The 72,089-nt window shown below is 39.5% G+C and overlaps 5 protein-coding genes and 1 pseudogene across 6 annotated transcripts; 4 read left to right on the top strand and 2 right to left on the bottom strand.

Annotated features, from left to right (window-relative positions):
• Positions 1-15,712: 15,712 nt before the first annotated feature.
• Positions 15,713-20,332, top strand: LOC100554208 (olfactory receptor 5V1). The gene has a single exon (XM_003215029.4). It carries the CDS (start codon positions 18,905-18,907, stop codon positions 19,835-19,837), a length of 933 nt encoding a protein of 310 aa, XP_003215077.2. The 5' UTR covers positions 15,713-18,904; the 3' UTR covers positions 19,838-20,332.
• Positions 20,333-21,173: 841 nt separating this feature from the next.
• Positions 21,174-27,503, bottom strand: LOC100554015 (olfactory receptor 5V1-like). 2 transcript variants are annotated; one of them, XM_062967179.1, is made up of 2 exons: positions 26,258-27,503; positions 21,174-21,543 (listed from the first exon to the last, which is right to left on the bottom strand). In XM_062967179.1, exons 1-2 carry the CDS (start codon positions 27,158-27,160, stop codon positions 21,481-21,483), a joined length of 966 nt encoding a protein of 321 aa, XP_062823249.1. In that variant the 5' UTR covers positions 27,161-27,503; the 3' UTR covers positions 21,174-21,480. The 2 variants fall into 2 exon arrangements, with proteins under 2 accessions (XP_062823249.1, XP_003215076.1); XM_003215028.3 differs by lacking the exon at positions 21,174-21,543 and having other exon boundaries at positions 26,215-27,503.
• Positions 27,504-36,302: 8,799 nt separating this feature from the next.
• Positions 36,303-43,130, top strand: LOC100553820 (olfactory receptor 5V1). The gene has a single exon (XM_003215027.4). The coding sequence runs from the start codon at positions 37,719-37,721 to the stop codon at positions 38,625-38,627; it is 909 nt and encodes a 302-aa protein (XP_003215075.2). The 5' UTR covers positions 36,303-37,718; the 3' UTR covers positions 38,628-43,130.
• Positions 43,131-49,168: 6,038 nt separating this feature from the next.
• On the top strand, positions 49,169-50,769 carry LOC100553620 (olfactory receptor 5V1). The gene has a single exon (XM_003215026.4). The coding sequence runs from the start codon at positions 49,315-49,317 to the stop codon at positions 50,248-50,250; it is 936 nt and encodes a 311-aa protein (XP_003215074.2). The 5' UTR covers positions 49,169-49,314; the 3' UTR covers positions 50,251-50,769.
• A 7,672-nt stretch (positions 50,770-58,441) lies between these two features.
• Positions 58,442-62,659, bottom strand: LOC100553422 (olfactory receptor 5A2-like). The gene is given in 2 exon segments (XM_008112402.3): positions 58,442-60,997; positions 61,000-62,659. Coding segments are annotated over 2 exon segments (933 nt in total). The 5' UTR covers positions 61,379-62,659; the 3' UTR covers positions 58,442-60,443.
• Positions 62,660-66,716: 4,057 nt separating this feature from the next.
• On the top strand, positions 66,717-67,507 carry LOC103279098 (olfactory receptor 5AR1-like; annotated as a pseudogene).
• The last annotated feature ends 4,582 nt before the right edge of the window (positions 67,508-72,089 follow it).

Here is a 72,089-nt window from a genome sequence, read left to right as displayed (position 1 = left end):
GCAGTGCACTGGACTGCTCAACGGATGCCATTGTTTTGAGATTACCCCTTGGGCAAAGATCAATTAGCTCTCCATTCCCCATGCCCAAAGAATGAAAAATAAAGAGAGAGGGCTGTATGTTTGTATGTGGAATAGTGAGTGGCAATAGGAAGCAGCTTTAGAGAACCCCTGAGAAAGTGCAGCTGCTTGCCCAGTGATTTCTCTGCTACCATAATGCCTCAATTGAGTCCTAACCTCTGTATTTAGAAGGGATGTAAGCCACTTTGAGTCTCTTCAGGGGTGAGAAAAGCAGTATATAATTACAGTAAATAAATAAACAAACAAGGGATGGGAAAATACTTGCAGCTAGTCATTTCCAGGTGGCAAAACAGGTTTTATGACAGGCAGGGAAATTTTTTGTGAGTCTTCCCCCCAGTTTTCAAACATATGTTCAAAAAACACATTTTCTGTGCAAAAAACAAACAATTTCCCCCCGCACAATAATCCTCCACAAGTCTTTAAGGTGTTCAAATATAGTAAAAGTACTACGGAGAAATGCATTCATTTTTGTTAACTCACTTCAAGCCGATCTTGACTCATAACAACCCTGTGAATGAGGTGCCACCATGACACACTATCCTCAATAGCCCTGCTGTGCTCAGGTCTTCCAGACTCAAGGCCCATTCACACAGCCATATAACCAAAAATATCAAGGCAGAAAATCCCACAATATCTGCTTTGAAGTGGGTTATCCGAGTCCACACTGCTATATTCTAGTTCAAAACAGAAAATGTGGGATTTTATTCTGGTGTGGAAGGGACCTCAAGGTCAGGACATCCTTGATTTTGTCTCTTCATTTGTGATGCAGCCTTCCTGTTGCTCTCAACCTTTCCATGCATTATTGTCTTTTCTAGTGAGTCATGCCTTCTTATGATGTGGCAGAAATATGATAGGCTTGATTTGTTCTAGGATGCATTTGTCTTTTTAGCCATCCTTAGTATCCGCAGAACTCTTCTCCAGCACACAAGAACAAAATAGTTGAGGGTTTATATCCTTGGCATGCTGTTTATGATCATTTGTTTTTAGCTCTCATGGGAGCACATGGGGCTCGGATGTGGATTTAGACTGAAACTTTCTCCCCAGCAATTGTAAAAAAAGTTTAAACCTCTACCTGTGCAGGTTGGGCCATGGTTTTCCACACAAATCTGAGAGTTAAGCCTCAATATTTCGCACTGTTTTAATTTTGTTTATTGTATATTATGATACTATTTAAATGTTTTAACTGTTTTAATGTTATTTTATTGTATATTGGTGTATTGGCATTAATTGCCATTTTTGTAAACTGCCCTGAGTCCCCTCGGGTGAGAAGGGCAGGGTAGAAATTATAGAAATAAATAAATAAATAAATAAATATAGTTTTGCCGTACTGTGTAGTTTATCCAGTTGTCATACTTACTAGAATGGGCCCTTTAGGCAAATGTTAAAGGAATGTGAATGTTTGCATGTCCGCAGTGTTGGTAAACATGCAGGATTTGTGCAACACTTCCCCTCAGGAAAAAGGTTGAGAAAGATTGTTTGAATCATGAGTAAACAAAACATGGCATTACAGATGTACAGTAGAATCTTACTTATCCAACACTCGCTTATCCAACGTTCTGGATTATCCAACACATTTTTGTAGTCAATGTTTTCAATGCATCATGATATTTTGGTGCTAAATTCGTAAATACAGTAATTACTACATAGCATTATTTCATATTGAACTACTTTTTCTGTCAAATTTGTTGCATAACATGATGTTTGTGTGCTTAATTTGTAAAATTATAACCTAATTTGATGTTTAATAGGCTTTTTCTCTCCTTATTATCCAACATATTCGCTTATCCAACGTTCTGCTGGCCCGTTTACGTTGGATAAGCGAGACTCTACTGTAGTTGGATTGCAGCTGCCATGCTCCTCCATCATTGGCTATGCTGACTAGAGCTACTGGGAGTTGCAGTCCAACAATGTCTAGAGGTGTAAGACAATTTTCCTTCAATGGTTCCGGCCTAGGAGGAATTCAGGCAGAAATCCCAGTCTTGTGAGAGTACAAAAAGCAAAGTATTTATTGTTATCATAGCAAACAGCTGTACACACAACAAAGGTCTGTACCATGCAAATGGCCGCTGCAAAGCACGTCACGGTTAACAAAGAATATACACCTTGGTTTATCTAAAATTGACCAATTGCTGATGGTCTTCTTCACTTCCACACCTATTTTGGCACAAGTGGTATCTGTGACCTAACTTGTTTACTCCATGCTAGCTTCTCTCCTTAGAACTTTCTGGACAAAAGCACCAGCCCACAAGAAGAGAGGGTCACAGGCCCTGTGTTTACACGTACTATTTTGGTTCATACAAAAAACTTACATTGTCTATATAAAAGGCTAATATGATATATGCAGAGGCAAAGCCACATACGCAAAAGTTTACTATTTTCTGGCTTATGGTCCCTTCAGAGGGATGCACTTTATATGTGTCCCAGAACATTCTGCGCATTATAGTTATCTTTCAATACAGAGATCACATTCCAGAAAATACGTGAACCATCTCACCTCCTTCATAGGAGCCTCGGTGGCCTAGGGGATAAAAGCCTTGTGACTTGAAGGTTGAGTTGCTGACCTGAAGGCTGCCAGGTTCGAATCCCACCCGGGGAGAGCGCGGATGAGCTCCCTCTATCAGCTCCAGCTCCATGCGGGGACATGAGAGAAGCCTCCCACAAAGATGGTAAAACATTAAAACATCTGGGTGTCCCCTGGGCAACATCCTTGCAGACGGCCAATTCTCTCACTCCAGAAGCAACTCCGGTTGCTCCTGACACGGAAAAAAAAAAAAAAAAACCTCCTTCATAGGGCCACTGGGAGTAGCTCAGGGAAGGGAATGGTGTGACCACCCAGATGTTGTCAGAATACAGACCATATTTAAAAAATCAAAGGCCTGTCTAAATAAAATATTTTCACCTGCTAAAAGAAAGAGAGCAGAGAGATGGCCAACTGGACTTCCCATGGAAAGGAATTCCACAACTCGGTAGCAGCCACAGAGAAGGCTCTCCCCTGAAAATTCCTAGGCATGCTGACAGGGACATTTTGGTTAAAAAAAAGAAATTTTACCAAGTTCTGATTAATTTCAGACTGGACAACACTGTGAACATCTAAGAAAAAAATGTCCTACCCTAAATCCAGAAGTGTCCAATGGAGACCCTTAGATAATGTTTGTAGAAGAGATTGAATTTTAGTGGCAGCCATTTGCTTACTGTAAGTTGCAATGAGAACAAAAGCATACAGAAATCAGAATGCTAATTTAAATTCTCTAACTTTTAGAAGTCGTATATTTTCCTTCGGTCTGAACCCTAAACAGCAAAAAAGACATAAATATTAAAGAGGAAATAATAATTCAGCGATGCTGCACACTTTAGCCTCAAGATGCAATTTAAGGCAGTATCACAGGAAGAAATCCTCACTGCATGCTTATTTAGAGCCATAAATTTTTAGAACCATATTTCTGCAACAGAGCATATGATTTGCATACCAAACATCCCAGGATGAATCACTATGATGTTCAGTTAAAAGAATCACATAGCATAGTAGGGCCTGCATCAACTCAGTGCCCAGGCCAACTAGGTATCAAGGTCTGTCACAGTGAAACAACATAAGAGGCACAACAAATCAATGGTTTATTAACCACATGAAAGTGTTAAGGGAATGCAACTATAAAACCTAAGGCAAAGGCAAAGTTACCGTAGTTCAAGTCCCTCTTCAGCTGATCAAAGCAATTCCCCATCACAGCTGCTGTTGTCTGGGATATCCACAACGATCTAAACATTTTCCAAGGAATTGTCAATGTTACCTGGGACACTGAGGCCTACAAATGTGATTTCTTCTTCATATTTAAATATTCTTTCTCCCTTGTTCATGAAAGTACTGACAGTTATCTCAGGAAAGTGTTATAGAGCACCACATCCTGACAGAGGTAGATTTCCCCAGGTATTATGTGATGGAAACTTTTTTTATCTCAACAGTGTAAGCTGACCACCATTACCGTTGTCTCCTCCTCTCTCCTTTGCTTAAGACTGGTTGTTGTGGTTTTTGTTGTGTGCAGTCATTCCCAACTTATGGCAATCTCAAGGTGACTAATCATGGGGTGGTTTTTGGGGAGTAGAATTGGTTCAGAGGGAGTTACCTTAGTCTTTCTCTGAGGCTAAGAGAGTGTGACTTGTCCAAGGTAATTCAGTAGGTTTCCATGACTGAATAGGGATTTGGCCCTTGATCTCTAGCATCACAGTACAATGCTCAAACAATATAGTATGCTATTTTTCTGGTGCCTGCTTGATTAAGTAGCAAATGTCCAGTTACTAGCTTATATGGATCCCTTTAAGTATATAAACCAAGTGTATAATGTGAATGTGAAAGCTATCACTCCTCACTAACTCCTCTAGACAGTCCAGGCTTTTGTAGCAGGTGGTGTTTCCCTTGTGTGAAATCCTGGAATTCCATGCTTAGTCAGACCAACAGGATGGTCTATTATAAGACAGGTTCCTAAATATATCATATATAGTCATGTTAAATCAACTTCATGTATAAGTTGATTGCAGGTTTTGAGGTTAAAATTATGTATTTCATCATGACCTGTGGATTAGTTGAGGATGATTCCATGGAAAGGGGAAAGCACCCATATTGCCCCAGGTGCCAGCCTCCACTAGCCACTGCCACTATTTCCCCATCAAGAGAGTCAAAAAGATTAGGAGTGCTGTGATAGAGTACAGGGGGTCAATGCTTCTCTTAGATTATCTCAGGATAAACTAAACTCTTGCTTTTTGCCACTTGAGTCAAAGGTGGTTCCTTTCTTTTTTTTGGATAAGATTTAGATACAGTACTCACATTGACCCATGGATAAGTCCATCTAGGTTGTTTGCACTAAGATTTGTGGACTTATAATTGAACATAAAGTGTACTTAAGGAGCCCCCGGTTGCGCAGCAGATTAAACCGCTGAGCTGTTGAACTTGCTGGCCAAAAGGTTGAGTGAGTTCCTGCTGTTAGCCCCAGCTTCTGCCAACCTAGCAGTTTGAAAACATGCAAATGTGGGTAGATCAATAGGTACCACTCCGGTGGGAAGGTAATGGTGCTCCATGCAATCATGCCAGCCACGTGACCTTGGAGGAGTATATGGACAACACTGACTCTTCGGCTTAGAAATGGAGATGAGCACCAACCGCTAGAGTCGGACACAGCTAGACTTAATGTCAGGGGAAAACCTTTACCTTATAGTGTACTTATAATATGGATTTCTGCCATCACATTATGAGTAACTGCATAGTGACAAATCCATCAGAAACATGGGCTGCGGGGGGATTTAGTGGTGGTACATTTGGTTAATAGTCATATGAATGGGGCCATGAACAGGGCTGAGAAAAATATTAATTACATATTTCTGATAGTGGACACTGGATTACAAGTATTCTGGGAATAGACAAGATTATGCACACACACACGCAGTATTCAACCATTTATGGCATGAATTTCTTTTTCAAAAATCCCAAAAACAAATCTGATTTTGACTATTTTATATACAACAACAATTCTTTATTGATTAGTCACTTTTGACCATATCAAAACATGTAAAACATACAATACGTACACACTTATGCATACATACAATAAAACCATGTAAGGATACAAAACATCCTGACCTGCGGCCTAATAACCCACTCCTAGACAAATACAGAGTAAAAAGGTTAAAATTAGTAATTTCCTAAGGTAAGGTTTGAACGAGGACAGGGGTAAGTAAAACAAGTGTCTTGTCCATAGTAAATTTTAAGTTTGGATTTTGTTAATGGCAATAATGTATCAGCTCACAGCTTCCATCTTCTCATGAATGGCCTGTGCTTTTTGCGTAAAAAGGGCCAGTTTTAAAATAGAGTTTTTATCTATTTTATATAAAGGACAACATTTTACTTTGTCATTTTATATAATGGAATTTGAGCATCCAAAGATTTTGGTGTCCCTAGGGGGCTCTATAACCAAAGCCTAGTGGATACCAAGGGTCCACTGTGATTCAAAATGGTGAAACAAGTGGGTTCTCAAAAGGTGAGTTGCTGTAAAGGCAGATTAGTGGCAGTCTCCTCAATTACCTCTCTCATGATGGATCAATCGGAGGAAGAAGCTCCAGAGAGGAAAGCCTTTGAACCTGGCTCACTCTGATGGGGTTCCTAAAGTGAGAGGCTGTGGGTGCAGCTACACTTTAGAACTAATCCAGTTTGTCACTACTTTAACTATCATGGCTCAATGCTATGGAATCATAGAAATTGCAGTTTTACAAGGTCTTTAGCCTTCTCTGCCAAAGAGTGCTAGTGTCTCACCAAAGTACAACTCCCATATCCCATAGCACTGTTGTTATCATTTATTCGTTCAGTTACTTCTGAGTCTTCATGATCTCATGGACCTGCCCACGCCAGAACTCCTTGTCAGCCGTCGCCACCCCCAGTCAAGGTCAAGCTAGTCACTTCAAGGATAGCACTACACCAGGGTAACTAAAGTGATGTCACACTACATTAAATCTATAGTGCAGATGTGTCCTACTTGGGTGATGGCCATGAGGGAGCACTGGGCGCAAGGAGGTAGCAAGTGGTGGAGGTGGCAACAGGGCATTTTATTCCACCGTCAATGGTGTGAACAAAATATGCATGTTCTTAAGCATCTCTAGGTGCAGTGTTTCAGGTATGTGTGCATTGCATTTTAATTTTCTTCCCTTTTGACATACTTTCAATGGAATTATATGCAGGGTGAATAATGGAGCCACATGCTGCCAATCTCCCTTGTATACTAATATGCATCCCTGACTGGCAATAGATCCTTGGTGAATGGGAGGTGAGGAACACACAGCTGCTGCTATGTAGTTGCTGGCTTCAGGGCCCCCTGGAAAAATAGTCTATTTAGTCATTGTTTGCTTGTTTATTGAATGCATTCCTTAACTTCCTTTGACAACTATAGTTCAAAAGATTAATTTTTTTATTTATTTACCCAAACAGCTTGTGTTAAGACCAACAGCATGAAAAACACTGTCCTAGTCTCATTACTCAGGTTTATAACCTAAAAACCATGACACAAAAGCAAAAAAAAAAGTAAAAAAAAAGTGATGACAATGAAAAAAGAGGAAAGCAAACCTGTTTACCAGTTCACACTGTTAGACATTGCTTATAGTAAAGATAGTAGTCAAAGGGAACTGAAGATTTGCCGAGTTGATAGGGCTTCCTCTCTTTTCATGTGTTGTAGTCTAGTAGATCAGTTGTTGCGTACCCGATTTCTGAGTGAAAAGGAGATACTGATACAACTGATCTCTCTGGAGTGCCGATGGAGCTGCCCTTGTTTCCTGTTTTTCTCTGCTGCAATCAAATACAGAGCAGAATTGCCAAGATAGCCTGCTGTTTTGCCTTTAGGATGTAAGAACCTGCAGGTGAAGCTTTTGATGGCATGTGAATCAACAGAGTCTTCTCTTGATATTTGCAACACAGCAAGGTGCTGTTAAAGATACAGGGAAAAAGCTGGTTAGAAAATTGGCAACTTAGACTGCTGAGTAAAAGTCAGACGTGATGTTTACGTGTTTATTGAACAACAAGAAGATAAAATCACATTACTTCCAGCAACTTTATTTTCATAGCTGTAAATTGCAAACAGTAACTCCTGAATTTGACATTGAGTAACTAAAATCCTTGCCCTACTTATAGCCAGGAATGAAGACAGGAGGCACAGTGGGTGGGTTAAATGCTGCATCACAAATTGGTTGGTTAATATATCATCTGCAACCTTCCTGGCTTGTTACATCGAACAAACACTCCTGCCGTGTGATGTGGGTCAGATCAGTGATATCATTGTTGGTTATATGCCTTCTCAATGCCTCATTTGGAACCAAATGCTGACACACACTACTGCTATATGTTTTACTAATGGTAAATGAGGCAGCACATGATGTATAGCAGAGAAAAAATCTAGCTGTGGTCCACCAGCTCTCACAGCCAATGGTAAAAATGGGTTGTTAAGCAGCTAATGGGTCCCCTGAATTGGGATGGGAGTGTGACTGATTGAAGATGGGCTCTCAAGGGTTAAATAGCATGGAAGCAAACAAGTGTCTAGATCGAGGGAAGTAGTGACTAGATCGAGGGAAGACATGGTGACTTTGTATTCTGCTTTGGTTAGACCTCACCTGGAATATTTATTTATTGCACTTATATATTGCTTTTCTTACCCCTAGGGGGACTCAAAGCAGTTCCCAACATAATCAGTGGCAAAATTCAATGCCTTACTGTCCTGTTTTGTCTTGCAAGAAGAGCCCTAAGACACTGTGGAAAGTAAATGAAAACAGCTTTACTTCAGCAAAACATAAAGTACAGCACACTCAATGGAATAATGCAAAAGAAAGCAAGGAAGTCTTAGGACAAATGCAGTTCTTAGTCTCTGATACAGTCCCAAAACAAATAGCAGTCTTACTTCAGACAAAGAAACAGCAATAAATCCAGATGCAGACTTGGAGCAGTCACATGGGGAGCGAAGGCATTAGAGTCAGTTTGTTACCAGCAAGAGCTGGCTGCACCTGCTTCTGCTTTATAGCTCTAAGTCCCCTCACAGCAGCTAGAGCAGTTCCTAATTATTCAGCTGCATTTCTGGCAGCTATTCTAGCTGAAGGACGTCTCTGCTTTGTTTCCTTTCGCCTCTCCTGAAAAGTGGGTACTTGCAAAGTCTCCTCCTCAGATTCCAACTCACCCTCAGATTCATGAACACTTTCCTGCTCTCCTTCCTCTTCTGAAGAAGAGGAATCCCTGACACTTACATATATAAAACATCACATATCAACAACAACTCTGTGTCCAATTCTGGGCACCACAGTTCAAAAGAGATATTGACAAGCCGAAAGGTGTCCAGAGGAGGACAATGGTGGCATGCTGCCGATCTAGCCCTGATCACCCATGATGCCAGTCGGTTCCCATCATACGATGTTATGCCGGCTCCGTGGGTGAAGTGGGGTGGAATCACCGCTGCAGTATCATGGAGGGCTCCATGTGCACACCACACTTCCCTCCATGGGATCAACAGCTGGAGGAGCCTGCCAATTTGGGGCACTGGGTGACAGCTTCCTCATACCCTGTGGCAAAGTGATGTGCCGGGTTTTTTGGCAGCCGTGTGACACAGTAGTAAAATGATCTAAGGTCTGGAGACCAGGCCTATGAGGAGCGTCTTAAAGAACCGGGTATATTTAGCCTGCCGAAGAGATAGTTGAGAGGAGACATGATAATCATATATAAATATGTGAAAAGGTGTCATAAGGAAGAGGGAGCAGATTTGTTTTCCACTGCCCTTGAAACAAGGACTCAGAGCAATGGGTTCAAATTACAGGAAAGGAGATTACACCTAAACTTCCTGACTGTACGAACTGTTCAACAGTGGGACTTTCTGCCTTGGAGAAAGGTTTCCTTGGAAACTTTTAAACAGAGGCTGACAGGACATCTGTCAGGGGTACTTTGTGCTTTTCCTGCATGACTGGGGGTTGGACTAGATGGCTCATGTGGTCTCTTCCAACTATATGATTCTATGAGAGGAACTCAAAATATGAAAATATGATCCATGTGACAAGACAAGTAGATTAGCATCTATCCTCATCACAAGAGAAATCTACCCTCCCCAAAGCCCAGAATATTTGAACTGGATTATTTGAGTCCACACTGTCATATATTCCAGTTCAAAGCAGATAATGTGGGATTTTATTCAGCTGTGTGGAGGGGGCCTAAGTGATCTTTAGGTCTGTTGCTCTTTCTTGGACAGACCACATCAAACGAAGTGAGGAGGAGATAGATAGATAGACAGATAGATCATTTGGTACTGTCATCTTATGCCTTCAGCTCCAAGCTATGGTTTTCTTGACAATATCTTCCTAGAGATGGGTTGTCATTGTCTTCCTCTGAGGCTGAGAGAGACTGACATGCCCAAGTTTACCCAGTGGATTTCCATGAGTGAGATGGGATTCAAACTGTGGTCTCCTGGGGTTTTGGCCTAATGTTCAAATAATTACACCGGCCTAGCTATTGTAACAGATATAATCTACTTTAGCTTGTTGAAAGAAAAGTGGGATATAAATGAAACATATAAACAAACGAACATTACATATATTCATAAATATGGACAATAAATAATACTAACTCTAGCCTGAAAACGCCCCTCTTTATAAATCAGTGGTGGGGAAAAATCATCTGGAATTCCAGGGAAATGTTCTTTATTACCATGCTTAATTTTGCAAGACAGCTGAGGGTTCTCTGAGTTGTTTTCTGAGTTCTTCCTGTTTTTAAACTGAAACAACAGTGGTGTGGTACTGCTCACAGCAGTGCAAAGCTCTTTCTGCATCTATCTCTTGGTATCACTTCCTTGAACGCATCAGTGTCAGCTGCAGGCTTTTGCTGTCTCGGAAAAAAGCCCACTTGAGGCAGAAAAGCTTTATTAAAAAGTACAGGTACAGACTACCACACCAAATTATTGTTGGATCTGACAGCTTCTGAGGCGTTACAAAATAAGATTTATAAGTTGTATATTTGAACATTTCACACACATTATTCTTATTTGTCCAAAAGCCCTGTCCGTTACACTCTTTGCAGTCTTTTTTCTCATTGGTCAATCAGTTAGAACATTGTCTCATTTCTGCATTTTCACTTTTCAGATGAGGAAGACCTTGAGCTGTTCTCAGAATAAATCTACAACTCATCCTGTCTTGTTATCTGTAAATGTCTAGTTAATGAGATTGGCTGTACTAGCCTCTACTGGCAATTAGCTTCAGCTAGCAGCTCCTAGAATATACTCAAATTCCCATTAGCAATTTATACCTTAGTTCAAGGCTCATAGCAGAACAACCATTAATAAACAATATAACATGCTACAAACTAGATGTTAAGCATGAAGTAACAATATACTATAATAGCATGGATATATGAAGCATGGCAGATGAGGCAACTTAGTACCATTCAACTTTTTGGGAAGCATAGTCAGTTTTTTTATCATGTCAGAAGTGACTTGAGAACATACAGCAAGTTGCTTCTGGGATGAGAGAATTGGCTGTCTACAGAGATATTGCCCAGGGGATGCCTGGATGTGTTACCATCCTGCTGGAAGGCTTCTCTCATGTCCTTGCAAGCTAGAGCAGACAGACAGCTGTCTCGCGGATTTGAACTGGCAACCTTCAGGTCAGCAACCCAATCTTCAGGTCAGCAATCCAGTCGGCACAAATGTTTAACATATTGTGCCACCTAGCATAGCGGGAACTGGTGAGAGGTTTACTCCTCAGCTTCAGGTCTCATCATCCCCTGAAATAACTTCCTAGAATGGAAGAGAACCTTTAGAGAGGCCTTATGCCTCCGTGTGCAGTTCAAGCCTTTAAAAAGGAGAACTTTCACAAGATTAGGAAAAAATAATGGAAAATATTTGCCTACCTCAGAAAGCAAGGGGGATAGAATCTTAGAATCCTAGAGTTGGAAGAGACCTCATGGGCCATCCAGTCCAACCCCTGCCAAGAAGCAGGAAAACCGCATTCAAAGCATCCCCAACAGATGGCCATCCAGCCACTGCTTAAAAGCCTCCAAAGAAGGGGTCTCCACCACACTGAGGCAGAGAGTTCCACTGCTGAACAGCTCTCACAGTGAGGAAGTTCTTCCTAATGTTCCGGTGGAATTTTCTTTCCTGTAGTTTGAAGCCGTTGTTCTGCGTCCTAGTCTCCAGGGCAGCAGAAAACAAGCTTGCTCCTTCCTCCCTATGGCTTCCCCTCACATATTTATACATGGCTATCATGTCTCCTCTCAGCCTTCTCTTCTGCAGGCTAAACATGCCCAGCTCTTGAAGCCACTCCTCATAGGGCTTGTTCTCCAAACCCCTAATCATTTTAGTTGCCCTCCTCTGGACACTTTCCAGCTTGTCAACATCTCCCTTCAACCGCAGTGCCCAGAATTGGATACAGTATTCCAGGTGAGGTCTGACCAAGGCAGAATAGAGGGATAGCACGACTTCTCTGGATCTAGACACTATACTCCTATTGATGCAGGCCAAAATCCCATTGACCTTTTTTTGCCGCCGCATGACATTGTTGGCTCATGTTTAACTTCTTGTCCATGAGGACTCCAAGATTTTTTTCACATGTAGTGCTGTGGAGCCAGGTATCCCCCGTTCTGTATTTGTGCATTTCATTTTTTCTGCCTAAGTAGAGTATCTTGCATTTGTCCCTGGTGAGCTTCATTGTGTTAGTTTTGGCTCATCTTTCTAATCTGTTAAGATCATTTTGAATTATGCTCCTGTCTTCTGGAGTATTAGCTATCCTTCCCAATTTGGTGTCATCTGCAAACTTGATGATCATGCCTTCTAACCTTTCATCTAAGTCATTAATAAAGATATTGAACAGAACCGGGCCCAGGACGGAATCCCGTGGCACTCCATTCATCACTTCTTTCCAGGATGTTTTGGAGTCTCTTTTTAACAACTGAAGTAGACAAAATAGGAACATTTAGATGTTGGATTGCAACTTTGAGAAGTCCTAGCTAGCGTAGCCAATGGAGATTAAGTCTGGGCATTGCTGTCCAAAGAATTCTGGAATGCAATTGGATTTCTATCTCTTCTGTAAGTAATTAGGGGCTCAAGAAGTCTGGTTTCTCTCCCTGCAGTTGTTACGTTCAACATTACACAGTCGTGGAAGCTGCTGGTCCTTGGAGTATGTGTGTGTGTTTATAAATGTACAAACAAATATACTTCTGCATAATCAATTATATTACCTGCCTTGCATAAGGAAATGAAGCCCATACTTTATTTTGATGAATGACAGAGTTTAGTTTAGAAGCCAGTAGGCATGTAACCACTTATATCTAGCTGAGAAGGATGATGATGACGATGGTGATGTAACAAGGCTAGATTTACTTGTAAAGTTCCTCACTTTACAATATGAAATTTCATAACTTGAAACTTTACAGATTTTATATGCTTGCATGGTCAGATATCAGAGTTTCAGTTTTTATAGGAGAGGGCATTTCAGGAGGTTATTATTCACATATTCCGATGAGAATCTGTACCTGTCATATTTTTCTGATTTACACAGCTCCTACAGGTAAAAGCACCCTGCACTCATTTGTATCTTGTTATCTGGAGGCACGATTGAGCCATTTGTTATCGTTACATGGCCAGCTTGTAAGATCAGCAGTATACGAGACATATATCAAATCACATACCTTCTGAAACCAAGCAGATCAGGTTGATGCCCTACATATTTCGATTCCCTATTAAAGCAATTTGTTGAACAGCTGCTATTACATATGCTACTTATGTCTCTTTCTGAAAAGGAAATGTGGATTCTCTATTTAGAATAATCCTAGAATAATGAGTTATCCAGAAAGTAAATAAACATCCCTCAAAAAGTCACAAGTGCGGCAAGCAGGTGGGTGATCTTAAATATGGCTTAATTTTTTTGAGCAAAAGATACATTATTATTTTTCCAACTTCAGTCCTTTAATTTCTTCCTGAGATCAGTGGTAATGTGGTACATCTGTGCTATAATAATACAGTAGCCTCTCAGTTAACTGGAAGTCACGCAACTAGAAAAACAATCAAAGCAATCATACGTTAAATCAAAAAACTGTTCTTATATTACAGTAAAACTGTGTTACATTAAGTTTCTCTTTGTCTTTATTTGCTTTTACTTACTTACTTACTTGGGCAATCCCTTGTCATTCGAGTATGATGGCCCTCCAAGTGCAGTGTCCTGGTGGTGGATACGCAGATGCCTGTAGAGCCCAATTCTTGACCCACATGTTCTTCCATAGTGAGGACATCAATTTCCAGGTAGAAGGCGGTCCTGGTCAAGGTTTGCTTGATGTGCCTTTCTCTTGGCACGTTTCTCCCTTTCACCCTCCATTCATTCCTCTTCAAATTCCACAGCACTGTTTGTCACAGCTGATCTCCAGGTAGAGTGCTCAAGGGCCAGGGCTTCCCAGTTTTCGGTGTCTATGCCACAATTTTTAAGGTTAGCTTTCAGCCCATCTTTAAGCTGCAGGGTATAAATAAGGCAAATATAAACAAACAAACAAACAAACAAATAAATTTTAATCTCTTTTCCTGTCCACCAACATTCCTTTTTCCATTCTTGAGTTGGGAGTACAGACAATCTCTGCTTCATTCAGAAAAATGCTGCACTCGCAGAGCTCAGGCGGTGTTGTATTTCAGTGTCAATGTTGACTTTTGTGGAGAGGTGGCTGCCAAGGTAGCAGAAATGTTCAACATTTTCTATTGTTATACCATTAAAATGTATTCCTGGCATTGCAGAAGGATTGGCTGGTGACTGCTGGAAGAGCACTTTGGTTTTCTCGATGTTCAGTGAGAGACTGAGCTTCTCGTATGCTTCTGCAAAGGTGTTTAGAGTAGCATGTAGGTCTTCTTCTGAATGCGCACAGACTACGTTATTGTCGGCATATTGGAGTTCTATTTTAAAATATTGCTTTTAATATTAATATCAAGTCAATACAGAGTTTATGATATGGTATAGTATGGAGTATAATATTAGTTAAGCCTATTTTTAATAGTAGCTCTTAAGCAATCAGAAACTACAATCAGACAGTATCTTCCAATCCCCTGAGTGTAAACTGTATATAACTGGATTTTTGTTTGCTTAAGTTAAGACTAAGTTGAACTATATACTATCACAATTTTTAGTTTACTAATTTTATCCTAGTTGTTGGAATTCAACCTCACACTGCCCAAGTCTGCAATCCTCAATGAGGAATAGGTAGTTAGCTTTAGAATGTCAATTGAAGTTGATCTATTTGTTATCTCTCTATTTCTCTACCCATCCTGATTGGTGAAGTAGAATGGATACTCTTCAGGTTGCAAGCCTTTGTTTAAGACTTCTGTTTTTTCCATGTTGTCATGCAGACCTCTCCCTACTCTGAGTGTTTGAAGAAATGTAGTGTTTGGAGGTTTTCCCTCTTTTGAACCTTCAAAGAAATTGAGTTAGACAGAAGCTTAGACCCAATTCTTTTCTATCAAGAAATGTGGTTCTTACATTTTTTTAAACAAAACTTTTTGAAACTTTACAAATTGACCTGTGCATCTTTGCCTCATAAGCTCAAGAATTCTTTCACAGCCACAACTATTTAGAAAACTGGTAATTGACTAAGTAACTAGTTGTGGGTGGAGCACTGCGACATGGGTAATAGTGTGAGGCCAGGTATCATTCTTAGACTACCTGCCAAGCCAAGCACTGGCCGAAACACCTGACCCCCGGGGGCACTCCACATTAATGGTTTACTGTCCCAGCCGGTCATTCCTGGAAGGCTGTCCCTGGGAACCTCCCCCCCCAAGCCATAAAGCCCCATAGGAGAGAGGCAAACCCCCCAAAGTAAGCACTAAAGGAGATATTTAGGTGAACCCCCTAAGCCATAGAATCTATAGAGGTAGACCCCAAAATCCTCCTTTACCCCAAAAGGAGGGGTGTCAAGGTATATGCTGACCCAAGCTCCCCCCACTTCCTGCCAGTGACGCCTAGTTATGACAGCCCCACCCGCTTAAATTCTTTACTCCCAGCAGCTTCATGATGGGGTAGGTAGGAAAAAAAAACCCTCTCTGAGGAGGAAAAAAATTCTTACCCGGCTGTAGTGCTACCAGTATAATTAATATTAAACTGAGGGTGGGAGGGTGGGTAGTGCTGCAGGAAGGCCAAAATGAGAGGGGAAGGGGCTACCTGCAAGAAGGTCCATATATTGTGGTTTATAAAGACACCATTATGGATGGGTTAACTGGAAAAGTACGTCTAAGAAGCTGATTGGCTGAGCCTACAAACAGCTAGGGATCTGATTGGTCAATTTCTCTGCCATGCTACTGAGGAACCGTTTGAGCAGGTTTTTTTTTCCTCAGAGTGAGTGTGTGTATGCTGACTGGAAACAGCCAGGAGAGAAGATGGCTGCCAGATCTCAGTGGCCCTGTTATTTTAATTGTTGTTGGGGCTGCTCGCACCTCTCCGGTCACCTCCAAAATAGCAGCTGTCACGATGGGGCAGATGAGAAGGGCTTCCTGTCTTCTTTACCGCTCTTCACCAGTATGATGCATAGCCACACCTATCACTATGTCTTATTTTTGGGATATGGCTTATATTGTACAAATGCTTAGAAATCCTGCTATGGCTTATTTTATAGGTACAGTAGAGTCTCACTTATCCAACATAAACGGGCCGGCAGAATGTTGGATAAGCGAATATGTTGGATAATAAGGAGGCATTGAGGAAAAACCTATTAAATATCAAATTAGGTTATGATTTTACAAATGAAACACCAAAACATCATGTTATACAACAAATTTGACAGAAAAAGTACTTCAATACGCAGTAATGCTATGTAGTAATTACTGTATTTATGAATTTAACACCAAAATATCACGATATATTGAAAACATTGACTACAAAAATGCGTTGGATAATCCAGAACATTGGATAAGCGAGTGTTGGATAAGTGAGACTCTACTGTATGTCTTATTTTTGGGGAAACAGGGTATCTCTATTCAAACCCCCCTCCACATAAGGCTACTGTTAGACATCTGAATTTGTGTTGTGATCAAGATGTCTTTCTCTGTCTTGGTAAGATATTCCTTATGTGATTCTTATTGACATCTTACGTGATCAATTTGTGTATTCTCTCTTTAAAAAAAAAAAAGCTACCACCTGCCTGCTGAATAGTTGCTATATTTGAACATTTTTTATGTGATCTGGAGCAATTTTCGAAAAGCAGATTTGTAGAAGACCCATAAGAGAGTATTTTTCAGTAATCACACTGCAAGTATCAATTGTTCAAAATAATTTTGACTCAAATCTCTGGACAAAGCTCAACCTATGATTTCTGAGAAGTTCTTCTAGTGTTGTAGCATACTTGATCTGCCAGACAACTTAGCAAACCTCATTGCAGTTACTTAATTTTGAGAGTCCTCAGAGATCCAACTCCCAAGAAGGTTTGTTCAGTAAGTGATTATAAATGCCCACTGAAGAGGCAAAAGGTGTGTGTATGTGTGCATCATATTTTGAATTGCAGTTATTTATTTATGTATTTGCTTTCCCAGAAATTATTAGCAGTATAAAATACATTAACAAGATAATGAGCTTTAAGCATTCTTTCAAAGAAGCCTCAGCATACAAATCTTTACTGCTTGAAGATCGCATCATCAGATACACATTACCTTTTTATGTGCACCTAATAAGCTAAATATCAGAAATCCACAGCCATATCACACCTCGGGGCGTGCGGACATTGGGTAAGTATTGTTGTGTAGCCTTGATCCTGCTTTGTAAAAATGGAAAATCTGTACAATTTTAAGGACAATTGAAATATTTTCTATTATACTCTTTTGTGAACATACAGAAATTGTAACTATATGCCTACGTACATATTTGCATGTAAAATGGTATATTTCTTTTAATAGTAAGTTTTGAGATATTATCTAATAGTTATTCAGAGTTGGTTTCTGATAATCATATCAAGAACTACAGAAATACTATAGTTAATTTAGGTTTTTGTTGAGGAGAAAATACATTCTTTGGCTAGTTATTATCTACAAAGGAAATGCAAGGGATCAGTGTTATAATGAACAAGAGGGAGCCTGCAACTTGTCACATCAAGAATATCAGGCAGCTTCTAATGTAACAGATAGAAAGGAGTAGTAGATCACAGTGTTGTTGGGATTTCTTTGGACAGATCACTGGGACCAAATTTGTATGTTGTTGCATTGAGGTTTTCCTTGTTCTTTCACTTTAAAATTCCACCTCTCTGCCTTTTCTTACATTCTGCTTTCCCTGAAGTCCAGAAGAATTAGGGTAATCTCTAAAATTAATTCTTTTTGTGTCAAATTTCAGCTTCTCTAGTTTCATTTTCCACAGGGAAGAAATCGGAATAAGGTGGATTTTAGAAACATGATTACATTAATTTATTGCTTCATGATGCAAGATGTGAAATATAGGTGCCTGCCTGATATTTGTGCACGGATGTAGCATATTTATAGTGAGGAAGAATGGCTTTATTTGCACAGTAGCTCTTGTTAATTTCTTTCTTATTCTGAGAGATCTTAAAAATTTAAAAATGGCAAATATTCTAATTCAGAAAATAATATTTGTGCTTCTTTTTAACTTGCAAATTTAAAATTGTTCTGTCATTTCTTCATGCAAGTTGTTATCTTTCATTACTGTTTATGGTGAGTCTAAAGAGTATTGCCAGCCCACTGACTTTCAACCATTGTGATGGGACCCATCAGGTTTAAGTTAACACCACAGAAGAAGGAAAGCTGGGAGAGTAGGAGAAAGATCGATGTTGAGATCCTGCATCTTTGTGTTTGAAGTTTTAACACTTTTTGCTGTGTAGTTGGGTTAGGATACATGTGGACACTGGTCTCTCAATTTGGATAGTTATACTGTGGCCATGGAGTGGCTGAGGGAGGACATGGGGTGATGGGAAAGTATTTGATTTCATGATCTCTCAGATAAACTATCTGTCAGTGACTATGCTGGAGATCTGGTTGGGCATGGGCAACAGCTCCTCTTTCTTTATTATGGTAGTTGGACACTGTCTGGGGAGGTCTCATCTGACAGTTTACTTCTTCTATCCTGCAACTGAAAAAGTGCAAACGGATGTGTACAGTGATGGCCCTGCACATGACACTTTGGACAGTTATCTCTTTTGAATGAAAATCAGGATTTGTGCTTGTGTCGATCTTGAACAGCATGTATTCATTTTGTTTGTTTTTAAAGAAAATGATCATCATAGAATAAGGAAAGGAAAAGATGCTGTTACTGAATCTACATTTTCTTCACAATGTTTTAGCTATTCCTACGGATCTGGATTGTTTGCAAGATGGAGAGAGCCAACACCACACTGGTGAAGGACTTTTACCTAACTGAGCTGTCAGACCTGCCAGAAGTGCGGATTTCCCTCTTTGTGATGGTTCTGCTGATCTACTTGGTCACCCTGGCAGGGAACGGGGCTATTCTCCTGGCAATTTGGACAGATGATCATCTCCAGACCCCCATGTACCTCTTCCTCAGCAGTTTGTCTTTGCTAGACATTCTTTGCCCAACTGTCACTGTGCCAAAAATGCTCCACGTTTTCTTGTCACAGGACAAGAGAATATCATTTGAGGGTTGCATGCTACAATTATTCTTTCTGATTGATATGGTGGGTACTGAAATTTTCTTGCTAGCAGTGATGGCCTATGACCGCTATGTAGCCATATGTAGCCCTTTACACTACACAAACATTATGAGTAAACGGGGTTGTGCGCAGCTGACTGCTGGAACCTGGCTAACAGGTGTCATTAATTCCATGGTTCATACCTCAATGACTTTTACATTATCATTCTGTGGGCCAAATAAAATCAGCCAATATTACTGTGATATTCTGCCAGTCAGGGCCCTTTCTTGCTCTTCAACATACTTCCCTGAACTAGTCCGTCTTCTTATAGCAGGCATTTTAGGAGGTGGTGCTTTTCTTGTCACTGTGATTTCTTACATCTATATCATTTCTGCTATCTTGCGTATGCACTCCGCTGACGGCAGGGGCAAAGCCTTTTCTACTTGTGGATCCCACTTGACTGTAGTTTGCTTATTCTATGGGACTACCATTGCTACCTATGTCCGGCCCCCCTCAGCCTATTCTCCCAAGCAGGACAGAATTGTTTCCATGTTATATGGGATTATAACACCCATGGTGAACCCTATGATCTACAGTCTGAGGAATAAGGAAGTGAAAAGAGCCTTAGTCAAAGCACTTAGTCCAAAAAGGTTTTAATAATATGTTTAGGCTCAATTCTTCTCACCATTTGCTCTTGGAACATGTGGCTTCATTACATTTGTTTAAAAGTATAATAAATATGCAACAATTAACAATATTCAGCATTGTTTAAATGGAAGGATAGTTTAACATCATTGGGTTAGATGTTTTAACTGAATACACAGCCAAAATGTTCTTTCATTGGCTTCAAAAGGATGCAATCAGATGTATTAACAAGGAAAGAATTGCTTTAATAAAAAGTTTTTTAATGTAATAAGGGCATAAAGAAAACTTTGTATAATGATAATTGTCTCCTCATTTTCTTTACCCCCTTCCTTCTACTTTTGTGACATATTTAATATTTGTGACAATTTAATCTACTAACATTTTCATTTTTCTTCCTTTTTATTGTATAAATTGAAATTTTTTAATTAAAAAAAAGATACAATCAGAAAAAGGAATGTACCTTAATCTTATATACATCACATGACCTCGTCCCCCTTACACTGTATACCAATCTGATCAATATACTATGATCTCCTTTTAGCTGCTTTAAACAGATAGACTTTTGTTATTACAACAGGGTTATAACCGGCAGAAAAAATGGAAATCAAAGATACAGAATGGGGGACGCCTGGTTTGACAGCAGTGTGTGCGAAAAAGACCTTGGAGTCCTCGTGGACAACAAGTTAAACATGAGCCAACAATGTGATGCGGCTGCTAAAAAAGCCAACGGGATTCTGGCCTGCATCAATAGGGGAATAGCGTCTAGATCCAGGGAAGTTATGCTCCCCCTCTATTCTGCCTTGGTCAGACCACACCTGGAATACTGTGTCCAATTTTGGGCACCACAGTTGAAGGGAGATGTTGACAAGCTGGAAAGCGTCCAGAGGAGGGCGACTAAAATGATTAAGGGTCTGGAGAACAAGCCCTATGAGGAGCGGCTTAAAGAGCTGGGCATGTTTAGCCTGCAGAAGAGAAGGCTGAGAGGAGACATGATAGCCATGTACAAATACGTGAGGGGAAGTCATAGGGAGGAGGGAGCAAGCTTGTTTTCTGCTGCCCTGCAGACTAGGACACGGAACAATGGCTTCAAACTACAGGAAAGGAGATTCCACCTGAACATCAGGAAGAACTTCCTCACTGTGAGAGCTGTTCGACAGTGGAACTCTCTCCCCGGGGCCGTGGTGGAGGCTCCTTCCTTGGAGGTTTTAAGCAGAGGCTGGATGGCCATCTGTCGGGGGTGCTTTGAATGCGATTTCCTGCTTCTTAGCAGGGGGTTGGACTAGATGGCCCATGTGGTCTCTTCCAACTCTACTATTCTATGATTCTATGATTCTATGATTCTATGTGGTTTGGCTGCTGTGTCCCAGCTCGTTTTCTTACAAATGAAAGGCCACAAATGTTTCCTTTCATTTTTCGTGCAAACAGCATTTATGTAGTATGTGGTTCAGGTTTTCAACTTCAGGGGGCCCACAGATACAGAGTCTTTCTTTGGGTGGGATATTGTTGAATCTACTGTATCTCTCCATAGACTCCATTTGTTCAAATCCGGCCCTTGTAAAAGCGATTCTTAAGTGTCTTGGCCTATCAACTTTTAAGTAAAGGTCCCACTGGAAATTTTGTTTAAAATGACCTAACCATTTCAAGGAGCCTGTATTTTACAGAAAGGCTGTATCCTTCTGTGCTTCAATATCTAAAATCCTTTGAGATATTATCTTTTTCTCAGTATCCTATTATGTCCTGAGGAAGGGATTTAAAATCCACAACCTTATTAATTGTTCTGACCATGTAGCTTGGGAGTCTGCCGTTTTCTATTTTTTTGTTTTGTTTTTAACCAATAATGGAAGATCCTGATTTTAGCAAGTCCTTTGATGGTGTATATTTCTAATTCCTCTGATAGCAGTAGCAATGGTCCTTGTGTCTACCCCCAGCATCTGTCTTAGGAATTTTGTTTAGATTTGTTCCATTATCGATAATTTATTTAGACCCCATATTTTGGCCCCGTATAATATTGTAGGGATAATCTTTGCTATGTAAACTTTTATTATGAGGATAGTAGTCTTGTCAGTGTGTTTGAGCATGCCCTAGTTTTAACTGCGCATGAGTGAAAATGCACAGGGCATAAACTTGACTCCAAAAAGACTAAACCTAAGTAGGTAAATGAGCTGACCTGTTCTATACCATCAGCATCTAGGAACCATTTATGCCTTGCTGTGTGATTTCCAGACACCATTTTTAATTTAATGTATTGTCACAAGTTGTTGTTCATGATGCTGTCTTTACCCTTTTAGTTCCTATTTTAAATTTCATGTGTTTGTGGTCTGGGTCTTCATCCCATGAAGGACAGGAAAATCACTGGTTTGGCTGTTCAAGTTGGTCAGGTGAATTTCCACTTCTTCCTTCACTGATCCATATCCATTCCTCCTGAAGCTGCATGATTGTTATAAAAAACCAGACCCCAAAATTATGAATTATGAGATGCAGCTCCACTGAGATATAAAGCTCACCCGCATTGCCTTTTCCATTTTGTCCTGTAATAACTTCTTATGGATTTCTTTGGAATGATGCCTCACCACTCCTCAGACTTCTGGAAACTTTCAGAATGCTTTCACTATGAACTGGGAGTCTCAGGGAAACCCAGAATGGACTTGCGTCAGAGCCCCTGGGTTCTCTTTCCTGTTCACCCAATATGATCTGGGTTATCTTTGGGAATGCTTCCTCTCCTATCCCCCAAGCCAGATCCACTCTTGCAACATCAATTGAGATAGCCATCACCTTCAGCACCCATTGTTTATCTGGACTATTGTATCAACCAGAGCTGGAATATTAAGGTAATGATTGCCCCACCACATTTCTTCCCAATTGCACACCTTTCATAGGTGAATCAATATATTAGCAGACTCTTCAAAAGAGTCCAATGACACTTTATTAAAGTTTCCCACCACTTTGAAGACCAGCCAGCGATGACTTTAGAGGGAGCCCTGGACCACTCAGGGAATGGATCCTAGCTGGACAGCTTTTGAGCCAACCAGAAACCATCACAGCATATTTGAATAGCTATAAAAATATAATAAATGTGCTATGCATTTGCAATTGTGGTATGTCAGTTCTTTGGAGTGCTTCTGTCAAGGACAGAACGCCACAGGATCAAAGATAACAAAGTTTATTGGATTTACAGAACTCAAAATGCCCGTAAAAGACAAGGGCTAGGCAACGCTGGCCTTAAAAAGCAAAAAGGGGCAAGAAAAACATTCAAAAGATAAACCGGATTAAACCAGAGTTTAATCCGGGCAAAATCAAAACAGCTTGCTTCAGCCTGAGAATAAACAAAACAGAAACTGGTGAAACAAGAGTTCAAAAGAATGTAACTAATTGGCAGCAGATGCTTCTCTGCTGCCAGCACTATGTTTTGAGTAACTTAGAAGTTACTCCTCCACACAGCAGACAAGGTTCCAATACAAACACAACAGCCGAGGATTGAAGCAGTAGCGTAGTCCCAGTTCTTTCCGAAGGTCGTAAGGCAGAAGCAGACGTTTGTAGTTCACCAAGTCCAGGTAGGAGAATCTGAGCCCATAGTCAGTTCAGTCCGTAAATCCAGAGTAGCAGATGGCGTCCGTCAAGAAGACGACGGAAGGTCAAAGCTATTGAGATTAAGCAGAGGTTGCACAAACAAAAGCCCACACAATTCCTCCCGCCGTCTGAACCCAAATTCCAAAACAACTTACGTAGTCAGCACACGAAACACACCCGTCTTCAGGAAAACGTCCCACACAGATCCCAAGCGTTCGTCCAGATTACCTTGCCCAACGCAATTTGCAATTGCTCCCAAACCCCATTTTATGCCAGTTACAAGTCCTCATCACTATCAGCTGCCCTCCTTAACCCGGGCGTTTCCTCATCACTTTCCTCATCAGAGCTGGAACACCTCTGACTACGCCCCACAGCATCCCCAGCTGTGGATCCCATCCCATCCCTCCAGCTTGTCCATGGGTCTAGTCCTGAAGGTCCCCAATCATCTCCCATCCCATCATTGCCAGTGGCACCCAATTCCTCCCTTACCCGAGTCCAATCCATCTCATCCTCTTCCGAGCTCACCACCTCTTCCTCCATTCTCTCTGTAAACCCCTCAAAAGAATCCTCGTCAGATGGTTCTGCAAAGATATCTCGCAGCCTCTTTCTTTCTCGCTCCTCGAGAGTATCTGACTCTCGAGGAGTCTTACGCCCACGTCTCCCAGTAGCAGAGCCATGAGGCTCAATCATAACAGCTTGCTCCACTGACATCCCTTCTGGCCATTGAGAAATAAAACCTCTGATTTTGCCTTCAGCTCATCTGTATCTCATTTGGCCTTTTGGGAAGCTAGATATGACAGGTTCTGAATCCGCAGAAATCACATATCGCAGTGTTTCTCAACCAGGTGTTTTGGTTTACAACTGCCAGTTTACCAGCTGTTAAGATTTCTAGGAGTTGAAGGCCAAAACATCTGCGGACCCACAGGTTGAGAACCACGACACATCACTATGTAAGATAGTGTATTGTTCTTCAGTCAAGGCTATAGGAAGCAGCCCTAAAACAAGTAACCAAGAACACAGACAAATATTTATATATTTATTTTTTTAAAAAATATTGAAATATTTTCAAATACAATAAAAATTACAAGTATTTAAAGAAAAGAGAGAAAAGAAAAGAAAGGGGAACAACTATATATATATATACTAGCTGTGCCCGGCCACGCGTTGCTGTGGCGAAGTCTGGTGGTATGGGAAATAAAGTATTGAGGAATTGGTGGTAGTTAAGGTAAAGGGTAAAGGTCTTAACTTACATTAAGTCCATTATAAATGAGGTATATAGCTGTGTGGAAGGGCCTTGAGTCTACACTTCCACACAGCTATATAACTCATTTATAATGGATTATATGGAAGGGCCTTATAACGGGATTATATGGAAGGGCCTTGAGTCTACACTTCCATATAATCCCGTTAAAATCAGATAATCTGTATTTTATAGGCAGTGTAGAAGAGGCCTAAGTGAGGCCTAACTCTGCCTGTCTCCTGGGCTGAGTCAGTTGCTAGGAGACCAAGTGGGCAGAGCTTAGCCTTCTAACTGAACAGGAATTGGAAAAAACAATTATTCCTCTCCCTCTAATTAGGACTTTATTTTTCTTTTCTTTTTGTTGTATCAACCTAGAGCCGTGGATGATGGGTTGTGTTGTCAAATTTCGAGGTTGGGGGGCCTGTAGTTTTGTTGTTTTGTCTGCTGCCCTGATGCCATCACTCTTATATATATATATATATATATATATATATATATATATATATATATATAGCAAAAGATACATAGAAGTAGAAAAGTGACTCTGACTTTAATTACAGTAGCTATATAGACAGTTTGACTCCTGTATTAGTGAACAGTGTTATTTCACTTACCTATGTCCCAAAAAGTTCTCTCTTACCATTTTCCAGATCCTCTGGCACAATTTTATGCTCTGCTCCTGCTGGAAGGTGGCCATAGAGTGATCTTGGAGGACCTAGAAATTGCTGGTTTGTGTGTGTGTGTGTGTGTGGGTTTAAAACCAGAAGTAGGTTTTGTTTTATTATTATGGGAGGTGGTGTTTTTGGCTGACCATGGAGCCCCCACAGTCACTATTCTTGCTGTAAACTGAAGTATCTGCAAAATGTCAATCATCATTGTCCAGAGACAGCAGCTAAATTGCTCAACTGTTGAACTGCTGAACCCATTCACCATTTAACCTGAGTTCCCAAGATATCCGAATCTGCTGTGTTAAGTTTCTAAGACCTGTCCCTAGATAAGAATAATCTTCCTCACTGTAGAAAGTGATTTTTACAAAAAAAATTATAGAAAGGAAATGCATATATACTTGCTAGATAGATGTTCTAATGTAAGCAATAGGTTACAAGTGATGGTCACCCATTCCCAAATACAATGAAAATAAAAGGAAGGAAAACTGGTTTTGGCATCATACTTTACTGATACTTTTGTAGGTTTCAGCTTCTAGGCCTTCACTGAATATCCCCGATGGGCCATAACAGCAGGGCATGAGCTCCAGAAGGCCAGGGCCACCCATCCTTCTTCCACAATGGGCCAAGAAAATCCAGAAATACCCCTTGGCTTAACATTTCCTGTAAAACAATCCTACTGCTAAATACTTAATCTTTCCCCCTAAAATTTCTATCTATTTTTAACCCTTTGAAGACACTAAAAGAAGCCCTATGGCTGTATTTCCAAATATAATGTTTAATAAAATAATGTGAAAATATCCTTGTTTCATTAGTGTTCCACATCGTTATTCATTCAATATATGCTTCTTTATTTGTCCTAAAAATGTGCTGGAAAGACAACACTTTAGAACAGGAAAATGTTGGAAAGAACTGAACCTAAGCATATTATTAAAACCTTTTTGGACTAAGTGCTTTGACTAAGGCTCTTTTCACTTCCTTATTCCTCAGACTGTAGATCATAGGGTTCACCATGGGAGTTATAATCCCATATAACATAGAAACGATTCTGTCCTGCTTGGGTGAATAGGCTGAGGAGGGCCGGACATAGGTAGCAATGGTAGTCCCATAGAATAAGCAAACTACAGTCAAGTGGGACCCACAAGTAGAAAAGGCTTTGCCCCTGCCATCAGCGGAGTGCATACGCAAGATAGCAGAAATGATATAGATGTAAGAAATCACGGTGACAAGAAAAGAACCACCTCCTAAAATGCCAGCTACAAGGAGAAGGACTAGTTCAGCGAAATATGTTGAAGAGCAAGAAAGGGCCCTAACTGGTGGGATATCACAGAAATATTGGTTGATTTTATTCGGCTCACAGAATGATAATGTAAAAGTCATTGAGGTATGAATCATGGAATTAATGACGCCTGTTAGCCAGGTTCCAGCAGTCAGTTGAGCACAACACCGTTTACTCATAATGTTTGTGTAGTGTAAAGGGCTACATATGGCTACATAGCGGTCATAGGCCATCACTGCTAGCAATAAAATTTCAGTACCCACCATATCAATCAGAAAGAATAATTGTAGCATGCAACCCCCAAAAGATATCCTCTTGTCCTGTGACAAGAAAACGTGGAGCATTTTTGGCACAGTGACGGTTGGGCAAAGAATGTCGAGCAAAGACAAACTGCTGAGGAGGAGGTACATGGGGGTCTGGAGATGATCATCTGTCCAAATTGCCAGGAGAATAGCCCCGTTCCCTGCCAGGGTGACCAAGTAGATCAGCAGAACCATCACAAAGAGGGAAATCCGCACTTCTGGCAGGTCTGACAGCTCAGTTAGGTAAAAGTCCTTCACCAGTGTGGTGTTGGCTCTCTCCATTTTGCAAACAATCCAGATCCGTAGGAATAGCTAAAACATTGTGAAGAAAATGTAGATTTGTTAAATTGAACCGGTACATTGTGTTCAAGTGTACTGTGCTACACTCACATACACAACACAAACTCACAACTCATATTGCATTCAAGACCAATTTATATTCAAGGACTATCCAATTGCGACAGTTGTCATGTGTGTCAAGTACGGGGCAGTTTTGTACACATTTGCTTTTCTCTTTCTCAGCTCAGTGATAAAAGAAATAATCCTCCAGGTGAATTAGGTTGGGAGATAAGAAAGAATGAGTTTACTGGTCTGTGGTTACCAAAACTGGCATCTTATACCCTTAAGCTCCATTGACCTCAATATAACATATTTTAGGCAATATATTCATGGAACTGCAATACAAGTTGGCTAGGTATGAATGTCCTTCAGGGAGAAGAATCGCAGCTGAGTGATTTATGGGCTTTTATTTATTTTTAATACTGTTGTAGTATTAAATTTTAATATTATTCAGTATCAACACATTTCAATTAAGGAATATCCATGAAGATGTCTTCAAAGTAGCTTTCAGTTATACCTCAGGTGGCTCATATAATCTCTTTTAATAATACAATTCTAAAAAGAGATGAGGCCAATGCAGAAGACTAACCTACATATAGCTGAGTTTTTGCTTGCTTCTTTTACTAATGCTGCTAGGTTGACAAGCCATCATTTGATTTTATAAAGTTTATTATCTCTGTGGTAGTGGAAGAAGTTGTTGTGAAATTAGTAAGCAAACATGCATTTTTTACTGGCCTGTGACAGTAGCAGCAAAACATTGATTAATCATTGTTTTTGAGCCTCATTCAACTTCATCATGCACAATTGATCACTCTCAAAATATTTATCTCTTTTAAACAATATTTAATATTTAATTTATAAATAAAAGATGATTTTTGGGTAGTATGCTTGAAAAAGAAATAAAACTTCAATACAGGATTGAAAAATAAAAATTTTGGATGATGATGTTGATAATGATGATGATGATGATTATACATCAGTAGAACAGCAAGGAAGTTGCAACCAGATGGAAATTTTAAAAGGAAATGGCAATGATTCTGGTAGAAGTACCTATAGGAATAAGACAGTGAAGAATAGCTACTGTAGCCACAATTCAAATTTGGTTTAATTCTTTATGAACTCTCTAGGGAAGTTGTTATTTTTAGAACAATTATCATCCAGAACATCCATAGCAATAAAACAATTGATGAAAGGAAACAGATTACTTAGCCAGCAGGGAATAGTGAAGGCTGGCAGTTAGATTAGCCCAATGGTCATCAATCTTTTAATGCATTTTACCCCTTCTGTAAATATACAATTCCCAGAATTCCACATTTTCTGGACAGAATCCTATATTTATCCTCTTCAATCCTGCAAGCATGGTGTATTGCAGCTTGTTGGGGGAGGATAGGAGTGTCTGGGGAATGAGTTGGGCTTTTGAACAGTGTCCAAGTACCAAAGTGAGAGAAGAGGAGCTGTTGCCCATCCAGATCTCCAGCATAGTCACTAAAGATTTGAGAGATCATGAAGTCAAATACTTTCCCATCACCTCATGTCCTCCTCCAGCCACTAAATGGCCACAGTATCACTGCTCACACTTAGAGATCTATGTCAACATGTGCAGAAGTGGTAGCCTAACACAACTACACAGAAAAATGTATTAAAACTCCAAACACAGATGCAGGATCTCAGCATTGGTCTTTCTCCTACACTTCCAGCTTTCCTTCTTGTGTGGTGACATATTAGAGCTATTGAATCTCAGCACAACATTTGAAAGTCAGTGGGCTAGTTGTTCTCTGTTGTTCAACTGCATATGAAATAAGGCAGTGGTTCTCAACTTGTGGGTCCCCAGGTGTTTTGGCCTACGACTCCCAGAAATCCCAGCCAGTTTACCACCTGTTAGGATTTCTGGGAGTTGAAGGCTAAAACATCTGGTTGAGAACCACTGCAATAAGATGTGGGTGATCAAGGACTAACATGTTCGTTAGGAGTAAAGAGGAGTAGGAAAAATGCATGAAGAAGTGGCCGAACAGCTATAATTTTGCCATTTTAAAGAAAGTACAAATGCTATTTTATGGAAACAAAACATTTGTCATGTTTAACTCTCTAAAAATGAGAAAGGAATTCATAAGGGCAACTGCACAAATATGTTTATTCATGCCTCATTATAATTATGCTTCATCCATACTTCAATATCAGGTAGGCAGCTATAGCTCATGCCTTGCCCCATGAAACAATACATCAATGTAGTTAATTATGGTTCTGAAATCCGCTCAGATTTCCCCCCAGATTTTTAGACATTGTTATGGAAGAAGCATAAAAGAAATTCTCACTGACTTCTTTATCAGTGAGGCACCTTTATTGTGTCCCCCCCCCCCCCCCCCCCACACACAAGAAATATACACACAAGCATTGCTAACCTGGGTGCGGGGAGGCTGAAAAAGAAATCTGCCACAAAGCAGAATTAATTTTAGGAATTACTCTAATTCATCTGGATTTCAAGAGAGTAGAAATCAAGAGAGGATGAATAAGAAGAATTGTAAAGCGAAGGAACAGGGGAAACCTGAATGCAACAACTTACAAGTTTAGGTCCCAATGATTTGTTTAAATACACTATTTCATTATGTTACTGGTGCTACGGCATTGAAAATTGCTTGCTGTTTTTGGTGTGACTAGTTGGAAGCTCTCCCTTATTCATTATAAATCAAGCCTAGGAGCAGTACCTTAATGCACAGTAAAACTGATCCATTGCATTTCGGTGGTAGATAACAACTAGACAAAGATATATTTTATCCTAACCATAAGTTTAACTTAACAATGGGGCTTCTGCAGCTCTAATTATGATTATCAGAAACAAATTTTAAGTAACTTTGATACCTTCCTAGAACTTTCAACTACTAAATCACTATATATTTTTCTTACATGCAACCTTTGTAAGTAGGCACAAAGGACTATAATACAAAATATTTCAGTGGTCCCTAATTGTACAAATTCCCAATATTTACACAACAGTATCAAAGCTAAAGAACAATACTTTACTCCGTGCCCACATCCCCTGAGGTGTGACATGACTGTCCGTTTCTGATCAATAGCTTATTAGTTACACATAAAAAGGTAATATGTACTTGTGAATGAGATCTTCAGCTTTTAAGGATTAGCACATTGAGGTATTTTAGAAACAATGCTATATGCTTTAAAAGCTCATTTTCTTGTTTGTTTTATATTGCAAAATAAAAAATATAAATAAACAAATAACATTAAAAATACAATGCAAACATAAATATACACACACGCCTTTTGCCTTTTCATGGGGTATTTATAATCATCTGCTGAAGACACCAAATTGGGAGTTGGATCTCTGAGGACACTTTTCATTAGGAGTAAGTGAAGTTACTGCAATGAAGTTTGCTAAGTCATCTGGCAAATGAAGTTTTCTGCAATACTAGATGAACATTTCAGAAACCATAGGCTGAACATGGTCTAGAAATTCTCAGATAAAATTATTTTGAACAGTTGATGCTTGCAGTGTGATTACTGAAAAATGCTCTTTTATTGTCTTCTATGAATCTGTTTTTGGAAAATTGCTCCAGGGCAGAGCAAAAATAGTTTTTAAAATGTTCAGATGTGACAGTTACTCAGCAGGCAGCTGGTAGTTAAATTTATTTTTTAAAAAACAACAGAAAGATTGATCATATAAGATGTCAAGATTGACTCAGCAGTATCAGATCAGGAATGTCTTAAAAACCCAGGGAAAGCCATATTGACCATAAAACAAATCCAAAAGTCCAACAGTAATCCAGTAGGAGAGAATAATTAGGAAAAAAACCCGAACAGATATAGCTGCAGGGTTGAAGATATATAGATATAAATGAGAAACAATAACTTTTACCATTTGATGGAACCAGATGAATTATGCCTTTGCAAGTTTTCATAACCACTTCAAAGAGAATGTAAGGGAATGAGATGAAGTGTTAGGAGTTCTAACTTTGGCATTCTAGGTATCCACAATCAACCAGTCAAAACCAGTAAAAAGTACTCATGGTCCTAGATCCAGTAATGTAAGGACGATGGGCCAAGAGGAGGATGAGGAGGAGGGGGTTTGTCTTCCAGCTGTAGGTCTATTATCGAGGCAGCATAAAAGAAGAGTGTTGGGACCAGGACATTGCTGGAAGCAATAGTTATATTGGATGTTTCAGTTGGCGACTTTGACCCTTGGACCTTGTATTGCGTATTGTGTTTGACCCTTGGACTGGATTCTTGGATAATGTTTTGTGCCTGCTACTTTGTTTGGACTATCTTTGTAAATGATCCTGGAGTTTATTTGGATTAGCCGGTGAGTCTCATGTATACGTGACCTTCAGGCTGGATTTTGGCATTCCCTGTTGCTTTAAACTCTGAAAAACTACCTTTGTGTTGACTGAATTGCCTCGAGTCCACTTGCCAAGTTTAGGCTCTAGTGCCTTGACAAGCAAGCATGTTGGAGACCATGGCTCTTTGCTAGGAAACTTAGGTCATCATTGGAAAAGCATACCTTCAACTGTCCTGACTTGGTAGGGACAATCTGAATTAATCCTCTATCATCCCACTCTTTCAGCTATTTTCAAAATGTCTAGATTTAGTTAAATTGCTAAAAGTACAGTTTAAAATAAAAAACATAGTTCACATATTAACTCAGCAGGGGAGAGGGTTGAGTTTTGTCTTTTCCAGGAGGTTCAGGCAAAAGTGAATTGCTACAGGCTCACCTAACACATATGTCTTTTACTTGAACAGAAAGGTGAACTTTGACCTATAAAATCCCAGTCCAATTGAAGACACACTTGCCTGGAATAATATAATTTTATTAAGTTTCTCAGGAGCCTCCGCTGGCCTAGGGGATAAAAGCCTCGTGACTTGAAGGTTGGGTTGCTGACCTGAAAGCTGCCAGGTTCAAATCCCACCCGGGGAGAGCGCGGATGAGCTCCCTCTTTCAGCTCCAGCTCCATATGGGGACATGAGAGAAGCCTCCCACAAGGATGGTAAAACATCAAAACATCCGGGCATCCCCTGGGCAACGTCCTTGCAGACGGCCAATTCTCTCACTCCAGAAGCAACTCCGGTTGCTCCTGACACGGAAAAAAAAAATTAAGTTTCTCAAGTCACTCCTACATGAAATAAAATTGTTTGAGAATGAAATCTGTAAATTGCCATTTATTGAAATGTTGGTTCACAATCACAGCAAGATGGGAGGGGGAAGTTTGATAAAAGTAGGATGGAGAGTGAAGAGTAGATTTCCACAGCAACAAGGGCACCCTGACCCAGAAAATAAGATAGTAGGAACTGGAAAACAATGACTTCATTGGGAAGGGAGGTGGAGTTGAGGAAGGGACAAGAGCTGGAGGTGGGACTGAGAGGAGCATGGGGTGGAGTGAGCAATCTTAGTGTGCAAATATGTGACAAAGATAAACTGTATAAAAGGGGATCCATTTTGTAAATGGGTGTGGCATTATTCTGGTGTTCCAGAAGCATTGTGGTGGTTTTGCTTTTGCAGAAATAATAATAATGCTTTATTTTTGTATTGCCATTTTCACAATACAAAGCTGAACTTTGGAAGCAGGCATGCAGGGCAGTCCAAGATGGAACTGACCACAACAGATTGAACCAACCACAGCTGTTTTCATGACTATCCAGTGTCTCACAGGGTACTCATTGCTCTCTCCCCATCCTCATAGCAGTGGCCAGCAGACAAAGATGGAGCACGTCAGTAGCTTGCCACCCAGAGAGCCACAAACTGGAGTGATGAGGTGATCAGAAGAAGGAGAGTGATTCCTCCACTGTCCGCCACGATGCTAGTGATGTTTTCAATGGAATAGGCAAATGTTAAAATAGGGCAAAATGCATACATCAGGGGAAATATACGAGGGTTGAATGAAAAGTAATGCCTCCATCTTTGTTACTTGGGTTTGGATGGGGATATTTTAATAAATCAAATGCAGAAATAATCCTTAGAATGTGCTCTTTAATTACCACTATTCACTTTTCCACATAATCACCAGACAATTGGATACATTTCTGCCAACGATGAACAAGTTTTCTGAAGCCGTCATGGAAGAAATCGACACTCTGTTTCCGCAACCAGCGTCTCACAGTACCCAATCTTCCAATAACTAAGCAAAGCAATAATGTGACCCACATGTTCTTGTGAAATGCCAATTATGCTTGAAATTTCTCTCTGAGTGATACGATGATTGTCCTGAATCAATCTGTCAACCTTTTGCTTGTGAAACTCGGTGATTGCTGTCACAGGACATCCAACTCTTTGTCACACAAGTCAGATGTTCCCACCTCAACATCTTTAAACTTACTTGCCCAACAACGCACAGTACTCACAACACAATCACCATAAACAGCTTGCATTCTCTGATGAATCTCCTTTGGGGTGACACTTTCTGCTGTCAAGAATTCAATGACTACACGTTGCTTAAGTTGCATTGACCAACTGTCTGCGCAGGGTTCCATACTTCACACTTTAACAACACAACCATTCAATGCTAAGGCTTCCCGCCAAATGGAACTGTAGAGGAGTCTACTGAACAAGCCAGTACCTGCCGCATACCAGGACTGCCATCTGTTGAGGAATTACGAAGGTGGAGGCATTACTTTTCATTCAACCCTCATACAGAAAAACAAACATTAATCTGGCAAAGTAACATCCCAGTGCATTATATTAGGAAATTTGGTTGTAAGAACATGTGTATTTGGCAAAATTGAATTTGTACTGGGAGACATTAGCACAATATATTACATTCACACAAATTTGGTTTTAAAATAATCCAAATCTGAGATTATATTCTAAATGTATTATTTTAGGAATTATTCTTATAAAATGGGTATTTCTAGGCAAATCATGAAAAAATAATTCTCAAGACTTTATGTGTATTTAATTGCTTAAAAGTTAGAGAAACTGAAATGAAACTATTATTCCAGCCCTAGTCCTAAAAATGTTAGTTGCTTTTCAGTCCCATTATATTAATCATGGCTGCCTGAAACCCTTCATGTTTTGCTCGACTTGCACATTAACTAAGGTTGCACTTGGAGGCTCACTTTCCAACTCAACAGAAAGGTGTTTACATCCAAGCACACATCTACAAGCTCGCAGTGCAACTTCCCCTGGATTAGTTTGTGGCCAATCATGTGGGGACACAACTGAGAAATCACATCAGGAAATGTAGGATTCCCCCACCACTGTCCCCAAGTGCACTCCTTCTCTGATGCCATTTTCCCCAGAGCTTGTATGGTGTTTCTTTAGAATAACCACGACAACACTTTATGTAATTCTTGTCTTAATAAATTCTGGAAAGAGCTGCTTCTTACACCATTGGTACAGAATTCAAGGGAAAAATGAAAGGCAAGTTCATTGGAATAGCGATCTTAGACAGTAGCATGTTTCAGGTTTGTAACCCTATTTTTTATTCTATATATATTGCATTTATTTCATTGTAAAAATAGCAGAAATCAAAATTCACACTATGTGCTTCAAGAATTCAGCTAACTCTCTTGAACAAATTTCTGCTTAAGCAAGCTTCTTATTTCTTCCTTCCACTTGAGAAATCAAAGGATCTAATTCCTAGGTGCGTCAGTGGTGACAGTTTGTGAAATAATGGTGACAGCAATAAGTATCCACTTTATGTCTTAGCAATGGGCTCTTTGGTAGACAAATGGTTTATCATTCAAATGTGTAATAGTAGAAAGTGTCATTCTGCAGAATAATATTACACAAATGCCTAACACTTGCAGAAACCCATGATTTTTCTTTTGCCAGGCAACTTGTGATTAAACTCAGCTTCAATCCTGATGTAGTTTATAAAAATATATCTTTGTTATTGTATCAAGTGAAACATTGTGATTAAACATCTGGACAAATAATATACATTGGTTATTTCATAAAGTGTAATGTATGATGGAAATTGCTGTTGGTTTGGATCACCATAAGTGGCCTACAATTTTTCTTCATTGCTGTTTTGCAATAGCACTGAGAACAAACGTAAATACAATAATAATTTGAATCAGGAAAGGAATCAGGTGGACTTCCAGATTTGTTGGACTGCAGTTCCCATCAATCCCATATTTAGCTAGGATGTCTAGTGCTGGTGGGAGGTGCAGTCAAATGAATATGGGGTGAGGGTTTGTGAACGATTGCCACTCCTGAACTCTCAATCTCTCCTCTTTTTAGTATCACTCATGTGCAAACTTATATTCCATACCTTGTTCTTATGTTGTCAAAAATTGTGTGGAGGGGGACTTGCAGGAAGCTCTGGAGAGCTGTAGAGTTTTTGATGCTATTTGCCATCAAGTTGACTTCAACTTGTGGCAACTCTGTAAATTATGGACCTCTAAGAATCCTGCTGATCAACTGCCATGCTGGGGTCTTGCAAAATGCTGAGCTGTGGCATCCTTGATGACTCAACTTCAACAAGATTTGCAAAAGCACAACAGCCACAATCAGGTCCGTAGCCAGGATTTTGTTTTGGGAGGGGCTGGGATTTTGTTTTGGGGGGTGGGGGGCTGAGTCTGAGCGGGAGAGGGTCTACCCTAGCAAACCTTTTGTATTGTTATCCCAATACCCCCAAGCATATGGGATATATTGAGCATGGTGATCAGATCATGATATGAATAAACATAATAGTTTAAATAATAAATGTAAGGCTTTTTTGCGGACCACCCTGAGAATTTGGGGGGGGGGGGCTGAAGCCCCTCAAGCCCCCCCTCCGGCTACATGCCTGGCCACAATACATTACCATATTTATAGCAAAAGTCAGGAACCCTTAGCTCTCCATAGATCGTTGGGCTATCAGTCTCATCGTCCCTGACGATGCTGGGGTTGGTGTAATCTAGAATCCAACCTCATTTGGAAGACCACAGCTTCTCATCTTTGGTATGTACAATAGAATTTAAACTGATAAGTGCATGGCTTTCTTTTGACCAAGGAAATGATTCCATTGGAAAGTACTTTTTCGTGTCAGGAGTGACTTGAGAAACTGCAAGTCATTTCTGGTGTGAGAGAATTGGCCGTCTGCAAGGACGGTGCACAGGGGATGCCCGGATGTTTGGATTTTTCACCATCCTTGTGGGAGGCTTCTCTCATGTCTCCACATGGTGAACTGGAGTGGACAGAGGGAGCTCATCCGCGCTCTCCCTGGATTCAAGCTGGCCATCTTCAGGTCAGCAACTCAAACTTCAGGTTAGCAGTCCTGCCGGCACAAGGGTTTAACCCATTGCACCACCGGAGGCTCCTTGGAAAGTACTGAGGGAGAGACTTAGACCCCTTCCACGTTGCTGAATAAAATCCCACATTATCTGCCTTGAAGTGGAATATATGACAGTGTAGACTTAGATAACCCAGTTCAAAGCAGATAATGTGGGATTTTCTACTTTAATATTGTGGGTTATATGGCTATGTGGAAGGGCCCTGAGACCACTATGAAGGGTTTTGAACAGAAATTACAGTGTATACATCCAGTCTCTCTTCTTCGCTCTGGGTATATTTTTCTGTTTGTGTGTGATGTGTGTGTCTGCCTAAAAGAGATTGAGACAGCAATATTGACAGATTACATTTGGGTCACTGTGCTCTTTCTAAAAAACAACATTTATAATGTACTCCATTTTCAAAGAGTCTTCAAATTTTTTGACTTTTCAACTCCATTCTACAGACTCAAATGGTGAGTTTACTATAACTAGGGTTATAGCATGGCATGTAATGTATATTTAGTTTCTGCATTATCGAAAATGAAGATTAAAGATTACCTTTCTATCTAACAAAGTTGTGGAGTTTTGGAATAAAATACGTGATTTATTTCACATGCATGTCCTTCATTGAAATCTCCCACTACCTCAAAAGTGTCAGACAGACCTTTGGAAATATTTCCATTTATGTCAATGTAAAGCACGAGCCAGAATAATATATGGAATTCTCCAAATCTCCCCCAAAATTTGGTTTTTCCACAGATGCTGTTGTGTGTCTTCAAACTGTTTCTAACTTATGGTGATCTTAAAATATTGAGGATGTTTTGCCTTTGTCTTTCTCTGAGGTTGAGAAAATGTGACTTGACAAGGCCATCCAGTGAGTTTCCATGGGCAGGTGAATTTTCAAACTCTATTCTCCAGAGTCCTAATCCAAGGTTCAATAGACATACACCATGCTGGCTCTCATAATCTCTCAACACACCAGCCATCTTTTTGATTCCAAATGAAACACATTGTGGCTTCTGAAGCAGATAATAGAATGGATAATATGTGCTGTGCTCTGTTTATTTGCTTTGTGTGATTTAATGTTTATAAACTGTCACTTAGTAGATATCCACACTTTTACCAGATATTCATTGTACTGCCAGTGAGTGGGAGTTGTTACTTACAACCTGTAGTAAGAGAATTAGGCAGATACACATACTGCTTGAACTGTGCTCCCTCCCTTGTAATACTTTTAATAAACCTATTTTATTTTTTCTCTATCTTAGGTATCTTGCCATTTAATCCCATTAGAAAGAAGATGGTGAAAGCCAATGTTACATGGATGAGTGATTTTTACCTGACCGAACTGTCTGGCCTCCCAGAAGTGGAGATTTCCCTCTTTGTGATGGTTATTCTAATCTACTTGATCACACTGGCAGGGAACGGAGCTCTCCTCCTGGCAATAGAGACCGATGATCGCCTCCAGACCCCCATGTACTTCTTCCTCAGCAATTTGTCTTTGCTGGACATGCTTTGTCCAACCATCACTGTGCCAAAGATGCTCCAGATTCTCTTGTCCTCTGACAAGAGAATATCATTTGTGGGTTGCATGCTACAAGTATTCTTTCTCATTGATGTGATCAGCACTGAAGTTTTCTTGCTAGCAGTGATGGCTTATGACCGCTATGTAGCCATATGTAGCCCTCTACATTACGCAAACATCATGAATAAAAGGTTGTGTTCTCAGCTGACTACTGTGACCTGGTTGTTGGGCTTCATCAATTCCATGGTTCACACCTCATTGACCTTTTCCTTGTCCTTTTGTGGACAGAATAAAGTTAACCAATATTACTGTGACCTTCATCCAGTGATGGCTCTCTCCTGCTCTTCTACCTTTTTACCTGAGCTGGTTGTTCTCCTTGTGGCCAGTGCCATAGGAGGTGCTGCTTTCCTAGTTACCCTGATTTCTTACGTCTATATCATTTCTGCCATTTTGCACATGCCGTCTTCAGAGGGCAGGCACAAAGCCTTTTCCACCTGTGGATCCCACCTGACTGTAGTTTGCCTGTTCTATGGGGCTGCCATCTCCACCTATGCTCGCCCTGCTTCTACCTATTCCCACACACAGGTCCGGATTGTTTCTATGTTATATGGGGTTGTCACTCCCATGCTGAACCCAATGATCTACAGTCTGAGAAATAAGGATGTGAAAAGGGCCTTGGTCTAAACACTGAATTTGAAAGAATTCTTGTGACAAATTAATTCTTGTCTATCGTATGAGTTTTATGTTTTTAGCCCAGTTTAAATTCATAATAGGAACAAATTAACACTTAACCATTTCCTTTCATTAGACTAAATATTTGCTGCCCTTAGGACAAAGGAGGTACTTTGGTCATCTAAACTGAAAGAGAATGGTGACCTCTAGTAATGAATCATTTTCATGATTCTAGAAGCCCATCCTGGTGGATATATTGATGTAAATGTTGTTTTCCCTTTCCCCCTTCTATCAGATTAACTGTTCCACAACCTTAGGTTGCTTCCTTGTGTCTTGGAGAAGTGGCATAGGATCAGGATTTCTGACTGCATGGCAAACCATTGTAGGACAAAGACATTGGCCAGGTTGGAAATGTCCATTTTGGTATCTGGGTTCTGAGCCACTCTTTGGAAGTGTAGCATGAGGGAAGCAAGAGTATCCCTGTTTGCCTGAGGGAGCTCCCCGACACTCTGATACATAGCTGCCACACTATTGTTATCATCCGAAATTTCTGCTCCCTCCACAAAAGCCTTGCTGAGGTGGAAGATGAGAAGAGGCTCTTTCAGGTTGCGAAGGAAATGTTTGAGAAGCTCACATACAGCACGGATGTCTTCCACGTTGCTAAGCTAGAGCATAGCTTTCCCTTGAAGAAACTTCTCTTTCAGATCTTTCACTGTGCATTTTTCAGAATTAATGTTAAAGTCTGACAAAGAGTTGTTGTAGCTATTTTATGAGCTATTCTGGATATTTCAGTTATAAATATATTTATTCATGAATATAAATAAATAAATAAACAAAAGCAGTGCAAGATTTAGAATGCAATATGGTAAAATAAAAGTTAGAAGAAATAATTGGTACATCTGCACAAAAACCTTGAGAAAATTGTCCAAAAAGGTTGAGTTCTTGTTGGTTGATCTTAGGTCCTCCAGTACAATTCTGTGATCAACTTCTGGTGCTTGTGTCTCTGGGAAAAAAAGTGGTTTTTTTAATTTGTGTTTTTTCCACTTTTGTAGGGGTTTTGTAGGCCTTTAAATCCAATGAATGAGAAGGGCTTACTGTGTTTCAAAATTATACTCTATAACACTGCTTTCCAAACATTTCATGTTGGTGACACACTTTTTAGATATGGCTCTTCTACCTTTGTCCTTGAACTGGCTTTTCTTCTTGTGGCTAACCTTAAGGAAGTGGTGCTTTCCCCATCATCCTGATTTCTTATATCTATATAAATTCTGCTGTTTTGCGCATGCACTCTGTTGAGAGTAGGCGCAAGGTTTTTTCTACCTGTAGATCTCACTTGACTGTAGATTGCTTGTTCTATGGGGCTGCCATAGTCACGTATGCTCATTCTAATTCAGCCTGTTTCCACAAGTGGGATAGAATCATTTCCATGTTATATGGAGTTGTTACTCCCATGCTGAACACCATCATCTATAGTCTGAGGAACAAGGAAGTGAAAGGGCCTTGGTCAAGGCACTTAGATTAAATAGGGTCTACTGAATGTTAAGTTTAAGTCTTTCGGCCCTAATGTGCTGTCGGAATGTACTTTGAGTCACATAACAGAAAGCTATGTTTTAACATTACAGAACAGCCTGGACTAGTCTCTGGTTTTCCCTGTCTCTGCTACCCTTCCTTCCTTCATATAAATGAGGATATTGTCAGCTGAATGGTACATTGCTTTAAATATATAGGTCATGGATAACATGGATGAGGGTTTGCTGAGTGATGGCTCGCCTGTAGAATTGGAGCCAAGTCAGGAACAGCAATTCTCTCAGGCACATTCAGAAGAAATGACTACTTAGCCCGCTGGCCAAACACAAGAGGCCTTTGTTGAGCAGTCTAAGGAAGGGTTAGCTATTCCATCTTTTATAGAATTAAGGAGAGAAAGATCTCAACTGAGGAGATCATCCAGGCTTTCTGAAAAGAGGGTCAGAAACAGGGATCACCTGTGAAAGTAGCATTTAAGGGACCTGATTGCTGGCTGCAACTTCAGTATCCGTGCCAAGATCTTGGAACCACGAACACATTTGAAATCTGGACTGCTCTTGGACTTGTGGACTCAACCTGCTTAGATTTCTAGTAATTTGCTTTTGACTCTGGACTGGACAATTGACTTTCCCTCCTGCTTGTTCTCCTGAGTTTTGGTACTACTGTGAGTTAACTGGCTAGACTTTGGACTGTTGTAACACTCCTGCCTGTGTTTACAAAATAAATAAACTTTATTTGTATCCTTTCACCATCTCCCTGAAGGGAACCGGGCAGCTCACAAGAGCGCTCAATAGTGCAACAACACAGAAAATACAGTACGGTACATAACACATAAATCAGAACAATAAAATTTTATACACAAACTGTATATAAAATACACCTAGTGGCAGAGAAGGTACACCTAGTGGCAGAGAAGGTACACCTAGTGGCAGAGAAGCTGGGCTGTGGCGCAGCTGGCTAGTAACCAGCTGCTATAAATCACTACTGACCGAGAGGTCATGAGTTCGAAGCCCGGGTCGGGTTAAGCCTCTGACCATTAATAGCCCCGGCTTGCTGTTGACCTATGCAGCCCCGAAAGACAGTTGCATCTGTCAATTAGGGAAATTTAGGGACGCTTTATGCGGGAGGCTAATTTACAACACCATAAAACTGCCAGCAAAACACGAGGAAAGGAATGCGGAAGTACAGCTACTACTGGACGGTGAAGCAAGAGCTCCCCCTGTGGCCGGAATCGTGAAGCTGGAAAAATGTTAAAAATGCCTCTGTCTGTCTAATGTATGTTGTTTGTCTGTTGGCATTGAATGTTTGCCATATATGTGTTCATTGTAATCCGCCTTGAGTCCCCTTTGGGGTGAGAATGTAAATACTGTAAATAAATAAATAAATAAATAAAATAACCTATAAAACCCCTACTGATTAGAAACTTAATTCATTAAAATGCAGCAAATGCTGCGGATATAAGCAAACTGTATACAATATTAACCCCATAAAGTGTAAAAGTGAGACAGTCACTATGTTTTCGAATTTAATGATTAAGGTACTAGACATTGTCAAAGGCTTGTTTAAAAAGCCATGTTTTCAGATGTATCCGGAAGACTTGGAGAGTGCGGGGCAGCCTTACCTCTCCAGAAGTCAAGGCTTTTGACAATATAGCATGCATACTACTGTCTTTTCTAATTTGAGTCAGGGTATTCAGACCTGGGATCATTGTGCATGTGTGGGAGAATTTTATAACCTCCCATTTAAAAATAAAAATAAAATAATTTTTTTCTTCCTCAATTTTTGAAATGTGTTTTCTATCAATAGTGTTTTCTTTTAAATCCTCTTGTAAGAAGACATTACATTTAAAATATGCATGGAGGAATGTTTGTTCCTTTGTTAACATATCTGCAACTTTCAATTTGGAGTATGACTTTGCTTTGCTTACTCTTTAGCAGAGGTTCTCAAACTGTGCTCCGGGGAGCCCTTGGGACTCCGTGGGTGATATTGAGGAGCTCAGCATGCTGCTTCCTGACTCATCCCCTTTCCTCCTCCTGAGAAATGCAGGGAAATTAAAGTTTTGAGCTGCTGAAAACAACAACAGCAGCAGGAACAGCATCCTGGGGCACAAATCCTTTCTCCCCCACCTCCTTCACTGCTCAGACTCTTTTTTTGCTGCCCAGACCCTTTCCCCTGCTTCCCTCCCTCCTTCCCTCCAGTTTCTTTTATGACCATCTGTTGGGAGTGCTTTGATTGTGTTTTCCTGCATGGCAGAAAGGGGTTGGACTGGATGGTCCCTGGGATTTCCATCATCATCATCATCATCATCATCATAATTTTATTGACACAAAAACATAGTATGACAATGACGCAGCAAACGAGATATATATGCTGGATTTCGTATTACAAAATCACAAGTCAAACACTTCCCAAGTGTTTAGGACTGTGTGATGTATTTTCGGATGATGCGTGCAGATCCCAGTAAGGTGGCCTTTTGCAGTTGACAATTGTAATTTTGTCAATGCTTATTATTTCCAAATGTCAGCTGAGATCTTTTGGCATGGCACCCAGTGTGCCGATTACCACCGGGACCACCTGTACTGGTTTATGCCGGAGCCTTTGCAGTTCGATCTTAAGGTCCTGATAACAGCTGAGTTTTTCCTGTTGTTTTTCATCAATTTGACTGTCACCTAGTATGGCAACATCAATCATCCAAACTTTTTCTTTTCCACAACCGTGAGGTCTGGTATGTTGTGTTCCAAAACTTTGTCAGTTTGCTGTGCCAGCTGTCAGCTCTAGTTTGTAGTGCAATTTTCTTGTACTAATTCTTTGTCTGTTGTGCTTTGAGGATTTTCTGATTTTTGATTTCAATCAAAACAGGTTCTTCACTTTCCTTTACATACTCTGCCAGGGCATGTTCTTCTTCTTTGACTGCTTGTTTTACTTGTAAATGTCTTTTGCCACCAGATCTTCTAGGCAGATATAACTGGTCAACATCACTGCGAGGATGAAGTGAATGATGACTGGTCATGAGTTTTCTGTCCAAATTGTCCAGTTGTGCCATGCCCCCTCGATGGGTGCCACCTTGTTGTGGTGGTGGGGGGCTTAACTGCTCCAAAGATGCTGAGAGCTGTGCTGGCTGTAGTGTAACTACCGGCAGGTCCAAGCCAGAGAGGTCTCAGTTGAGGAGTGGAACTAAGAGCACCTAACCCATTAGCATTATGGAGAAACATACCAAAACGAAGTCTATATTGGCTTGGTCGTTACCCAGGATAAAAAGGACTGTGGTGGATGCTGCTGATTCTGGACATCCATTGACAAGTGGGCTCCAGAATCCAAATACAAATGAACAGTCACAGAAGCGGCGGAAATATACAATGCCAGAAAAACGCATTATTATTATTATTATTATTATTATTATTATTATTATTATTATTATTATTATTGCAAAGGCTGGGTGGCCATCTGTTGGGGTGCTTTCATTGTGCTTTTCCTGCATGGCAGAAGTGGTTTAGTCTGGATAGCTCCTAGGGTCTTCTACTGAAATAATGTTAAGTTTATGTTGGTTAAAACTGTTCTTCATTTTAAATATTGCATTTTTCTTTCATTCTTTCCCCCTTTATTTGCACTGTGTGAATTAGTTCACACAAACACTCTCCATCCATCTGCCACTAGCCTGACCCATGCCTGATTTATATACATCTATATATATAAATGAGTGATGGCATCATGGCGACCGGCAAAACAACAAAACTACAGGCCCCCCAACCTCGAAATTTGACAACACAATCCATCATCCATGCCTCTAGGTTGATACAACAAAAAGAAAAGAAAAATAAAGTCCTAATTAAAGGGAAAGGAATAATTGTTTTTATCCAATTGCTGCCAGTTAGAGGGCTAATCTCTGCCCACTTGGTCTCCTAGCAACCAACTCAGCCCAAGGGACAGGCAGACTTAGGCCTCACTTAGGCCTCTTCCACAGATTATCTAATTTGCACTGGATTATATGGCAGTGTAGACTCAAGGCCCTTCCACACAGCTATATAACCCATTTGTAATCTTATATTATCTGCTTTGCACTGGATTATCTTTACCTTAACTACCACCAATTTCTCAATACTTTATTTCCCATACCACCATACTTCGCCACAGCAACGCGTGGCTGGGCACAGCTAGTTATATATAATATAATACATAATATATAAACATTTATTAGGGCTTCACAAGGAATTGTTGCTTCCAAACGGGCTCAGTGGCTGAAAACATTTGAGAACCCCTTCTCTATAATGAAAAAGTTCATTCAGCTGACTATGTGCTCAGCTTCTTGCCAAAATGAATTGAACTGAAAATTTTATTTACCCCAAACTCCAACTTATTTTGGATGGTGATGCTATATTCAGAACATTTTCTGGTAACATGTCCTTTAGCACTGCTGAGAATTCAAAGGAGGAACCACAAGCTTCCTTAGAGATGTTAATCCCCAAATGACTTTTTTCCTGCTTCATGCCATCCCAAACCCCAATGGCCAAAGAAGGCACAAGAAAGAAAACATAAATCTAAGCAGTGGCAATATTTTGCTTGGTCCTGTCCACATAAATCCTTCACATTACATTGGTACAGGCTACAAGGGAAACGAAAAGGATGAATTGGTACAGTTTATTGAACAGCAGTCTTAAGGAAATTGAACTTCTTTGGTTTGTAGTACCTTTCTTCAGTCACAATATGATATGTGTTTATTCTGTGAGTGGTACAAGATCAACAAATGAATTCTTGGAGGGTTTGGATAGTGTGCATTTTGATTTATGATCTGTGATTAAGTGAATCTGTGATTAAGTGAATGATGGTATTCATATCATCCAAACTCTTCCACAAATCAGCTGATGATTTTGGACAAAATATTACTTAATTTTAAGTCCCTTGTCTGAAAAATTGAAAGGCTTAAATGCATCCATAAATAATGTCAGCATTGTTTTTTCTGAAATAGTAAGTTTGTTATATATTGTTGTTGTTACTAGATTTTAAATCCATGTAACTTTGTCTTCAAAATGGTGACAGTGACAGATAATTGCTTTAACATGTGTAACCTCAGTAGTTCATGTTTTACTGGATGATAATGTAATTCCATCCTTCTGAAGATATTGTTTGAAGGGATGACATTTAGACAAGCCAATTATCTTTTTTTGTGGCATGCATTTTGTATTTTGCTTGCACATTGTGGTATCGTTTGGTGTTAAGTGAAAAATTGTGATTCATAAAGTATGGGCATTTTACACTTCATAACGTTTAATATTTAAAGCAAATTGCTGTTGGTTGCTTCATCATTAGTGGTGATTTCCACTTGTTTCTAATTCCATGCTACTAGTAATGGCAAAAGAAATGTATCTAAATCAGCAATGTAGCAATGATTATTGGTTTGATTTATAGTATGTGACCAATGATTTTCCCTATAATTGCTAATGGAGTTCTGTTAATAATGCTGACCATTGAAAGAAATCTGACAAACAATGTAATAAATTCATAAGGGTTTTTCCTCTCTTCCGTTTTTAAAGGGTTCTCCTTTAAGGGCAAATTAGGGACCACCACCATTTGCTTTCATATATTGTCGCCTTCTTTCTTAACAGCTGTATTTGCTTCTCTTCCTTGCCTCACCTTGCAATTTACTTCATGAAGGTGGGTGGTAGTGGTGGTCGATAGCAGGAGCAATAAGGTGGGAGGACATGAGATTTAGAGAGAAGGTGGTAATAATGTAGACAGCTCTTTCCTACCCACCTCATTGCATTTGAAAAATCCAAACTATCCTCATAAATGGAGCTTCTGGATTTCTATTAAAAATTCTTACTATTGCTATGTCAAGCAAGTCATAAACAACAACAGATTCAATGGAAATTAAAATACTATTTATTGTATTGTTTTACACTGCTTTGTTTCATCTCTTCGTCTCTGATGGGTCTATTACTTTCTGTGCAATCTTTGCAGGATGCTTTGCACAACAGACTTTAGCAAGACTTTCCTTCAAAAGCTAGACTTTCTTTCAAACTTATAACACTGACATGAATAATAATACAGTAGAGTCTCACTTATCCAAGCCTCGATTATCCAAGCCTCTGGATAATCCAAGCCATTTTTGTAGTCAATGTTTCCAATATATCGTGATATTTTGGTGCTAAATTCGTAAATACAGTAATTACAACATAACATTACTGCGTACTGAACTACTTTTTCTGTTAAATTTGTTGTATAACATGAAGTTTTGGTGCTTAATTTGTAAAATCATAACCTAATTTGTAAAATCATAACCTTTTCCTTGATCAGTCCTTATAATCCAAGATATTCGCTTATCCAAGCTTCTGCCGGCCCGTTTAGCTTGGATAAGTGAGACTCTACTGTACTTGATAGATGAATTGTGAAAGGATGGAATCAGAAAGGTCAGTTATGTATACTTTGGGTGGGCACTGTAAAGGCAAAAAATGAAACACGAGCTTCTCAAAGGTGGGTGCCAGTTTGTTTCTTGCAAAGTAATTGGACAGAATAATAATAATAATAATAATAATAATAATAATAATAATAATAATAACAACTTTATTTATATACCGCCCTATCTCCCAGAAGGGACTCAGGGCAGTTTACAACAGTAATACACAGCATACAATACATAATACATACAATACATAACAATATAAAAACAGATTATTACACAAAATAAAATGTTACATTAAAATAGCAATCAATGATAATCACAACAGGTTCCAATCGGGGGGTGAGGATCAATAATCCCATAGATTAAACATGGTCCATAATCAGGAAAGATGATACTATGCCGTATACTGTATATCGGGTCAAAGTCGGTGGGTTAACCAGAATGGATCATTGTCCTGAGCTTAGGAGAGAAAGAGAAAAGCTGGTTTTCCACATCAAACCCCTTTTCAGTTTTACTTTTCTATATCTTATAGTCTCATCTCTTTACCTTAAGAATAAGTTTGCTTATTTTCAGGCATTGGGTGTTCCCCAACTCATGATTGAAGAAAGCCATGGGAAACTGAGGAAAGCAGGAAGAAGACTGGGAAAATTGCTGGAGTAAGTTGGGTACCCATTCTTAAGGACATTGTCCACCACTTTCCTCCTGCCCATGGGATAGAGTTCCTATTCTAGATCCACATGGTCTTTCCCATTGAGGGCATGTATTTCCAGATGGAAGGTGGTCATAACAAGGGTTTGCTTGATGTGCCTTCCCCTTGGCACATTTCTCCCTTTCATCCCATTCATGCCTCTTCAGAATCCATACCATTGTTGGCAACATATGACCTTCAGTTAGGATGCTTGAGAGCCAGGGCTTCCCAGTATTCTGTGCTTTAAGTCAGATTTATGTCCATTTTTCAATCTCTCTTGTTGTCCATAGACATTCCATTTTCTGTTCTTAAACTGAGAATAAAGTAACTGCTTTAGGAGATGGTAATTGGATATTTGGACAATGTGGACAGTGTGGTTAAGTTGATGGTACAGAATCATTTTTTTTCAATGTTGGTTTTTCCACCTGTATTCCCCAGAGATTTTCAGGATTTTTTTGAATGGATTTTTTCTAGAAGTCAAGAATGACATTTGTAGATGGCCCATGTTTTGCAGGCATACCAAAGAGCTGCAAGGACAATGGCTTTCCAGTATCCCTATGTTATTTCTATGGTATCTTGGTATCCCAATGAATTAGAAATTAAAATTAAAAAGATAAAAACAAAACTGGCCAATTTGGGGTATTATAGGATCTCAAGTGTGCTTGCCATTCAGAGCAACAAAAGATGGATTTTACAAATCTAAAATAAATGATATATTCTATATCTGCTCTGTTGGGCAAGGGAAAAAAAAATCCAGAGCAACAGCTGTACCAGGGTTGATGTGCAATGATAAGCAAAGGACAAAGCTACCCTTCTAATTAGCATTTCATTCTGGAACTAGGGAGTGATCAAGTAGAGTTTATTATGTGAACTATAATTGCCTCAGAAAAATCCTGCAAATCTCTTGGGAAGAGAGGCGGACAAATGTCAGCGTGCTGGAAAAGCAAAGACCACCAGCATTGAAGCCATGTCCCTACACCATCGACTCTGCTGGACTGGCCACGTTGTCCGAATGCCCGATCACCGTCTCCCAAAGCAGTTACTCTACTCCCAACTCAAGAACGGGAAACATAATGTTGGTGGGCAGGAAAAGAGATTTAAAGATGGTCTTAAAGCCAACCTTAAAAACTGTGGCATAGACACTGAGAACTGGGATGCCCTGGCCCTTGAGCGCTCTAATTGGAGGTCAGCTGTGACCAGCAGTGCTGCGGAGTTTGAAAAGGCGCAAATGGAGGGCTTAAGGGAGAAACGTGCCAAGAGGAAGGAGCATCAAGCCAACCCTGACCGGGACCGCCTTCCACCTGGAAACCAATGTCCTCACTGCGGGAGAACATGTGGGTCAAGAATAGGTCTCTTCAGCCACCTACGGACACACCCCTAAGACACCAGAAATGGAAGACCATCATCCTCGACCTATGAGGGATCACCTAAGTAAGACATAGTGAACTATGTCACATATAATCTCAAAAGTAATCTTTATTGATGATTTACATGTATTTACTGTGTGGTGGAGCTATATCCAAATAGCCCAAAAACTCTGGTTCCATAACATTTAGTATCCTGACCTTCTTTTGTTCTCTTTATTTATTTATTTACAGTATTTATATTCCGCCCTTCTCACCCCGAAGGGGACGCAGGGCGGATCACAATGTACATATACATGTCAAACATTCAATGCCATTAGACATACAGACAGAGGCAGAGATGAAGACACAGAGGTAATTTAACATTGCACACATATAAAGCAAACATTCAATGCCATAACATAGAACAGAGACAGACGCAGGCAAGGGCTGGCCTCGAACTCATGGCCTCTTGGTCAGAGTGATTTGTTGCAGCTGGCTGTTAACCAGCCTGAGCCACAGCCCGGGCCCAACATTCTTTCCCAGCATTCCACGACCTATGGGATAGATAGATGTGTTGGCTGGTTATATCTAGGACATCCAGAATGGACAATGTTCTATGGCAAGAAATATCAGATTATTAATTAATCATAAATTGTTATTGGCTGATATGCTTACTTTCACCAAACCCACTTTCTTCTTTCTGTGTTTTAGGTATTCTTGGCAATCAATTTGTTAGGGTAGAAGATGGAAAAAGATAATGTCACATCAGTGGAGGACTTCTACCTGACTGAGTTGTCAGACCTCCCAGAAGTGCGAATTTCCCTCTTTGTGATGATTCTGCTGATCTACTTGATCTCCCTGGCAGGGAATGGGGCTATTCTCCTGGCAATAGTGGCAGATGATCACCTCCATACCCCCATGTACTTTTTCCTTAGCAATTTGTCTTTGCTGGATATTCTTGGCCCGACTGTCACTGTGCCAAAGATGCTCCAAATTTTCTTGTCCGAGAATAAGAGAATATCGTTTATGGGCTGCATGATACAACTATTCTTTCTGATTGATGCAGTGGGTACTGAAATTTTCTTGCTAGCAGTGATGGCTTATGATCGGTACGTGGCTATATGTAGGCCTTTACATTACACAAGCATCATGAGTAAACAGGTTTGCACTAAGCTGACAGCTTGGACCTGGCTGTTGGGCTTCATCAATTCCATGGTTCATACCTCTTTGACCTTTTCTTTATCCTTCTGTGGACTGAATAAAATTAACCAATATTACTGTGACCTTCAGCCAGTGATGGCTCTCTCCTGCTCTTCTACCTTTGTCTCTGAACTGGTTCGTCTTCTTGTGGCAAGCGTTATAGGATGTGGTGCTTTTCTTATCACTCTGATTTCGTACATCTATATCCTTTCCACCATCTTGCGCATGCACTCTGTAGAAGGCAGGCACAAAGCTTTTTCTACCTGTGGATCTCACTTGACTGTAGTTTGCCTCTTCTATGGGGCTACCATAGCCACATATGCTCGTTCCAATTCATCCTATTCTCACAAACAGGACAGAATCATTTCCTTGTTGTATGGGGTTGTTACCCCCATGCTGAACCCCATGATCTACAGTTTGAGGAACAAGGAAGTCAAAAGGGCCTTGGTCAAAGCCTTTAGACTGAAAAAGTTCTACTGAATGTTACGTTTATATCTTACTTCCCTAGTCTGCTGTCAGAGTATGTTTGTTTTATTAGTACATTTGTGGGGAAATTAGTTTGATTTACATAACAAAAACTGTGTTTTTCACATTCTAAAACCAAGCATGGAGAAACCTCATGTTTTCCACAATGTAGGAATATAGAACTAGAACAGATCACAAGGGTCTTCCAGACCCACCCCATTCTGCATTGCAGGAACATGTTAGTGTGTTCTGTTGCTAGAGTGAATTGTTATATCAAGTCATGCTGTTGGGTGTTTGCAACTGTGTATTTCCGGCAGAGCATTTCAGCAGCGCATGGGTTAAGCACAAGCCAGCTTGATTGATTGCCCACAGGACCAATAGGTCAGGGCTTCTGTTTGAACTATCTGACAGGAACTGAACTGAACTGAGGAATGCAGGAGGTGCCTGCTTGTACTGATAACAGCCTTGGCTAGCGGAGAAGATGCACCATGTGTCCGGAGAGTTATGGCTTTGAGTAATTGTAAATAACTTGTAAATAAAGTAATTAGACCTGCTGGGATCAGCAGTAAAACAATGACTGAGCTGTCGTTTTGTTGGTGTCACTTTTGCTGCTGCATCAAGTGGTCCTTCGGGTGAGCACACAGAGAACTGACTCATCAAATCAGTCAGGGTGGTGGATGATCAATTTATCTCCCTCTCCCCAGCATCCCCTGATAGAACACACTATCAAAGCATGGCTGACAGATGGTAATCCACTCTCTATTTTAAACTCTCTGGAAAAGAAGATTCCACCGCACTTTGAGGCTGCGTATTCTCTATCAAATAGCTCTTACCACCAGGAAATTTGATCTAATGTTTAGATAGAATATCATTTCCTTCTCCTCTTCCTTCCTGCTTGATATAAATGAGGATATTATTGGCTGGATGACATATCACTTTAAATATATAGTATTCAGTTAAGATTATTATCTTTCATTTAAGTATTCAGAAAGAACTCTGCATTGGGAGGGCAGGAGGGTTAAACCCCTTTCTTTTTTTTAAAAAAACCCTGCCCCTCCCAATTTTTTGAAATTCATTTGGTATCATTAGGATGTTGTTGTTGTTGTTGTTGTTGTTGTTGTTGTTGTTGTAATCTCATTCTACGAAGATTTAAAAATAAAAATATGCATGGAAGAATATTTGTTCCTCTGTCAACATACCCATAGCTTCCTACCTGAAGCAGAGCTTTGCATGCTTACTCTATGGTGGAAAAGAGGGGATTGCATGTACATACCACCTCTGTGAGGTACTTAACTGACACAGAACTTCTAGATGAGGAGCCATGTTGTCACAATGGGTTAAACTAGTGGTTCTCAGCCTGGAGTCCCCAGATGTTTTTGGCCTTCAACTTCCAGAAATCCTAACAGCTAGTAAATTGGCTGGGATTTCTGGGAGTTTTAGGCCAAAAATATCTAGGGACCCCAGGTTGAGAACCACTAGGTTAAACTCTTGTGCCAGCTGGACTGTTGGCCTGAAGGTTAGGTTGCCGACTTGAAGGTTGCCAGTTCTAATCTGTTAGATGGGGTGAGCTCTTTTCTGTTAGCTCTAGCTTGCGGGGATATGAGAGAAGCCCCCCAGCAACACATTCGGGCATCCCCTGGGCAATATCTCTGTAGATGGCCAATTCTCTCACACCAGAAGCAACTTGCAGTATGTTCTCAAGTTGCTTTTAACACGATAAAAAGCACTTCTAGGTGAGGCATTGTGCAACCAGATTTTATTCATTTTTTCATCTATTCAGTATTTATAATCTGCCATATATTAACTAATTGCAGCAGTAGAATAATTAAAATAGCTTTAAAAACATCTAAAACACTTGAATACTTTTAGAAATAGGGGCATGAAGAATATTCAAGAAATTTTGTCAGGAAATCAGTATCCCATATAACATTTCTTGTCCCTTTTGTGACAGAAAATTTGATTTTTTATTAAAGTGTCCAAAATTTGTGCAAAATTCCTCTGCTGTAACGTATCTGTGGAGAAGTCATAGTTATTGTGTTTAATTTTGACTGTTGGAGTATGTATTTGTGTTAGTTGACACAGTAACTGAAACAGAAGCCATCTTGTTTCAATCCACAGTAGTGCTGTTACCAAGGAGACGAAGCTGGCTAGCTCATCAGAGGGAGAAGTGGGCGGAGCCAAGAAAAGGAAAAAAGGGAAGTTTTAAAAAAGAGAAGCCAGTGAGTGAGGGTGTGTGTGCGTGGCTGGAGGCTTTTCAGTCAAGAAGGGCTGAGGAGACAGGCCTGGCCAAAAAAATCTTTAGTCAAGGCAGACTAAAGGGAGCCTAGTCAAGATCTCTGGTTGAGAAAGACTAGTGATCAGGGATTTGATCGGTATTAGATCAAATTAAAAGTTTTTATTGTAGTTGGGACATTGTTCACTAAGGAGCTCAGCTGAGGTTAGAGTTCGCTACAATTTATAACATCAGTAGGAGAGTGAGAGTGGATTTACACCAGAAACTACTGTTGTGGTGGTTATAAGAGTTATTAAACCACTTGTTTATCTAAAGTTCCATAAGTAAATCAATCAACCTGCAACCATAAGCTTTGTACGCAATAAACTTGTTGTTCTTTGTTAACAACTGACTCATTTCATCTTATCTGTGTCTGTGGAGCCAAATTTCATCGGTGATAATTCAAAAGCCTCACGTTGGTGGCAGTTATCTTAATAAATCACCTAATTGGGAAGAAATAATAGTCATAGTTACCTCAGAAAGGGAACCACAACACAGAAATCCCTAACTACAGAGACAGAGGCTGGGATCTTGGAATAAAGATCACCCACTGTAACCCTTCCCCTCATATAAAGGTGATATATATATATAATCTAGAGGGATTAAAAGACTCAAAAATCCCCTCAGCAGTGGAAATAGCATTTAAATTTTCCCTGCCTCACATCCACATCTCCATCGCATCCATCATCCATTACAATTGGCCTGGTCTTCCCAATTGGCTTCATCCTCCATCACAATTTGTGGCAGTGGTGGGATCTAAAAGATTCCCCCCGTCACATCATCTACATCCTCAACTTCACAGTATCCTTTTCCCATTATGAAGCAAATCATGTATATACACAATGGTATGCATAAATGACCAGTCTTCTAATAAAAATCTATGCAAACAACTCAGTTAACTGTTCTGAAAAATTCAGCTTTCATAGTTGGTTCAATTTTTTTGCAGGCACTTGATTCAAAAGAGGGTTTGAAAAATGTAAATGCTTTTGTTGATAATTTCATAGCATTGTGCGATATGTCTTTTTACTCTCTGGAGAAGACTGTGTTTCAAGGAAGTATTCCTTCAGAGAAAACATTTTGGTTAAAAGAGCTAGGATGAAACTACTCTGTATTTGGGAGCTCAAGCAAAGGTAGATATTCTTAAAACATTCTTTTTTGATACTGAAATGTAACTTAACATGGTAGATACATTTTACAGATGTTAATATATTCTCATATTTCTCTGTGTACCAATGTTTTATAGTACACAAAACATAATATATAGCAACATTTTAGTTTCATTTGTTTCTATGATAACTCAAGATGCAGTATTAGTTACCTCTCATGTTTATGTTGCGCTTCTCCTTCAAATAGTTCAAGTCAAGCCAATGCCAATAAACAAATAATCAGTTGTCCATAAAGAGTTTTTTGAGAGGTGGAAGTGGCATTTTTTCCTGCGTACAAATGCCCTCCAAGGTAGCTAGCTAGGCTTCTGAAGCCTACAGGCAGCTGATTTTCTATTAAATTAGGACTGTATTTAAGAATATTACCTCATGGAAATTGGTTATCCATTTCTGCCAGCCCACTTAAACGACTGAGCATACAATGGAAGAATATTCAGCATCACTTTGGGTTGTCCCACTTTAATTACCCTTTAAAAGGCATGGAGCCCCTGGTGGTGCAATGGGTTAAACACTTGTGCCGGCAGGACTGCTGACTGACAGGCTGACGGTTCAAATCTGGGGAGCAGGGTGAGCTCCCATCTGTCAGCTCTAGCTCCCCATGCAGGGACATGAGAAAAGCCTCCCTCAGGATGGTAAAACATCAAACATCTGGGTGTCCCCTGGGCAACTTCCTTGCAGACGGCAAATTCTCTCACATCAGAAGCAAATTGCAGTTTCTCAAATCGTTCCTCACACAAAAAAAGGTGTCAAAGGGGAAACTGCTATGTTTTAGAATCTGACCATATAAGTATGCAACCTTATGAAATACCATGATACAGCAAGATAGCATATAACACAATGCAATGCAATGCTATACACAACTCACAAACACACACTGAGACACAAATGAGTGCAGCTTTAATCTTGCAATGCTGGCAGTGCTACCAACATAAGTATTAATCTGATAGACTGAATGAATAAATTAATTTGCATTCATCCCGCAGAATTACTTAGCCTGTGATTAATCTCCTCTCCTTGTTATGAATGAAATAGGTAATACAGTAGAGTCTCACTTATCCAAGCCTCGCTTATCCAAGCCATTTTTGTAGTCAATGTTTTCAATATATCGTGATATTTTGGTCCTAAATTCGTAAATACAGTAATTGCAACATAACATTACTGCGTATTGAATTACTTTTTCTGTCAAATTTGTTGTATAACATGATGTTTTGGTGCTTAATTTGTAAAATCATAACCTAATTTGATATTTAATAGGCTTTGCCTTAATCCCTCCTTATTATCCAAGATATTCGCTTATCCAAGCTTCTGCCAGCCCATTTAGCTTGGATAAGTGAGACTCTACTGTAATTACAAATATTTAGAAATATGAGTGAGCTTACTTCAGGGTGGCATGAAAGTTGCAGTCATGGAAAAAACAAGGAACTTCTTTGTTGCCTTATAATCTTCACTAGATAGAATCACCATCTCTTGCTTTATGCCATGGTTTGAATGAGCATATTTCTAACACACACACACACACACAAAACACATATATTATGCTTATGATAAATCTAAGGTAGACATATACTCTGGGCTAGACTAAAGACTTTCATTCTTTTGTAATAAGTCATAGAAGTGCAGCATGTTCACATGGTAATGTTTCAAAGTGAAATTCATGTGGACAAAATATCCACAAAACTGAAGAATGGTTGAAATAAATACAACAGAATTAAAAAAAACAACGTCCCCACTTCATTCTCAGCATAGTTCAGTTGCTACAAACTGTGTTGAAAGTGCAATAGTAGTTTCACTCAGTCGGCTCAGTAGGTGAAGAAAAGGTGAAGTTTTACCCTTTCCATTAGAGTCAGGCAAAAGCAAAATGCAACCTTGCGTTCCCATACTAGGAGAAAAGCAGAGTAAAAAGAAAATAATTAAATAAAAATAAATAAATTTGCTGCAGTGTTCTTCCTCCTTGTAATTGTTGACACCAGGGACAGCTGGTGGCTCTTTGATTTGTTGTTTTTGGAAGCTGGACACTGCTTGATGCCTGGAATGCTAATATCCAGAGCAAGAATTGATTCACTCCCATCACCAAGCAGTGTCCAGATCCATTTTTGTGCTCCATAGGTAGCACAAACAGCAAATCAATGAGGCAAAGTAAGGATTGTCGGTGAGTGGCACTAATCCAGTTCCAACCCCGCTTAGGGAGTCAAGCCAACATCCAACTCCAGTGATGCAGACCTGGAATATCCCACTGCTGTTTCTGACCTGTCAAGATGCACCCTAGGATGTCGGCTTTTAAAATAGATTTTTTTTTTTTTAGGAATAAAAAATGTGGCTGAGCTACCATTCATCTCTCGTCTGAATGACATGATTTTTATGAATATAATTTTGTAAATAATTTTTATTCAAAAATTTTTAAACATATAAAAACAGTAGTAATGGGGGCAAGAAAAATGTTGGGGTCTAAAACCCCAGGGAAAGGGTTATCTAATTGGGAATGGTAGTGAGTGAAAGGGTAGGGGTGTTCCTTAGGAAAGACAGGGTTGACTTCTGATCTTCTTCATGGTGTTTCCATTATTTCTTCTTAACTTTTTTTTTTACACTCTTTGCTTCTCCTTTTTTTCCTATCTTCCCAGGAAGGATATTCTTAAAATTCATTGGGTTGGTCTATATTTTTAAACTTTTTTTTTTAAATCATAAAATAGTTGCCAATCCATATTCGTTTGATTAAATTTCCCTTCATGTCTTGACAGTAGTTGCATAAGTTTGTCCATATTAATAATATCTAAAATGTTCACCTTCATTGGTGTATTGAGGGAATTTCTTTCTCTCTCCAGAATCCTGCAAACACTATTCTTGCTGCCGTAGTCAAGTAATTAAAGAGTCTATCTTTATTTTAATTTATGTTTATGTCTAATATCCCAAGCAGAAAATATTCTGGTTTTAATTCTATTTCCATTTTAAAAATCTTTTGAATCAATTCATGAATCCCCTTCCAGTAGCTCTTTGCCTTATGAATATTCTGTAGCTTTTGTTTTGTTTTGTCTTCCTTCTCAAAATTAACAAGAAACACTTGTGAAATTAATACAATTTTAAGAAACAGATTTACACAGTTTAGATAATTACTCGGTTTACTAGGAGGAAACAAAAGCCTCCACTGTCATAATTTTACTCAAGAAATGAATTATTTAAAGTTTGAACTGCCTACAATACCAGGGGAGCAATTCCTGAAGGTGAACCATGCCTACTAGTAATAAAATCAAATACTAGTCTCTCTCACAAGCTGATTCGCTTTCTTCAATCTGGAGGAAAGATTCTAGACTATCTTTCCATCCCCTGTATTTATTTAGTGCTCATTTTCAGAAAGTGCTTAACAAATTGAAAAAGGTTTGCACTTAAACTCTTGAGAAGAAAGAGAAGCTGTATTAGACATGACTGAGAGAAATTTAATGTTTTTCTGGAAACATTGTGTGAATTCTATTTATGGGTTTTAAAAATGGAAATGAAGCATATTTTTCACCTATTTTTACTTCTGTCATCTATATTTATCTCTTGATCTATCTTTCTATCGATCCTTTAACATCAATAAACCTGTATTAAAAGAGAAATAAGAAACAATATTCATTGAAGGCTTTCATGGCCAGACTCACTGAATTGGTCATTTCTAGGCTGTATGGCCATGTTCCAGAAGCATTCTCTCCTGACATTTCATCCATAACTATGGCAGGCATACTCAGAGGTTGTGAGGCATACCTCACAACCTCTGAAGATGCCTGCCATAGATGTGGGCGAAACATCAGGAGAGAATACTTTTGGAACATGGTCTTACAGCCCGGAAAACACACAACAACCCATTTAATTTAGGGTGATCTATGTAAAATGGGAGCTCCCGGTGGTGCAACCACTGAGCTGCTGAACTTGTTGACCAAAAGGTCAGTGGTTCGAATCCGGGGGGCGGGGTGAGCTCTCGTTGTAAGCGCCAACTTCTGTCAACCTAGCCGTTCGAAAACATGCAAATGTGAGTAGATGAATAGGTACCGCTCAGGTGGGAAGGTAACAGCACTCCATGCAGTCATGCCTGTGGCCACATGCCCTTGGGGGTGTCTGCGGACAATGCCGGCTCTTCAGCTTAGAAATGGAGATGGCCACCAACCCTCAGAGTCAGACACGACTAGACTTAATGTCAGGGGAAAACTTTTACCTATGTAAAATGTACAAAAAAATAACATAGAAGGTACATTTATGTTGTGTACATTTGCAGATTTCATATTTACACAAGATAAAGATAACAACCATTTGCAGAAAAAATAATTGGTAAGTCAAATCATCCAAATTTTGTAATGCATTTTAACAACTGATGTTTTTTGAGCAACAAATGTTGTTAGGTCATGTGCTGACAATATGAAAATGGTTAAAGGAGCAAATTTGGAATTTTTAGTGCTTGTTACCACTTTCCAAAGAAAATCAAGGTAAGCAAGCAATAACTGAATATTCCAAGGAGACAGACATGACACCTGAGGAACCAAGTGGGGATGCCACATTGATATGTAGTTTAGCCCAAATTATCATTAGGAAACTGACAAGATTATGATTTATGATTTATTTATTTCCATCATTTCTACCCTACCCTTCTCATCCGAGGGGACTATTATACAACTACTTAAGTATCTTCAGGCAGTGACCATTTATTTTAATACATATTTATTTATTTATTTATTTATTTGTTTTTACATTGGTGTCACTATGTGGCTGAAATAATCAGAAATAAGGAGGCTAAAACTAAGGATACTAAACATAAGACACACACAGACAGTTTAGCTAACTTTAAAAAAGATGATGAAGACAATGAGATTGTTCAAGATTCCCCATGCCTTGTCTCAATCATTAATCCAAACTTATTTCAATGTCTTGATTCTTAACTGCTCAACAGCACAATTTTATTCTTATAAAGTCAGAAATAAGTCCAAAAGAGTTCAATAATGCTTACTCTCAGGTATAGAGAAGCAGGCATAGTATGATGGGAATATGTTCAAAATCTTAAATATAGTGCATAGCATCAGTACATAAATCCGAAGGAAATTCCTTGGATTTAATTTCTAAATAAACGAAGTGTTATCTCCAATTCTGAGTTGAGAAAAATTGCAAGTCTTTGTGTGGTTAAATGAAAGTAGTAGTGGTAGGGCAACTGTGTAGGGGACGATTATTATCCTCAATTCATGCTGAAGGCCACACATTTGTGACCAGGCACAATGGATCAAACTGTTAAATTTGTGCAGTGGTTTTGGCTTGGTTTTCAGTTCACATTCAACTGAAAATTAAGCACCTAAAGATATGTTGCTAAGGGATTTTTGGCACAATACTTGGGGCTTGGGGAGCTACAAAAGCAGGACTTGGGCCCCATGGGGACACAACTGTGACAGAATGACAACATTGGTAGACAAGCAGCTCTTTGCAAGGAGAAAAATAGGGGTTTTCACACTTGTTTTGGCATAGTGGTTCCTAACCTGTGGTCCGAGGACCACCAGTGGTCCTCCAGAACTAAAATGTGGTACTTAAAAAAACTTAAAAGTACCTTAAAAAACTTTAAAAACTTAAAAAAAAACAACTTAAAAAAACAACATTTTATTGGTTTCTTTGTTTTTAGGCCTGTTCCTGGGGTTATTTGGGGTGATGATTCAGAAAATTGAATTGGATAGATGACATCAGCTCTAGATTATTAAATACAGTTTTCTGTGGGCAAGCAGATGGAGACTATTGGGTGGCATATGTTCTGTATCAGAAACAAGAGCTGATGTGGTCTATCCAATGCAATTTTCCAAATAAGCACCCCAAACAACCAAAGGGAATCTAAAGTTGACCAAAAACTGATTTGTAACCCTTTTGGTACTAATATTGGGGAGCGGTCCCTGGTCAAAATGGTCCCTGGTTAAAAAAAAAAAAAGTTGGGAACCACTGCTCTAGCAGAATGAAATCACTGGATACAATGCAGCCCATTGCTAGGAATGTGTTGATAATTTCAACTTCCACAGATTTGCAACAAATGCTATCAGACAGATTTAATTAGCGACTACATGAAGCCTTTAACCGGAATATTTAACATATTTTCACCCCGGGTAGGATTATTTCATTTTAAAACATTAACAAGTCTGTTAGAGCCATTTAATTGAAAGCAAATACTCCAACAAAAAAGGAACAATCTACAAGGACATGGCATTTGGTGACATTGATTTTTTTTTTCCACAGTAGGATTTGTAATCTCTTAACATTTGTTGTTGAGAGTGAATCGTTCCCTTGAGTCAGATTAGCAGGACACAAAATGTGTTCAGATATTGATGCATGTTAGAGATACTTTTGAACTTGGCAACACAAAGAAGACAGGTGTATGTTTAGACATGGGTAGACTTTTTCATCAATATAAATCAATGGGCTGTGAGAAATACATATAGATGGACTTCCCTAACTCTCCCCTCTTCCCTTTTCTCCCCCTTTCCTTCTCTGTTGAATCTGAAAACTGATAACATAGAATTATAGAATCATAGAGTTGGAAGTGACCTCATGGTCCATCCAGTCCAACCCCCTGCTGAGAAGCAGGAAATCGCATTCAAAGCACCCCCGACAGATGGCCATCCAGCTTCTGCTTAAAAGCCTCCAAAGAAGGAGCCTCCACCACTCTCCGGGGCAGAGAGTTCCAGTGCTGAACAAGCTTGATTGGCACTTCAAAATCATGTGCTTGACAGAACAATAGAGGAAGGATTGGGAAAAACATGTAAGTGCATTGCAAACGTGTGTGTTCAGGTGGGACATGTTTTTTGTGAGATCCTCTTCAAGGCATCCTTCACTTCCCTGTTCCTCAGGCTGTAGATGAGAGGGTTCAGCATTGGAATAAGCAGAGTGTAGAACACAGAGATAATTTTGTCCTGTGCCATCGCAAAATGGGAATAGGGTCTCACGTACATGAATGCACCAGTTCCATAGAAAATGGTCACAGCAGTCAAATGGAAAGCACAAGTTGAGAAGGTTTTGTGCTGGCTTGAAGATGAATTGATTCGGAAGATGGTTGCAAGAATGAATATGTAGGAAATAAGAATAGTCAAGGTGGTGCTTGACACAACAATGGTGGAAAGTGTGAAATGTACAACATGTGTAGTATGTGTGTCAGAGCAAGACAGTTTGAGGAGGGGAGGCACATCGCAGAAGAAATGGTTGATGACATTGGAAGAGCAGAAGGACAAATAGAATATAAAACACGACTGGATGAGTGAATTGAGAAAGCCGCAGGCATATGATCCAACCACCAGCAGAATGCAGAGCCGTCTGGACATGATGACCACATACAGCAGTGGCTACAAATGGCTGTGAAACGATCATATGCCATGGCAGCCAAGAGGTAACATTCAGTGGACACAGCAAAGCAGCAGCAGAAGAATTGTACTGCACATTCATTGAAAGGAATTGTTTTTCTGTCTGTTACAAGAGCAATCCGCATTTTGGGAGCGATGACTGTCGAATAGGCAACATCCAGCAGAGATAGGTTGCTGATGAAAAAGTACATGGGAGTGTGAAGCCGAGAATCATTTCTGATCAAAAATATCATCCCAAGGTTCTCCACCAGAGTGGCAAGGTAGATGAGAAGAAACAACAAGAAGAGAGGAATCCGGAGCCTGGGCTGGTCAGTGAAACCCAATAAAATAAATTCTGTCACAGTAGTGTCATTCCTCTTCACCATTTAGCCCAGATGAGATTCTCTGCTGGAGGGAATGGAAGAGGTTAACAATTATACACAGTAACTCTATAATACTAACGATTACCTTTCTTCTTCTTCTCCTTCTCCTTCTCCTTCTCCTTCTCCTTCTCCTTCTCTTCTTCTTCTTCTTCTTCTTCTTCTTTAAATAAAGCATTAAAAAGACACGATCTGGAACATTCTTTCCAGAGCTGTAATCCTTTGTAAAAACTAGGAAGTTTGGTTGTCAGAACAGGATTATAAAGACTAGATTTCAAATGTCCACTTGGCCATAGAAATACATTGTGTGACCTTGGGCAAATCGCACACTCCAGATGCTATGGTAAACTTTCTCTGAACACCTCCCAACAAAGGATTCTCTCAGGCAGGAAGCAGCCAGGCTTTGAATCTGCAAGGCCATGAAATACTAATCAAGGTGATCAATTGTAACATGCACACTTGCCTCAAGCAGACAAGAGTTCTTTCTCCCAACCTGGACATTCCACAAGTATATAAACCCCACTTGTCTAGTTTCCAACAGACCTCATACCTCTGAAGATGCTTGCCATAGACATGGGTGAAAAGTCAGGAGAGAATGCTTCTGGAACATGGCCAGACAGCCCGGAAAACTCACAGCAACCCAGTGATTCCAGCCATGAAAGCCTTCGACAACAAGTTTTCTCTGAACAAACTTTATCAAGAAAACCTTGTGATAAGTTAATCTTAGAATCGCCATAAGTTGGAAACAACTCGAAGGCTCACAACAATCCTTCTTCCACATAACTCTCATGATATCTCATTGAATTTCTTTGCAGTTGCTATGGGGGAAAGTTTGCTTTTTATTTCATTATTTTAATGATATATTCCTAAAAAGAGAAAATATAGTATCTTCTATGTTTTTGCATGTTATATTCCCTAAATCACTGTGTAAGAATTAATCATTTCAGTGGTAGGTGAAAGGCTATGTGGAGACTAGGATACACTGTGAAAAAAAGGAGAGGTCAACATTGATTTACTGTAATTGGAAACTTTGTCAAACACAGAAGGATCCGGATGGGAAATATATTCATTACACAGTTTGAATGACATGTATTTTCAAATCAATATGTGTCAAATCAATTATAGGGAGTGACTACAGTACAGTAAACAGCAGGCACTTTGCATGCACAAACTACCAATTCTAGTTTCTAGCCTCCTGTTTGCTTGGTATAAGATAGCCTCCTCCATTCCTAATACAGGGGGAAAAGTCCCATCTCTGAAAGGCATTTTCTCCCTGGTGTTGTAAAGCATGGTTATTCAATGTAGGATAAATCAATTTTTTCTGAGCAATGCTTACTACAGTAGAGTCTCACTTATCCAACATAAACGGGCCGGCAGAACGTTGGATAAGTGAATATGTTGGATAATAAGGAGCGATTAAGGAAACGCCTATTACACATCAAATTAGGTTATGATTTTACAAATTAAGCACCAAGACATCATGTTTAACAACAAATTTGACAGAAAAAGTAGTTCAATACACAGTAATGCTATGTAGTAATTACTATATTTACGAATTTAGCACCAAAATATCATGATGTATTGAAAATATTGACTACAAAAATGTGTTGAATAATCCAGAACATTGGATAAGCGAGTGTTGGATAAGTGAGACACTACTGTACTACTTTAATTCTAAATACTTTTATTAGGCATCTCTCTTTGCTTTCAATTGTGTTTACCACCAAGATATGCTTAAAACTGCACTCTGCAGAAGAGGCAGAGATGGGAGAAGTGTCTTCGCTATTGCAGCTGACAAATCAAAGACTCACCTCTTTGTTGAAATGTTTCTCTCCTCCACTCAGTAGGTGGAGATTGTTGTAGGTTGCCACTTAAATACCATTATTGGAAACAGAACTGAATCCCTGGTGCTGTATTTACAAACATGTCTTAGTTACTGCAAAAATAATTAGTTCAAAAGAAGAGAACTGTGTTTGTGTTCTCCACATCAATTGGGGTAAAGGACAAATTATTGCTATTTTTTACCTGGGAGAATTCCTCTAGGAATGTCCAGGTCTTCCAGTATGACCCTAAGGTTTGCTGGAAGCTGACCTTAGAATTGCACTGGAAGACTTAGAGATTACTATAGAGGTGTTGTCTTTAGAAACCTCTAGGTCCTCCAACATGACCAGAAGAAGTTGACCATCACACTGGAGAGCCTAGGGATTCCTAGAGACAGCATTTTAATCTAATCCGTGAAAAATTGAAACCAAAGAAGTCAAAACATGGAGGTCAGCTGTACTTTGATCATTTTATGATCTGGAAAGATAATTGCTGACAAGAGATTATCTCTAGGCAATAAAAAAAATCTACAGCCTCTTATTTCCCTGCAGAATCATGCTAGTGTGACGGCATTAAGCAACAATCGATCCTGGAAATCTGTGCTTGTATATCCCAGTTTATTCTACTGCATGTATTTTTGAGGCCCAGTTTGTCCACCTTACATGAATGCAGTTTTCGTATGACAATGAACCAAATAAATGTGCAGGGTAATAAACACATTACAATGCCACATTGGTTAAGAGAAAGTCACAACATTAATTGTATCAATATAGATTTGATCAGTCATAAAGAAAGGCATCTAGGAACCAAACAACCTGTTTATTGTCCAGTTTCCCCCTATATTATTGCAAACCTCAATATACAGTACAGTCTCACTTATCCAAGCTTCACTTATCCAAGGATATGTATTATCCAAGGCAGTCTGCATTTTAGTAATCATTGTTTTTGTAGTAAATGTTGCAATGTTTTGGTGCTAAATTCGTAAATACAGTAATTACTACATAACATTACTGTGTGTTGAACTACTTTTTCTGTCAATTTCTTGTAAAACATGATGTTTTGGTGCTTAATTTGTAATATCATAATGTAATTTTATGTTTAATAGGGTTTTTTTTCTTAATCCCTCCTTATTATCCAAGATTTTCGCTTATCCAATGTTCTGCCGGCCCATTTATCTTGGATAAGTGAGACTCTACTGTATCACTTGATAGGTCTCTTTCCATAAAACTGATAAAGTGGCTGCTCCAACTCTAAGGAGGTTCCTCTCAAACTGAAGAAAAGGCAACACAGCAACCCCTGAATAGACCTCTAAATGGCCATTAATTGGAAGCTTGTAAGGGTGATCAACTGGGAGCTGGTTGCCTGAGGGCAAATTGTTGTTGTTTATTCGTTCAGTCGCTTCCGACTCTTCGTGACATCATGGACTAGCCCATCGCCGTCCCCAGTTCCTTCAAGGTCAAGCCAGTCACTTCAAGGATACCATCCATCCATCTTGCCCTTGGTCGGCCCTTATTCCTTTTGCCTTCCATTTTCCCCAGCATCATTATCTTTTCTAAGCTTTTCTGTCTTCTCATGATGGGGCAAAAGTACAGTGATCTGCAGTGATCTTCGCACCTAGAAATATAAAGTCTGTTATTGCCTCCACGTTTTCTCCCTCTATTTGCAAGTTATCAATAAGTCTGGTTGCCATAATCTTGGTTTTATTGATGTTTAACTACAACCCAGATTTTGCACTTTCTTCTTTCATCTTGGTGATAAGGCTCCTCAGTTCCTCCTCACTTTCAGCCATCAGAGTGGTATCATCTGCATATCTAAGGTTGTTAATGTTTCTCCAGCAATTTTAACTCCAGCCTTGGATTCGTCAAATAGCTAGATTTTTATTGATCTCCTGTATTTGTCATGCACCATGTGGGTCCAATGCATTCAAATAAACACCCACCCTCCTACTCTATTTGGTCAGTTTTGGACTTTTACATCTTATTGTCATAACATAAATAACCTCCACTCACAAAGCCCTTCCAAATTAGTTTCTCTACAAACATGTCACCAACTTGCTTTTTCTCAGATTTCCAAAGACATCTTTAAAAGTTTCCTCAAAAGCATAATTTGGAGACACTGCAAAACTGCTGAATTAAGGCAAACAATCTGGGCAGGGTGATAGATTTCCAGAAATCAGGTGGAGGAATACATCTTTTTCAGTCCTTCAATATCCTGCACACCACAAGCAAGGCACATGCGATAAAGAAAAAGAAAATCGTTGCCAGACATGGTGCCACGTAGTTGGGGGTGGGGAGATGCCTGCAGCCCAAGGGAGACAATGTTATTATATCAATGTTCTGAAAACACAGGGTGACTAAAATGATAAAAAGTCTGGAAACCATAAATTATTAGAGTATATCCCAATGGCCAAGGTAACAAATGGTATTAGAGGCAGAAATAATGAAGAGTTTGCAAATAAATGGAGGCTGGCATTTGGATATTTGGAAAGGAAAACAAAGGAAGATTTGAAAGTAGCCACAAAGGGAATTATCAAAACAAGATACAAGGGTAGATTCTTAATAGGTATATGATCCACATTAAGTGGTGTCGGAAGTCTTAGGTGATGGGTTCACGGGTGGGGGTAAAAAGAGCATGAATTTGTTAAAAAGTGATAATTGTACAGTTATTTATAGTTATAATATGATCTGTACAGTGTTCTCTCACTACTTTGCGGTTCACTTTTTGCGGATTCGCTGTTTTGCGGTTTTTCAATAAACTCTAAAAGACTATAAATCATAAAAAAATTACAATTTACAGCCTAAGGAAGGGAGGAAGGAGAAGCCAAAGAGAGAGAAAAGGAACCCAAGCAGCAACAGGAGGAGAAGGAGGCGATTTATCAACACACGATTGGTTGATAAAGACTTAAAATAGGGTATAACTACTAAAACAATGTATAAATATTAAAATAAAATATAGTACCCCTACTTCACGGATTTTCACTTATTGCAAGTGGTCCTGGAACCTAACCCCAGCGATAAGTGAGGGAACACTGTATTTGATTGCTGTATAATGTTTGGTTAATTTTTTCTTTTTATTTATGTATGCTCTGTTTTGGTTTTTTTCATATACACAATAAAATTATATTTTTAAAGTCTGGAAACCACGTTGTATGAGGAACAGCTTTAAAAGCTGGACATGTTTAGCGCGCAGAAGAGAAAAAAGGTTGAGTGGAGACACGATCATCATGTTTAAATATTTCAAAGGATGTCATAAGGAAGAGAGAGCTGCCCCGGAAACCAGGACTCGGAGGAATAGGTTCAAATTACAGGAAAGGAGATTCCACTTGAACATTAGGAAGAACTTCCTGACTGTAGGAGCTGTTCAACAGTGGAACTCTCTGCCTCAGAGTGTGGTCAAAGCTCCTTCTTTGGAGGCTTTTGAACAGAAGCTGGATGGTTATCTGTTGGGGGTACTTTGTGCTTTCTCTGAATGGCAGGGGTTTGGACTTGATAGACCATGTGGTCTCATCCAATTCTATGTTTCTATGATCCTGTGAGAACACTTCCTGTCCCTAATGGAGAAACCCTGTGGCATTCCTCCTGTAAGCCTATCACATGAAAGGGGCAAAAGTATTGAGTACTCCAAAGATTTTGTTTATTCATCAGCTATTGTTCCTAAGATGTTGATGGCTTTTGTATCTGACAATAGAAAAATGTCTTTTACTGAGTGCGCCTTGCAGTTTTATGTTTTCTGTGACAAATGAATGCTGCCTTTTGGGTGTAATAGCCTATGACAGCTTTGTAGCTATTTGTAACCTGCTACTTTATCATTATGCAATGTCCAAAAGACATTGTGTTTTGCTTGTTATAATATCATACATGATTAGTTTTGTGAATTCCACCAGACAGAGTATTTTTATATTCAGTTTGTCTTTCTGTGACTCCAGTGTAATTAACCATTTCTTCTGTGATATCCCTACAATCCTGAAGTTGTCTTGCTCAGACATCTACAGGACGGATCTTGTCAATTTTACCTTTGCTTCCATAGTTGTCATGAGTACCATCCTAATTATCTTAGTCTCCTATATTTACATTGTAATCACCATTTTGAAGATCTGATTTGCTGAGGGAAGACGCAAGGCCTTTTCAACTTCTGCTCCTCATCTCATAGCTGTCACTCTGTTCTATGTATTTGTGACCCACTTCAGGTTACACCATGCCTCAAGACAAAGCAATTTCTGTCTCTTATACTCTTGTGATTCCAATGCTAAATCCTATGATTTATAGTTTAAGGAGCAAAGAAGTGAAGGCAGCTATGAAAAAGGCAATAAACTGAAAAATCTTATCCCAGAGAATGAACAAACTCCATTTGTTTGAGGAAGATATGGGGACACAATTCTTCAGGCATTATTCTGATTATTGACCTGAACACCATGCTGGTGTTAGGGCACTGGTGGAGGTTCCCTTGTTTTTTCTAGTGTGCATATAAAGGCATGATTTTTTATGTATGTGCTTCTTGGCTTGCTACTGCTTGCCATCATTAGTTCAATTGCTTATACAAGCAATTCTGTAGTATTTGTTAGTCTACTTGTGAAGCTTGCGGGACAAGTAAAATCTATGGTGCACGCAGTCTGGAACTAAATTCTCACAAATGCAGTATAATGCTGGCAATATATCCAAAAGAATATCTTGTGGACCCTCGGTGGCGAGTGGGTTAAACCCTTGTGCTGGCAGGACTGATGACTTGAAGGTTGGGTTGCTGAACTGAAGGTTACCGGTTTGAATCCAACCAGGGAGAGCATGGATGAGCTCCCTCTATCAGCTCCAGCTTCCTGTGTGGGGAGATGAGAGAAGCTTCCCACAAGGATGTTAAAAACATTAAAACATCTGGGAGTTCCTTGGGCGACGTCCTTGCAGATTGCCAATTCTCTCACACCAGAAGCGACTTGCAGTTTCTCAAGTTGCTCCTGACACACACACACACAAATCCAAAAGGAGCAAAAACTGGGAAGCATCTAATTAAATACATGTAAGAACATAGTAGAAACATGACTTTTTTTTAGTCTGGGGATACCATTAAAGCCTTTGTTAAGGGTGTAGGACAACACTTATCATATAAGATATCTGTTATTTTTCCACATTGCCCACAGTCTGTCCATACCCACAGGTTCTAATCAATCAATTCAGTGTAGGTTTTTGTGCAAAGGAGTGGAAATAGCAGGGCACATGAGACCCCTAAGATCCGCTTATGCTACACTGTTGGATGACTTGAAGCAGAAAACTGGAGACAGCACATGTACCTTTCATGACTGTGCAGAAGAGGGAGTTTTTGTTGTACCTCAGCAGGAATTCACCTTGCTCACAGCACACACCAAGAATCCAAACATGATAGTAAAACAGTTTATTGATAAAAACACATATAAAAAGGGGAAAACATCATGAGAAATTGGAAGGTTAAAATCCAAGAGTTAATAAAGGAAGCAAGACACACAGGCAATAAGCCAGACCAAATTGGTAATAGAAAACAATCCAAAAGCAATAATCCAAACAGCTCAAAGCTGATTCAGAGACACAGAATAGGAATCCCCAGAATCCAACATGAGAATAAATCCAGGAAACAAAGATTAAAACATGAACATGAATCCCAAAATAAATCCATAAAACAAGAAGCAAAACATGAGCATGAATCCAAAGGTATATTCATAAAACCAACATCAAAACATGACATGAATCGTGGGTCTTAGAGCTTTCTCTGATTTAAGGACTGCAAAACATGAACACATTTCTTTGACCTTGAGAGGCTTGCTTCTGCCTGTCTTTCTCAGATATTCTTTCCGATTTCCTGCACCTGAATCTCTACCTCCTCAGAAGCAGCCTGGTATCTCTGTCTAAGATAGCTATTCCCTTGGATGAGCTAATGTTATCATGTGTTGCTAAACTCCTTGTGGCTGAAAGTTCATCTCCCTGCCTATTGGATTCCAAAACAGCTCTACTTTCACACTCTGTCTCAGAGATAGCATCTTGCTTTAAAACCCCTTTATTTTCCTCACTCTCATCTGCATATGGCTCCAGCAAACCCTCAGGCCCTGAAACCCCACTCCCCTCATCTTCATCTGGCAAAACCACAACCATTTTATCCAGTGTCACTTGACACATAGCAAGGCAACAAGCAATACCTGCTGAAATTCTCTCTCTCTCTTATTAAAAGTATAAAAATGTCTCCAGATTCTAATCTGGCAACTCGATGAGACACTTATGTCATCTAAAGCAATGGGAATGATATAATTTCCTTGTTTAGGGTGCTTGTTTACATTCCAGCCAACTGTGATTTGGCTGTCTTAAAAAGTGCATCCATGCTAGGGCTGTTTTGGCAAGTGCTCTAATATTTTGGTCTCAGTTTTTTGATAATATATTTTTTTCCACAGAATCTTCCTTATATCTGAGCAGTCTATATTCTTACACAAGACAGAGGCAAACAGTTGATTTTGCTGTATAATCTTGAATGCAGAGGAAGACTTAAGTGTATGATTCCTGATTAGCAGAAAATAAACTTTGCCTGAAATAGTTAGACTGAGTTTGTCTTCTTTTCAAACTAAGTAGTATATCACATGGGGCAGAAAAATTGCCATTACAGCAGGACATTTTTTGCTGGGACTTATCACATATTGTCACCCCCTCTTGCCACTCTCTTCAGGGAGCCACTCTGAAAAGCATTTCTGTTACAAGCATTTCTTTATTTCTTTAAACAACATAAATAACATGTTATTTTTTAAAGGGAACCAATAACTTTTATTTCTTCACAGAACTGGATGAAATTTGCAGCCATGGTTGCTTCTTTAGTAGAGGTAAAGTCTGACAATATCAGACAGATTTGGGGCACATATGCTAGAAGAATCTGTAAAATGTAGAGAGGATTTGCTTAATCTCTTTGGTTTGATGGATAGTTTGTATGAATGTGGCCTACATAACAGCTTCTAGGGAAATTACTTGTAAATTCTCGCACATGTGCATGAGCATAAAATAAGAGATCGAAGAATTAATTTTGTGCGATGGACTGAAGGTATTAATTTACATTCCTCTGTGTTTATATGTGGGAGTATTTTTTTAATATAGAACTCATAATAATATGCATCATATAAAGTTTCAAAAAGAGGAATTGTGACTTAAAGTTAAAGGACAACTTTTGCTAATATGTTTCCTTCGTTGAAAACTATATCTGTCAGTCGTAAACCTACCACATTTTCTTCATAGGGAGAGATTGGAGAAATGTCATGCTAAAAAGGCAGTAAACCTAAGCCAGCAACAGTTTTCTGAGATTTCCAAAACTATGACATGGTTGTGAAGCTTTCAGAACAATCCAATTTGAATTATAAAGGACTGGGGGAAAGTTTTCTTTAGTATATATTTTAAGACAAATTTTCCTAATCTGGCACTTTGACAGATAAACTGTTAGCCAGAGTTCAAATATTGATTGAAACCTGCTCAGAGATTTTTTTTAAATGTGTAGAAAAATGCATGTATGATACATACAATAAAGGGAAGTGTTCCAAAATGATGGAAATAATGTTCAGATCTTGGACAAGGGAATTTGTTTGCCAAACTAATGTAAACTTAAAAACAAAATGCATAAAATGCATCTATAAAGAAGAATATGCAGGACACATCCATCCAGATTTCTGTGTAAACTTTAAATATGAGTATTTGAGATAAATCTAACTTTCTGTCAGAAAAACTAAAAACAAAAAATGATAAATTAAAGAAAAGCAGTACTGACTTATAGATCCATTCCTGTGTTTAGGCATTGTTCAATATTTCTGCCAAAGATGCAAATTTATGTATGCATGATATTAGACATATACCGTAATTATCAAAGGAAGTAGCACTGTGTACTACTTCATTACACGATAACTATAATAGATGATACAGAGTTCAAAGTATCACAGATTAACTGGCTGTTTCCTTCAAAGTACCACACACCATGGGAAATTATTAGGCTTTATTTATGGCGAGGCATGAGATTTTCTTGTAGATATAAAGAATCAACTGGCCTGCATGTCACTATTAATAGACATGGAGTAGAAGCTTTAAACTCACACTTCTTAAGCTCGTAATCCCCAAGAAAAACAAAAGCTTATGTTTTTCCCTAATGGAAGATTCTTTCTTTTTGTGTGCCCATCATCATCGTGGGCGCTCACCCGTGCCTGAGTATGATTGTCTTCCAGAGGCTGTCTTGTCCAAACTTGGAGGAAAAGAAAGACAAACATAATTAGCTGGACCCAGGAGCCCTTTTCCATTCACAGAAGATTTATTGATCCAGCAGAGAACTCTGCTAACAGAGGAGGATGGAAGCTATTTTTTAACTGATACACTCCTGCTCTTATTTTCTGAAATTCAGCAAATCTTTAGAGCAGATTTTCAGGAGGCTAGATAAGGGAGGATAATTAATAATAGTCAACCATCTTTTCCAGGGCCTTTGCTATATATATCTACACACATATACTTTTCATTCTTCTTGCTACTGCAACTTGAAAAAGCCCCAGAAGATATGGAAGCTGTTTTAAATGAAATTAAAGTACTACTTTTCCAGAAAGATGCTGCCAACAGGGAGCAAGTAGCTACTTCTGGGAAGCTGACAAGTTGGGTCAAAGGCTCCAATCCCCACATGGGCCGCCCGCTGAATAGAGTCTGTCCAGAATATACTCCAAGCCTCAGTTCAGTTAAATATTCCTACAGCTGTGTGTTATACACGGGTTCTCTGATTTCAATTGGAGTTGTATTCTCCTTGGTATAGATGTTCCTATAGTGTGAACCCTTGCAGCACCATTTCAATATAAAGTTCATTTTTAGTTAATAACCTATTCTGGAAACTGCTGAGAAATGTTTTGAATTTTATTTTATTTAAGTTGGCTTTGTTTAAA

This window comes from Anolis carolinensis, chromosome 1 (genome assembly GCF_035594765.1).
Source record: "Anolis carolinensis isolate JA03-04 chromosome 1, rAnoCar3.1.pri, whole genome shotgun sequence".
Taxonomy (NCBI): domain Eukaryota; kingdom Metazoa; phylum Chordata; class Lepidosauria; order Squamata; family Dactyloidae; genus Anolis; species Anolis carolinensis.
This window is presented reverse-complemented; position numbering and strand designations above follow the sequence as displayed.

Coding starts and splice junctions, on each gene's coding strand:
- LOC100554208 (XM_003215029.4), top strand. CDS start 18,905: ATGGAGAGAGCCAACACCACACTGGTGAAGGACTTTTACCTAACTGAG.
- LOC100554015 (XM_062967179.1), bottom strand. CDS start 27,160: ATGGAGAGAGCCAACACCACACTGGTGAAGGACTTTTACCTAACTGAG. Junction 21,544..26,257: donor AGGAAGTGAAAAGAGCCTTA/GTCAAAGCACTT, acceptor TAGGATACTGAG/AAAAAGATAATATCTCAAAG.
- LOC100553820 (XM_003215027.4), top strand. CDS start 37,719: ATGGTGAAAGCCAATGTTACATGGATGAGTGATTTTTACCTGACCGAA.
- LOC100553620 (XM_003215026.4), top strand. CDS start 49,315: ATGGAAAAAGATAATGTCACATCAGTGGAGGACTTCTACCTGACTGAG.